The sequence below is a fragment of the Gossypium raimondii genome, chromosome 9 (assembly GCF_025698545.1).
Source record: "Gossypium raimondii isolate GPD5lz chromosome 9, ASM2569854v1, whole genome shotgun sequence".
NCBI lineage: Eukaryota > Viridiplantae > Streptophyta > Magnoliopsida > Malvales > Malvaceae > Gossypium > Gossypium raimondii.
Genome location: NC_068573.1, coordinates 38996534 through 39068622, shown reverse-complemented (window position 1 = coordinate 39068622; position 72089 = coordinate 38996534). Strand labels below are relative to the sequence as shown.

The window sequence follows — 72089 nt, the reverse complement described above, 5'->3', positions numbered from 1 at the left end:
TAATAATTGATAACGTCCTAATACCACGTTGCCTTGTCTTTTACATCTGTGTATTTGCTACCACTTTGTTCATTTTTATACACTAGTTGGTGCTTGTATCATTATTAAACTAGTTGAAATAAAAATAAAAATATTATTTTTGAAAAATAAATTTTGATAATCTATATATATAAATGTTATGCCAACGTGATTCTTTTTAGGTAAGAGATTGAAAAGGGCAAGTTTTTCTTTATTTATTAAATGAATAGAAATTTCATAGTTAGGAAAATGAATGAGTACTCAAATCTAACATTGACATTCTAACTCTGATTAGAAGTCAATGTAAAGAAAAAGATTAAAGAAGCAAGGATTAAGAAAGCGATTTAAAATCTGCCTATTAAATTAATATTTGAAGGTTTCTTATATAAAACTAATTTAATTAAAATATGCTAAGAAAACAAATATTGTTTGGTAACCTCAAAATCAAAACCTATATTATTTAATTTTACTAATTTAATTTCTATTAATTTCGAAAGTGAGCCACTAAAGACAATTATACATGATTATAAATTTAGCCATTAGAGTTTACATATTCTGTCAATTTATCCTAATTTAACAATATTTGTGTAAGCGTTGAGGCTGAATTTATCGAATTAATGTCAAAATGACAAAATATGTAAACATCGAAGACTAAACATGTTATCATACCGATCAAACTTATGTATAATTGATAGAAGATATTAACGTCACACTTAATAGTCCTTAGTTACTCACTTTTTAAAATTGATAAATATTAAATCACTCCAGTTTTAAAGAATGAAAGATTTTATTACTAATATAGTAATCTTACATTAAACCAATAATTTATTAGAACATTAATTAACGTAGCTTCTCAGTCTAAGGTAGTAAACTGGTGACATAATATAAATATGCAATATGTACCTTTTTTTTAATTGATTGAATGTAAGATTATATAAAAATAAAAATATTTTGGGTAATTGAGAGTTAGAATGATGGTTGTCATGTGAGTGTGCATGTTTTGCATATTTAGGTTGTTTGATTAAGATGGATGTTAGGTGTTTGACAAGATAGAATTAATTTTTATATAAATTTAAAATATTTTTCTGATTAATATTTAATGTGTACCATTAATTAATAACGGGGTGAAGTTAAAAAAATGGATTGTGAGTCAACTTTTAAAAATTAAAATGTTTATAAAAGTTATATAAATTAATGCATTAATTTTTGGTTCTTTTTCTATTTTATTAGTAGATTTTTGAAAATATTTTTTATTTTTGTTAAATATTTAGAACAAATAAATCTAAACCTTAGACACATAAATGTATTCTTGAAGCCAGATATAACTAGTAATTTTGGGTGGTAAAATAAAAATCACACTTAAGTGCTTTTTGGTGTCATGAAATTTCAATATATCAAATTTTTAAATACAAGATTCACAATAATCACACTAGCAACAACAAATTCTAATTAAAATGCTAAATTTATTATTAATATTTAATAAATCTAATATTATAAATACAATCAATCCTAATTTTTTAAGAATTTGTATTAATCAACCTCTAAAAATTATACTCAATTACAATGTTTTGAATCTCATACAAATCAATATCCCAAAATCATTTGATAAATAAAAAAACTAAATCTGTAACAGCCCATTTTCAGTTAAATCGGAACAGTGGTTTTGGGACCACAAATCCGAGTTAGAAAGAAAATTATTTTAATAGTATTGCATGGTCTGCATTATGATAGGAATGACGTATAAAAATTTCGTTAGGAAAAAAATTACTTATTACATGTTTAATTGATAAAAGGACCAAATTGCATAAAATGCAAAAGTTGAGTTCTAGTAGTTATAGGTAGCAAATAACTATGGAATTCAAAACTTGAGGTCCTTATATGGTAATTAGACCAATAAATGGAGTTAGTAGATAATTATAGTGACTCATCCATGGAAATTCAAGAAAAGAAAAAGATGAAATTGGAAATTGAAATAATTAAAGATGATAATAATCTAATATCATCTTATTTCATCATCTTCCCCAAATTTTCTATGAAAACCCTAGCTAAGAGAAAGAAATTCAAGCAAGCTTAATTGGGTAAGTAATCTTGTCCCGTTTTTAGTAATTTTTATATTCCGAGATCGTAATAACCTAATCTAGTTAATTTGGGGATTAATTTGCAAAGTTATCAAATTTTTTGCCATGGATGAGTATGCTAAAATTTTGAAATTCATGGTAGAAAATGAAAGGTTGTTGATAGATAAACAACCTTTGTAAAGGAAATTTTCATGAAATTGTGATTTAGGGACTAAATTGAAAAGATGTAAAATTCATGGAAAATTTTTGAATTTTGTGAAATACATGGGCTGTAAATGTTATATGAAAATTTTGGTTAGGCTTGGAATAAGGGTTAAATTGCATGAATTTCATTTTCCAAGCCTAGGGACGAAATTGGAATTTATCAAAAGTATGGGGGCAAAATGGTACTTTTGCCTAAGATGTAAATTGGATTGAATTGAATATGAAATGTATTAAATTTATGTTAAATTCATTTATATAGATTTGGAAAGATCAAATAAGGAGTTAGATCGAGGAAAAGAAAAAATGTCGGGTTAGTAGATTTTCGTATACGAGCAAGTGTCGAGGTAAGTTCGTGTAACTAAATTGTGTGTATATTTATATGATTGAATTTAATGTTGTACATATGAATTGTGTAATTGCTATATGTATGAAATTGACTACATATTCAACAAAGCTTGATAAATGTTAAATCCCGTTTGAATAATGAAATTCGATGGATACAGGATTTCCCGTATTGGTTGTGGCCCTGCATATGTTGTGGAAACACCATAGCTCGAAGGAGTATCCTGTTATAAGCCCTCTCGAGCTTCCTGTTATATGGTTCCTACGAGCATCCCAATCTGTATTGATCCTGCACGTGTTGCGGATATACCGTAGCTCTTTGTGAGCATTCTGTTATATGACCGGTATTGATCCTGCATGTATTGCGGACATACCACATCTCTTTATGAGCGTCCCGATATATGGCTCTTCATGAGCTACCCGTTATGGCTCGCTTGAACTTCTTGATATATGACTATTTGAAGCTTCCTGATAATAGCTCTTCGAAGTTACCCGTTAAGCTCACATGAGCTTTCTATTTCAAACTCTTATGAGTTTCCCGTTATATCCCGGATAAGCTTCCTGTTACATGGCTCACATGAGTTTCCTACTATATGGATCGAGAAGTGCATCTTGATTATGTGCTCTGATGAGTACCCCTGAATATGAATTGACATATTACAGTTTTGTACACTTTAAGTGTACTACATGTGTGTCCATCAATATTTCAAATAAATTCAACGGGAAAAGTTCTTACATGGGCTAAACTGAACTTGAGATGATTTGTTATGAAAATGTACATGATATATGGAAATATGATAGAAAAGTATATGTATATGAAAGTTATTACATGATAAGCTCATTCATGTTTCTTGACAATTATGTGAATTACAATGACTAATATGTTTGATGAAGTTGGGTGTTAGGCTATTAGCCAAATTTCTTGGATGCATTTTGTATGTTTACTTTAATGGAAATGAATGGTAAGTTAAATTTCCAGTTATGCGAACTTACTAAGCGTCAAATGCTTACTTTGTTTTATTTTCTCTGTTTTATAGTACTCGGAAGCTCAAAAAGGTTGGAAGTGGGTCGGAGCAAGATCACACTATCCTTCAGCTCATTTTGGTATAATTAATGAAATTACTTTTGGTATAGCATGTATAAGCTAAGTTAGGTCAAATGATAAAATGTTTTGGTTGTAATTAGCCATTGGAATGGTTAATGATGGCATAATTTGAGGTATATAAGTATGAGACTATGTACTGTTGGTATATATGTATGCTTGGATTTATTGGATTGATGCACTAGATATAAATATGCTTGAGTGAGTATTTGATCAATTTGGTAAGTTGGATGTTTAAATAAATGTCATGATATATCATGTATAAGACTTAGATTTTGGCTTGGTTTGAGTGCTATGAATTGACTTGTGAATATGTTAAAATGTTGATGTAGATGGAAGATAAGTTTGAGTGAAAAATAAGGCTTGGAAATGGTCTTATTTTGTCCACACGGGTAGAGACACGGACGTGTGTCTCAACCGTGTGTGACACACGACTTAGCACATGGGCGTGTGTTTCGGCCATGTGTCCCGTGCACCTTAAAAATTGAGAAACAAAATGCTTCGAATTGCTCACACGACAGAGACACGTGCGTGTGTCTCATCCGTATGTGTCACACGACCTGACACATGGGCGTGTGACTTGGCCGTGTGAACCCTGTATCTTAATTATACAAGTCAGTATGCTCACATGGCCTAGCACACGGGCGTGTGGCTCGGCTGTGTGACCAAGTCAGTATACCCCCTAAATTGGACATGGGCTAGGACACAGCCGTGTGCCTCACATCGAATGCCTATACGGCTTGGGACACAGGCGTGTCATTTGGCTGTGTGAGCCACACGGCCTAGCCATACGGGCGTGTGTGCCCTGCACCTAAGGAAAAATTTTGAAATTTAGCAAAATATTCTCTGAGTTCCCGATTCAGTCCCGACTTGTTTCTAAAGCATACATTGAGCCTCGAGGGTCCATTTAAGGGACAATATGATTGAATATGCTTGATTTCAGACATGAATAGTAAATGGTATAAATTAACTGTATATGTTCTGTATATTTTTAGTAATACTCTGTAACCTTGTTCCGGCGATGAATACGGGTTAGGGGTGTTGCAAAATCTTTCATAATAATCCTAATCATCACAAGAAAAGCTAAAATCCTAATTTTCTAGAGATTAATCAATAAAGCTTGAAAAGAAAAAAAAATTGTTACCAAATTAGAGACTCATTTGAAAGCATCGAAAGATTGAATACCTATCTTGTAAAAAGTTTAGAGACTGTGAGAAAATTAGCGCAATTTGAAAGAAAAGTAATGAATGTTTGAAGAAAAAAAAACAAATATGGATTTTGGGGTTTTAGTGGGTGGAGAGATATCCATTTACTTTCATATAAAATAATTTTTTTTATAAAATAATTTTTTTTACAAAATTTTGTTAGACCATTTTCAAATATTTTTTGGGTCAATACACCAATTTTATAATCTTTTAAAGAATTATATGTAATTGACCCCATTAATAGTTGATGTGGCTCGCCAATTGGTTAATAATAAAATAATACATCATTAGCGATAGTTAGTGTAAAAAAATTAAAGGTCTAGAAAATAAATACTATTAACTTTATTTAAACATAATTAAATCTTAATTATAATTATTTTGCCTCTTTTTAAGTTTTGAGTTTTAAGTTTTGAGTTTGATTTTAGGTTTAAGGTTTTAGTTTTTGATGTTGGGTTTAGGGCTTCAAATTTTGGATTTGATGTTTTTTAATTTTTATGTTTAATAAGTATGATTAATATTTAATTTTAAATTAAATTTATTTTAAAGCCCTTCAATTTTTATTTTATTTTACACCAATGACGATGTGACATCTTATTATTAACTGATGGTGCATGAGATTTTATGCCCCGACAATGTATCAAATATTCATCTTTTTATTTATTATGATAACAATTAAGTTACACAAGATGTCGAATAATACAATGGGAGTAGTTCACATCATATGAGGTGTGGAGAGCTGCTAAAATGGGAGCGGTTCACACTATAGATGGTGTGGAGAGTCGCTAGATTTGGTGGTTTTAGAAGGACGAGGTTATACTTGAGCTACGTTTTTGTACTTTCTTATTGCTTAGCCCATTTTTTTTGGAGGATGAGGTATTTATAGGTGGAGAAGTGATCGCGAGCAAAGTGTATATAAATAAATATCAATAAAATAAATATTTTTATTATAACGATAAATAACAATAAAATAAATATTCATCTTATTTTTAATATAACAATTAAGTAACACAATATGCCGAATAATACAATGAGGGTAGTTCACATCGTATGAGGTATGGATAGCCACTAAAATGAGAACAGTTCACACTATAGATGGTTTGGAGAGTTACTAGACTCGATGGTTTTAGAAGGTCAAGGTTACACTCGAGCTAAGTTTTCGTCATTTGTTCTTGCTTATCCTATTTTTCTTGGAGGATAAGGTATTTATAAATGGAGAAGTGATCATTAGCAATGTGTATATAAATAAACAACAATAAAATAAATATTTTTAGCTCAAAAGATTCTTTTGCCACTTCCTTTATGACTCGCTAGTATACGAGATCATTGTCAAGTAATAAATTACAATTTAATATTTTTGTTGAAAAAATATTCCAAGACTTAAGCCTAAGAGAGATTAGTAACCAACAAATATAAAACTCTAATTAATTAGTTAATAACTAAATAAAAATTAAAATATTAACAAGATTAGCTAAATAGATAAAAGAACAATAATATTAAAACAAATCTAACTAATGATAACAATAAAACGCAAGTAATTGCTATGAACAATTGCAAAAAGTAATATTAAGAAATCTTGATTATTAGGATTTAATAATCTATTTTAGTTATTAAAGAGACTTAGGGTTTATAACTAAGATGATCTTAAAATGCAGGCATCTGTGTTGGTGTATAACTTACGCGGGTTAAAAGAACCCTACATTGGTGTATGTCTTATAAGAATTAACTAAATCTTAAAGCATCATTCTCATCAACCCTCATTGTCTAAGTTAGTGTATATATTATAGGCACTCCAAATAGTTGATGCATATATTAGCGGATTTAGATAATTATTTAATTAGATCGCTAAGGTTAAGCAAGCACTCTCGTTGTTTAACTCTCCCCCATATTATTATTCAGCCTAACTGTCGCTTAGGTTAATTATGAAGAACAAATAGAACAATTAATCTGGTTATAATCTAAACCTATCTTCAATCTATTCTAATTACTAACCCATTAACATACAATTTCTCAAACATTTAAAAAGAATTAGCACATCATGAAGTTCAAATCAAGGCAAAAGATAAACAATAACATAATAAGCACAAATGAATACATTAAAAAAAAAGGAAAAAAGAAATATTGTTCAATTGAAGTGCAAGGATCTTCAATAATCAAATCCATGATTTGGTTGAATCTCCACAAACAATTCTCTAAGCAATCACTCTTGGAAAGAAACAAAAAACTAAATAGAAAACAAAAGAGTTTTGACGACTCAAAAACTAAAAAGCCTAAAAAGAAAGTAATGCAATTAATCAATCCTCCACAAACTAACCTAAACTATCCTATTTATAAGTGTTTAGCAGGCTCCCTTAGGCTTACAACTTATACTTGGGTGTGAAGTATCATAAATATCCAAAAACTCCCTTAATTAATGAGATTTTTTTTTTTTGCTTTTGCCCATCAGACTTTGAGGCCGTTTTTGGACCCCTTAGAGTGCTATTTGGGATGAATTCTAGCACAAACATGTAGAGCACAGAATTACCTATTTTCCAGTATATTATGGTCCCAAAATGGACATCTATAGCTCAAGTTATCGCTAAAATACAAAAGTAGGAAGGGCTTGGTGTCGTGGCATACACAATTTGAGCTCCAGCACACCGTGGCATGTAAAATAGCATGCTGCAGTACACATTTCCTTCATTATGATAATTTTTCACTTGTTTTACCTTCGTTTGGGCTCGAGCCTACATCTTAAGCTTAGTTTAAGCTACTAAAGAGCCATATAACTCTTATAAAATTTTAATTAAATAAAAAATATAAAATAAACCTAAAAACTACTAAAAATTTATAAAATATAAATATGATGCAAAAAAATGAAAACTACACTAAACAACTCTAACTACATAACTTTTTATTTAAGAAAGTAACAACTCAAAATTCAGTGGTGTCGAAAATTGTATTTTCAAAACTTCGTTTCTATATACTGAGTCTGTAAATATTAAATAGAGATATTTATAGAGTTAGCGTATAGATGAATTGAAATTCAGTTAAATAATTTAGCCAAAAATGTGATTAACTAAGACCCAGAGACTAAATTATAAAAATCCAATCACTATAGAGTTTTAATTAGGAACAAACTTGAGGATTTAGATAACAATTATCCAAAGAACTTAAATAGTTACTAATGTCATGGGGCTAGATCTTTCGTCTCGCGATCCGTGTGACCTTAGATGATCCATTCGTTCTAAACTCGTCTAAGTCAGCCTAAACACCACAAGTGAGGATTCCTTTAGAATTCCTCCAAGACACCAATTTGTATAGCGGAAGCAATTGTGCCAAAAGAAGTTATAAAAGAACAACAGAAAATCACAGAAAGAATACATGAGAGGTGTTTGAGTAAATGCTCTCCAAGAATTCTATTACTCTTAAGAATTCAAGTTATAATGGATGATTTACAAGTAAGGGGGAGGCTCTCTATTTATAGTTGAGCTCCCCTAAAACTTACAGTCTACATTAAGTTACATCGAGGACGAGATTAGTCTATCCTTTGATTTTAGGGATTTACAAGATTACATTATATCAAATCAAATCTAATATTTACAAGATATGATTCCCATCAATCTTCTAAGATTAGTTCCCATATTTACCAAGATAGCTTATGTTGCCATATCTTTATCATTGGGCCACCCAGGCTTCTTTAACAATTCTTTGAATCGGGCCAGTTCTCGTGGGCTAAATGATCCTCATCTAATCGATAGACCTCCATGGGGTGCATCTTGTGCCATGGTCACAGGCTTTGCACTTTGGCCTGTGACACTAAACCATTGTTCTTTATGTTAATAGTGGGTAATGATGATGATGACTATTAAATAGTTAAAATTTAGATTAATAAATAAATATAAATTTAGTTGATAATCATAATTAATTAACTTAAGTAAATGTTAATTTAATATATATAGTTAATAAGTGGGAAGAAAGATGAAAACATCCATCTTCTTCCACCGTACACCAAATAGAAAAGAAAGAAAGAAAGAAACTCCATTTTTGTTCTAGCTATCATTCGGTCATCTAAAATCTACTAAGGTAACAAAGCTTTTTTCATGTAATTTTTATAGATTTTTTTTATCATGGGAGCTTAGTTTAGTTAGCCCAAGTATCAATTTGTTCAAATGTTAAAGTTTTAAAAAGTTTCTATTGTTGATTTCTTCAAGAATTAGGTGTGAAATTGATAGATTTTAAGCTTAGTTCGAGAAAATGACTAAATTGTAAAGCTTAATTGTTAATTTCGTACATTAGGGACTAAATTGAATAAAAATATAAAATTGTCATGAAATTTCAATTGGAATAAAATGTAAAGCTTAATTGTTCATTTTGCACATTAGAGACTAAAAACTTTGGCAACGAATGTGACATATTGTAGTTTAGACCCAATGATTGAGTCGAGTATAAGGTGTTACAAAGAATCAACCAAAAACTAAGTAAAAAGGGCCTAAAAATATAGATATGATGAACACTCATCAATGAGGGCCTGAAGTATGCCCCTTTGTCTCATGATTACCTTTCTGTAGAGTTTAATCTTTGGCCGAGATTAGGGCATGGGTCGAATGTGACCACTTTAAAGATTGGTGTGTCTGGGAAGTTAGAATCATTAAATGAGATTAGATTTAATGTGATGTTTGTCCTTGATGGCATCATGACGATGCCCCTTCCACATTTATATTATTTATGGCGTAGGGTGATTAGGTCATAGGAGGTGTCCAGACGTAGAGGTATAGTACTTGCTCCTAAGTTGACGAGGAGAAGTTTATAAAGTGAGCTTCTCTGAGACTATGATTTTATAGTGAAGGGGTACTATTTCTTTTGAGAAGGTAGAACTTGTTATCGTTTGGGATACCTTTTTTGAGGTTTAATGATTAATTGTGTAGTATTTTCAAATTTTCAAAATGGCGCCTTTAATGGAAATGATTGTCTACTTTTGATATAGCACTATTTGATTAGCCAACCATAACATTGTTCATAAGGCCATTTTCCCTTTTGTCGTTTTGCTATCTTATTGCTTCCTCATCTATAAATAAGAGACTTAGGGTTCCTTATAAGAAACTTTGCTTTTGTCTTTCTTGAGTATTTTTTGTTCTTTAAGTGCTATTTTTCTCAAGTTTGTTCTCTTTGCTTTAGAAACTTGTAAAAAAGAAATCATTTGGTAAGCTTTTGCTTCATTTTTTTATTATCCTTTTAATCTCTTTTGTTTGCCTTTTTTTGTGCTTTCATTATATTCATGATAGGCCTGTCCGCAATATCTAGTAAGGGAAAAAGGAAGAGACAAGGGGATGATATTCCTATTATAAGTAATTGGATCCCCTATATTGCCACAATGGAAGATATGCAACATGTTCTTTGTTTGAAGGAGAGTGATTTAGTTGATGTATTAGAGTGAAGTTACAACTTTGTGAAGGAGTTGAACTTATCACATATTGTATTGTATATTAATAGTGATTTACTCTGAGGAAAAAGCACTACAAACATAGAAAAGCTTTTCAAACTGCATAACTAACTTCTGTATCTGTCTTTTTTTATTTTACTTTTCTATGTGTTACTTTAGTTGCAAATGAACATGCAACTGTTAGACAAATTCAAGGAACTTTCAGTTACAAATATTTACTTTACTTGATTGATAAGATTTATGTGAGAAATTGAATATTGATAATGGTAATATATCGTAAAAAAAAGAAAGAAAAATAGAACACACAAAACTTACGTGGAAACCTTTTCGGGAAAAAACCACGGGCAGAGGAGAAGAAAATTTACTATGTCGAATTCGAATGATACAAGAGAAGAGACGATTACGTCTATTTATAGATTTAAAACATTATTCTAATCAAAGTCAAATAAAAGTAATGCAGTAGGGTTAAAACACTTTATGACATCAAAGAACAGGATTTTGGGTCACACAACTCTAACAATTAATTAATTATTACTTATGGCATCAAAGAAGAGCTTTATAAGAAAGAAACAAAAGAGGGCTGAGTGTGATACTTAATTACCATTTGATCAAAATTACCTTTGTTGGTGCAAGAAGATTATGATTATTTGTTTCCATTGGTAAGATTCTTCATTTTTTTTAAAGAAATGAATATTGTTGTGTACTTGTAATTGTTGATTTTGGGAAATATTTACTTGATTGATGAGATTTATTAATGCTAAGGCATCAAAGAAAGGCATTATAAAAAAGAAACAAATGACAATTGAGTGCAATACTTGATTATCATTTGATCAGAATTACCCTTGTTGGTGAAAGAATATTATGGCTATTTGCTCCATTGGTAATATTCTTGCATTTCTTTTTCTTGAGAAACGAGTATTGTTGTGTACTTGGTAATTGTTGATTTTGAGAAATATTTGCTTGGTTGATAATATTTTTTAAAGATCACTTATGGCATCAAAAAGAGTATTATAAGAAAGAAACAAAAGATATTTAAGTGTGATGGTCAATTATCATTTGATCAAAATAAGTTTGTTTCTCGTAACGCTAAAATCAAAATAAGATCATAGAAATGTTGTAATATAATCAAAATAAGTTTGATAAATGGTTTTCTTTGAACACCTAACTTGGTAAATGATAGACTATAGTTAAATAGACGAGAAACTATTGATTATGAAGCAATAATTGACCATTTTATAGAAGGTAGAGAGAGAAGGACTACCTTGACTACCTTGGATTAAGGTAAACCACTATCTTTTAAACAATCGAGCATGATTGCATTGGCTAAGATGTGAATGTATTTTCTCTTTGTTAGATTAAAACCTTCTATGCATCGATAAAAGCTACTTGAGCTAGGGTTGTTCTTTTGTATTATATTTTGCTCGACAAAAGGATCAATGTAAGGAATTGATTCTTAATCAAATGGATGTTTGCAAAGGAAAAGAAAGATGAAGAATATTTACAAGCGAAGGGCATTATCAACTACCATATTTACTTTTAGTTTGTAGGTATTCATGAATAAATGATTCAAAAAGAAGCTGAAGAGGCTATGTATACTAAAGCAATGAGTGATGGATGATTTAGGCCCATTGGTTTAGTCTTGGGATAACCAACATTTTAGCCAATACCTAAACCACGAGCATTTTAAAGAAGATCGATAATTTTTTGACCATTATGATCAATGCATGACTATACACCACAAAGCATATTAAAGTGTAATGTACCACCTACACAACCTCCATTTACATGTGAGGTATTGTCATCATCGATGTAAGAAGGGTAAAAGTATCATAAAAGCCTTTATACTAAGAGTCAAATTTCATTTTGCCTTCTTTACTAAAAAATGGGTAAATTAGTCCATATACATTAGATCTGTGCATTAGATTAAAGAGCAAATCAATCATTTTTATTAAAATTTTCATCTATTTATACTATTAAAAAGTGCCTCTTGAAACAATAACCAAACAGTAACATGTGGTGTGCCACATGTACGTCATGTTATTGTACAAGGACAAGTTTTTAATACTAATAATGGAAAATTTTAATAATAAAAATAGATTAAATTTTTAACAAATATCAATTTATTCTCTGATCTAATATATAGAAACTAATTTAATTTTTTTTGAGTAAAAAAGAAAGATATATTCTAACTCATAGTATTAGGGATAACATTCGATTGAGTTGAGTCGAATCAAGTAAAAATTGTTTGAGTTAATTGAGTTGACGAATCCTATTTTAGTAATCGAACTCCATTTGAAATTTTCTCGATCGAGTCAAAAATTTCGAGTCAAGTCAAGTCAACTAATTCTATTATTTATACTCAATGTTGCATTTATATGCATCGATGATTTAGTTAGTAGATGAAATACAATATTATTTAACTAGATAAATAATATAATAGTTTTACCTAAGAGACGATTACGTCTATTTATAGATTTAAAACATTATTCTAATCAAAGTCAAATAAAAGTAATGCAGTAGGGTTAAAACACTTTATGACATCAAAGAACAGGATTTTGGGTCACACAACTCTAACAATTAATTAATTATTACTTATGGCATCAAAGAAGAGCTTTATAAGAAAGAAACAAAAGAGGGCTGAGTGTGATACTTAATTACCATTTGATCAAAATTACCTTTGTTGGTGCAAGAAGATTATGATTATTTGTTTCCATTGGTAAGATTCTTCATTTTTTTTAAAGAAATGAATATTGTTGTGTACTTGTAATTGTTGATTTTGGGAAATATTTACTTGATTGATGAGATTTATTAATGCTAAGGCATCAAAGAAAGGCATTATAAAAAAGAAACAAATGACAATTGAGTGCAATACTTGATTATCATTTGATCAGAATTACCCTTGTTGGTGAAAGAATATTATGGCTATTTGCTCCATTGGTAATATTCTTGCATTTCTTTTTCTTGAGAAACGAGTATTGTTGTGTACTTGGTAATTGTTGATTTTGAGAAATATTTGCTTGGTTGATAATATTTTTTAAAGATCACTTATGGCATCAAAAAAGAGTATTATAAGAAAGAAACAAAAGATATTTAAGTGTGATGGTCAATTATCATTTGATCAAAATAAGTTTGTTTCTCGTAACGCTAAAATCAAAATAAGATCATAGAAATGTTGTAATATAATCAAAATAAGTTTGATAAATGGTTTTCTTTGAACACCTAACTTGGTAAATGATAGACTATAGTTAAATAGACGAGGAAACTATTGATTATGAAGCAATAATTGACCATTTTATAGAAGGTAGAGAGAGAAGGACTACCTTGACTACCTTGGATTAAGGTAAACCACTATCTTTTAAACAATCGAGCATGATTGCATTGGCTAAGATGTGAATGTATTTTCTCTTTGTTAGATTAAAACCTTCTATGCATCTGATAAAAGCTACTTGAGCTAGGGTTGTTCTTTTGTATTATATTTTGCTCGACAAAAGGATCAATGTAAGGGAATTGATTCTTAATCAAATGGATGTTTGCAAAGGAAAAGAAAGATGAAGAATATTTACAAGCGAAGGGCATTATCAACTACCATATTTACTTTTAGTTTGTAGGTATTCATGAATAAATGATTCAAAAAGAAGCTGAAGAGGCTATGTATACTAAAGCAATGAGTGATGGGATGATTTAGGCCCATTGGTTTAGTCTTGGGATAACCAACATTTTAGCCAATACCTAAACCACGAGCATTTTAAAGAAGATCGATAATTTTTTTGACCATTATGATCAATGCATGACTATACACCACAAAGCATATTAAAGTGTAATGTACCACCTACACAACCTCCATTTACATGTGAGGTATTGTCATCATCGATGTAAGAAGGGTAAAAGTATCATAAAAGCCTTTATACTAAGAGTCAAATTTCATTTTGCCTTCTTTACTAAAAAATGGGTAAATTAGTCCATATACATTAGATCTGTGCATTAGATTAAAGAGCAAATCAATCATTTTTATTAAAATTTTCATCTATTTATACTATTAAAAAGTGCCCTGCTTGAAACAATAACCAAACAGTAACATGTGGTGTGCCACATGTACGTCATGTTATTGTACAAGGACAAGTTTTAATACTAATAATGGAAAATTTTAATAATAAAATAGATTAAATTTTAACAAATATCAATTTATTCTCCGATCTAATATATAGAAACTAATTTAATTTTTTGAGTAAAAAGAAAGATATATTCTAACTCATAGTATTAGGGATAACATTCGATTGAGTTGAGTCGAATCAAGTAAAAATTGTTTGAGTTAATTGAGTTGACGAATCCTATTTTAGTAACTGAACTCCATTTGAAATTTTCTCGAATCGAGTCAAAAAATTTCGAGTCAAGTCAAGTCAACGAATTCTATTATTTATACTCAATGTTGCATTTATATGCATCGATGATTTAGTTAGTAGATGAAATACAATATTATTTAACTAGATAAATAATATAATAGTTTTACCTTTTAATTTAATGGTAAATATTTATCAAAACGATATAATTTTATTTTATTTATTTAAATTTTTGGATAACTTGAATTATGTAACTCATATTCGAGTTAAACAAAAAATTTAATTTTTTATTTGAGTTAATCTAAATAACTCAAAATATTTAATTTAAAATTTAAAATTTTTATCAAAATTTTCCAATGGAATCAAATTTTAGTGGAAAAAAGTTATTCCTGAAGATGAACCTACTCATTTACCGAAAGTAGAGTGAGATGGATTACTTTGGTATCGCGCCTATTTCCATCTCTAGACGTGTAAATGTAACAAATGGATCAACTTTTAATTCAACGTGTCGAATGGGATCCAAAACACTGCGGAATGGTTTGGTTGGAAGACTGAAAATTTTGTTAAAAGAGAAAAAGACTGAAAAATGCTCTTGGACTTCAACCTTGATGCCTTTGAAAGGCATCGCTTCCAAGGCAAGCAAAAAAGTTCTTTTTTTTTTCAACTTTTTGATCTATAAAAACTCTCTTCTTTTATTATCCACAATGTTTCTCTGATACTGCCAAGGTGAGCTTTCTTTTAGTCATTTTGTTTGGATTAAAGAGGTGATGTTTTGAGGGAAAAACAAAAATGGGTTTTATTTGCTTTACTTTCTTTCATTTTCCCCCTTTCAGTCCTCATGTTTTTGTGATTGATTGGTGAGAAAAGTGAAGATATAAAAGTAAAAGAAGTTGAATTTTTTTTTTCGCACTATAAAAAGTAAGTTATCTATAAAATTGACTACAATGTTTGAAACTTAAGAACTTTGAAGCAATTCAAAGTTCTATTTCTGGAAATCAATTTTGTCACAATTTAGCTATTTCGGCAACTACTTTCTACTTAAAAAAAAACCATGAATTTTATGTTTTCCACTTTCGAGTTACTTTCCTCATTGATTTTTTTTCCTTGGGTGTAGAAGAGAGTGATTTTTTTTTGGTGAGGTGAAAATGTCCTCGAGAAGAGAGTCGAAACTGAAGAAATCAGGTTTAAGCAACTCAAAAGCTGTAAATTCGCCTTCGTCTTCCACAACTTCGTCATCCAAACAATTCCCAGAATTATATATCGATGGGCAGAGCTCACCGGCATCTTCATCGGCTCGAAGCAAGCCACAATATATTTACTCTGACAATTTGCACGCGGATGCCGACCGATCCAAAGAAAATGTCACTGTCACCGTTCGGTTCCGTCCTCTCAGGCATTTACCTTTGCTTTCCTCACCTCTGTTTCAGTATTCTGTTCCATGTATCTGTTTGATGACGGCTTTGATTGGCGTTTTTGGATTAGTCCTAGAGAACTTCGTCAAGGGGAGGAGATTGCGTGGTATGCAGATGGAGAAACTATTGTGAGAAATGAACATAATCAGACTACAGCATATGCATATGGTTAGTTCTGTAGATTCTTTAACCGAATATTTTTTCTTCTGTAAAGAAATTGAATGATCCTGATGCACTTGATTGAAGAAACCTTTAGGTTTTACTCAGTTACATCCACTAAACACCGACTAATGAAAACTAATAAAATTATGTTGAGGAATTTCCAGTGCCAAAGAGCTGGAGAAATTTAAACCATATGTATATTTATAACATTGGTATAGGTTTTTAGGTTGCTTGTAACCCCTAAAACCGTTTTATTCTTTAACCCTTATTTCCTTAATGTCAATTCCCTCGATGATTTACATGTGAACTTGATATTCTTTACTTGGACACGTTTTTGTTTCATTTTTTATATTACGTATTGAAACATGTTTCAGCTAAGGTTTATGCGTATGTGTGAAATAGCGCTGTGTTGCTGTATGAAGTTTGTGAAGTATGTGCTGTTTGAGTTGTATATAAATTTAAGAAAAAACTACTTTTTCTGTCATTTTTATCTTAGGCATCTGACTTATTGACATAAAGTATACATAATATCTAGTGACCTTTTTCTTCTTTTGGTCAATTTTTTTCTTTTAAATCATTCTACATCTCACTTAATTTATGTGTTCCTAGATCGAGTGTTTGCCCCTACAACTACAACACGCCAGGTCTATGATGTTTCTGCTCAGCATGTTGTCAGTGGGGCCATGGAAGGCATCAACGGTATTTTGTAAAGATACCTCTTCTTAGCAAACATAGCCTCTTAATCATGCACCAATTGCTTGAATTTATATCTGATGGAGTACAGTGTCCTTATTTTCTTGATGATTCTTTGCTTTTCTAGATAGGAAAGGGAATTCATCATTTTTGAGTAATCAACGGGCCCCAAAAAAGTTAATCTAGTTGATAACCACATGTTAAGCTAATGTTAAGGCTTTGAAATTTACTAGTTTTGCTATTTTCATGCAACATTGGCTGATAGCATATGAATGTTACAAATTGCTTGCATGTACTTATCCATGAGAAATTAGACTAGGCAAGGCTGTTGCTGGCTTTGGACCTGCCTTTTTGGTGACTCTTTCAGATTCAGAAACTTAACAAGATGTGAGGTATTTGCAAGGCTTCCTCCCAAGCAAGAATGATTCTGGCGACTTAGGCATATAAGTTGATTTGTTTAGGCTTTTAGAGTGTAAGGTTTTCAGAGTGCTGGTGCATGTCATTTGCTGGTGACTACTGTTTTATCATGTTCAGAGCACTGGATTGAGGCCTAGTTGTTATTTCGCCCTATTTCAGCACTGCACCCTGTAATCACTCTGTAGTTTAACTTTGGAAATCTCAGTTTGATATTTCTGGTACCAATAGATTTTTTGCCAAGGTATCTGGTATTGTGAGCTTCCTTGGCAACTACTATTTCAAGTTAGAAGCCACCTTGCCTTCTCCAAATGGAGGTACCCACAGGGTTGTGTTAGAAGCTGATGGATTGAAACCAAAGTTATGGCCTTTAATTTGTATTTTTTTTGAAGCATTTCTGTTTGTATAGCTTACTGCTATGGTGTTAAATTCTGTGCGCAGGCACCATTTTTGCTTATGGCATGACAAGCAGTGGGAAGACTCACACGATGCATGTAAGACTAAATAATTTTCTACATCATTTCCTTATCTTGTCTGGTTATTGTGGATTCCTGGATGGTCTATCCTATTTTAATTTCATAATTATAATTTGATTTTATGTTGGTTTTTCATTTGCATTCTTCTGACCAAATCTTCGGCTGTTTTTGTTATCACATGTCAATGAAGAATTGATTTATTAATTACTCTAACCTTGTAGTAGAGAATTGGGTAATAATTAGTTGCTTTTGGATATAGGAGCAAGAAGGGGTCATTGCAGCAATTTTTTGAATTAAATCAACAATATCTTGCTCTTCTACTAGTGTCATTGCTTCCACACTAGAGCCTAGCTACCTTTTGTTTCTATTTTTGCAAATTCTGTTTTCTGAGAAGTCTATTACATGGTTCATTCTGAAGGGTTGTGGACTCTTTTATATAACCTTATAAGTTAGTGATCAAGTGTTGAAACTGCTCTCCCTTAAGTAAAATCTATTTTATTTATCTTCCTCTGTGACATGCTTACAACTATCTGTAACTAAAGCAGCAATTCCTGTTCTTTGTCCGTTAGTATCTCATAAATTTGATTTGTTTCAACAGTTGAGCTTAGCTACTTATTTCTACCTTTGCAAATTATATTTTCAGAGAAGTGGTAACCATGATTAATTGAGAACTATCAATTGGAAACATTTTATATTAACCTTGATGCATTCAAGGATAATGATTATGTCATATTAAGGGTATGATTTACTATCCTGCATCATCATATCTATCAAATATTTCTGCAGCTATGGAATTTCTTTGACAAATCCTCATGTTTCCTTATGAAGTATTCACTGTAAGGAAAGGGCAAACCATGCATTTCTAATTTAGAATACAAGTAACATGCTTAATTTCATCTGATTGCTGAAATGGCAGGGTGATCAGAGGTCACCTGGAATTATACCATTAGCAGTGAAGGATGCTTTTAGTATTATTCAGGAGGTACCGTATGAGATGTTGACTTATTTAACTTCTATTTCTTGTTCCTTTTTATGGATGCTAATGGGCCACTTATGCTGTAGACACCAAACCGGGAGTTTCTTCTTCGTGTTTCATACCTGGAGATCTATAATGAGGTGAATTTCTTCCACTTTTTTCCTTAGCTATTAGCCTGATATTCTTTCCTCTGTCTTGACAGACTTCCTTTTCCCTTGACAACTTAGGTAAACTATCTTCAAATCTGCATTGGCTTTTATGCAACATCACTATTCTCAAGGTTTTTATCTTTTCAGGTTGTTAATGACTTATTAAATCCAGCAGGACAAAATTTGAGAATTAGAGAAGATGCTCAGGTACCTTTTATTGGTTATGATATCCTTGTTCAGTTGTTGATATGGTTTCTATGTCATTCTTTACCTTATAACGCTTCAATATCTACTTAGATTGACTTCAGTGAATGTGGAAATTATGTTAATTGGAGATTCATGCTGAGCTTTTGGCATGATAATGTTTCAACATCCAAATGAGGCCAACTATAGTTTATGACCGTATAATTTCAGCTTAGTATCATAATGTTTCAGAATGATAATGTAGCAAGTACACATCTATAAAGTTGCCTAGTGGCTTCTTGCCATTTGTGCATTAAGGAGTTTGCTGTTTTTGCGTTGTCTTAAATTCTGCATGAGTTTCCACTTCTTTTATCTTGGATATTTTTGGTATTTTCTCATAATATAATATATTCCTCTTATGAATAGATTGTTATTGGTGTATGCAATTTTGCTGTTAATATGGGCATGCCTAGTGTTTTTTTGCATGTTTGAAAGTGTATTATTTATCTATTGCTTGGTTTATGGCTTTAGGGAACCTTTGTTGAAGGAATAAAGGAAGAAGTTGTACTATCCCCTGCTCACGCCCTCTCACTTATAGCAGCTGGAGAAGGTAAAGCATGCTGGCATGTTTTGCTATATCCAGATCAAATAGAACTGAAGATTGTTTAGAGCCTTTTGAACCCTAGCTTCAGATGATATGCCTTATCAAAACTAATCTTATCTATGAATTTTTGAGCTGGATAAATGACTAAATAGTTTCCTGGCACAGAAAATAGGGGGCTCATGCACATCATTTGTTGATGTAGATATGTATATGTCTGTGGCTGTCCTCTTCATTGCACCTCTTGTTAATGTTTGTTATTTGGGCCATTGCCTTTCCTTCTGCAAGCTGTAATGGAACTTTTTTCAAGCAATGTGATTAGATTTCGTTCTTTTTAAACAGAGCACAGACATGTTGGATCAACAAATTTCAATCTACTCAGCAGCAGGAGCCATACAATTTTTACGTTGGTATTTCACTATTACTCTGCGTCCTTTAGAAGTTCCTTGTTCCCCGTTTTCTAGTTTTAACACTTTTAAGTGAAAAAAGGTTTTCAGATACTGTTTTAAGTGGTATTAATTGCAATCTTTTCATCTAAGAATTTGTGAGAAATAATGTTAACACCTATTTTGAAGTGTGGATATGTGTTATATGATGTTAATCATTTTTGCTATTGTTCTGATTTTGGATGGTGTATGTGAGTACTTGATGATCATTGACATGTTCACAAATTCACCGCCACAACTGATTATATTTCCTATGACTACCTTGTCTACAGACAATAGAGAGCAGCCCGTATGGTGAAAATAGTGAAGGTGAAGCAGTAAATCTATCACAGCTGGTAATTTCTACAGCCTTAGTTCTGGGACCAATTTCAGTTATTTCTTGTTACTTCTTTCTATTTCCGGTTTTGTCTTGTTTTTTATTTTATTTAGATATGTTTATCCTATTTTCTATTTTGGAAGGAGCTAAAGATTTTAGTGTTGACTTATCACACTGTTGATCAAAACATTTTACTTTTTCCTTCTTTTATGCATACATGCAGAATCTCATCGATCTGGCAGGTTCTGAGAGCTCGAAGGTTGAAACAACAGGCATTAGGCGAAAAGAAGGGTCTTATATCAACAAAAGCTTGCTAACTCTAGGAACTGTGAGCCCTAATTTATTGTTCTTTTCTGGTCATAGTGGAAATTGAATTGTTTATTCATTCAGTTTTCTCTTTAATCTCTAACTCAATAGTTGGATCATATGTAGTTCATCATTTTTGGCGTGTGCGAGATCACTGTCTGCAGGGGCTAATCCATAAATTTTTTTTTGGGGGGGGGGGGGGCACGGAATTGAATTATAAATTTTTAAGGGATCAAAATTTAATTTTATCATTATTGAAGGGACTAAACAGAATTTTTTTCAGGGGGGGCAAAGTGCAATTTAACCATATATTAACTTATAATTTAATCATTTATGAGAGGGGCTGAATTACGATTTTTCCATTTGAGGGGGGAAGGGCCACAAGGCCCCTGCCTGCCCCCTAGATTCGCCTCTGACTGTCTGTGAATACAGTTAGGTTATTTAACTATATGGTAACTTTAACAAAGCATTTGGAGAGAATATATGCAATTACAAAGCAGGATAACATCAAACAAACTTCCTATTTAATATTTTCTGTCATGCGTGTTATCTTTTTCCTGCTCAAAATATTGTTAAATTTTAAAGGGATACACCAAAAGTGTTTTTCTTATGTTACTAGTGTAGCTGTTGACTGAAACTAGTATAATGTATGGTATGATTTTAAATTTCTTTTTCCAAAATATGCTTGCTGAGATGTTGGTTTCTTAAATTGTTAAAACAAGTTTGTAAGAAGCACAATTTTCAAACTCATCATCGATAAACTCACTAGATTCGCCTCTGACTGTCTGTGTATACAGTTAGGTTATTTAACTATATGGTAACTTTAACAAAGCATTTGGAGAGAATATATGCAATTACAGAGCTGAGTAACATCAAACAAACTTCCTATTTAATATTTTTTGTCATGCCTGTTATCTTTTTCTTGCTCAAAATATTGTTAAATTTTAAAGGGATACACCAAAAGTGTTTTTCTTATGTTACTAGTGTAGCTGTTGACTAAAACTAGTATAATATATGGTATGATTTTAAATTTCTTCTTCCAAAATATGCTTGCTGAGATGTTGGTTTCTTAAATTGTTAAGACAAGTTTGTAAGAAGCACAATTTTCAAACTCATCATGGAAACTCATGCTTCTGTGTCAAGTACCTTTCCTGTGTTCTGTGTTTTTTTATGGTACTTAAGACCAGTAGACATACGAATATAAGACGCTACATGACTGAGCTAAAATTTTTTATTGTCATACATTTTTGAGTTTTTAATTGGACATGGGTGGTTCTGAGATGTATTCTTTAACATTTTGTGTTATGTTAATCGCTCATGATATTTTAGAGCACATGCTTTGTTCTTATAACAGCTGAAATTTACTGTGTGCTAGAAGTGAGGACATAGACATGTCATTTACTGGATCTTTGTCGAGCAATAGTACTTTCTCTTTGTTCCTATATATATTTGTCAACACTATCGTAAATGTCTCTCTTATGGGATAAACATTGCTTAAAATATGACCTTTTTTTTCTTTTCTTTTTGTAGGTTATTTCTAAATTAACTGATGGGAGAGCCACTCATATACCATATAGGGATTCTAAGCTTACCAGGCTGCTTCAGTCTTCATTAAGTGGTCATGGGCGTGTATCTGTAAGCATACTTGGATGCCTCTGTTGAAAAACATATCTACGTTAACAAAAGATATTAGAAATGTCATGCATTTGTTTCCATGAATTTGTCATACTTGCTTATTGGTGTTCTTTTTTGTTTCTTTTCTGTCCAAAATTTCAGCTCATTTGCACTGTAACTCCTTCATCAAGTAATAGCGAAGAGACACACAATACATTGAAATTTGCCCACCGTGCTAAACACATTGAAATCCAAGCAGAACAGAACAAGGTATGCATGTGTTTCTATTGTATGTATATATTTTTTAATAATTGAAGGGGGTTATGCTAGGGATTGAACCTTTGTGCCACTAGGCTTAAGGGTTGTTGGCATATTGTATGTGCTTAATATGTACATATATGTGTGCATGAATTGTTTTGCGTGCCTGTGTGTACACTATGGGTGTTTATACATGATGCACACACCACACACCACACACCACACACACACACTTACAAATATACTTATTCAGGATTTTCTTTTTGTAATTTACTTTGTCAAAAATGCAGATTATTGATGAGAAATCACTGATCAAAAAGTACCAAAATGAGATACGTGCTTTGAAGGAAGAGCTAGAACAATTGAAGCGGGGTATTCTAACCATTCCTCAACTACATGATATTGGAGAAGATGATATTATACTCCTAAAGCAGAAGGTATTTGTTCTATTTTGACTACAATAACTGAAATTTTAATGTATTGTATTTTGGTCTAACCATAAATCTACTCCAGGGGTAAATTTTGTCTTTTTATGTAACTATGTGATTTGAGATAGTAGAGAGATGGGCAGTAGTACAAAACGCTGACTCCTTGTAGTAGTTGTGGTTAAAGTTTTGACATATCTTAGCAGTGTGTCTTCTTTCTTAACCAGTAGTGAATATTTATTTGTGGGGCATGTTGATTGTGAAGTTATGTTTTGTCTAATATTGGTTGTCCTCCTCACCTACTCATTGCTGTATTATGGATTATTCTGTCTGATCAAATATCATCCAAGACTTGTCAGCCATTGATCATTATTGTTCCTAGCACCTAATCACCCATTTGGTTAGTATAGCTTTATGTGTTTTGAGTAATCTTTTGCATAATAATCAGTCATTTTGTGTGTTTTGAGTAATCTTTTGCATAATAATCAGTCATTTTGATTTTGCTATGTTATTTGATCCTTTTAAGCAGTTCCAATGATGCAAAAAGTAATATGTTTGACCCATTAGCTGGAACCCCACTTTTTGGCTTTGCTTGTATGAAGGACTGAAAGGAGTGAGGATGGAAAATTTGTTAAGATCCATACCACTTTCCTACTTTATAGCTTAACCATTAGATTAACAAATTTTCTGTCCTCGCTCCTTTCTGTCCATCATACCATGCAGAGCCTTCAAGTATTTTCTAGAGAGGCTTGTAAGCTTATTATAGATCTGGTTACCATATACTAAGTACTGACCCTGCTTACCTGATTTTCTTTGCAAACTAATAGCAGGTGTCGGCAAAGTAAATTAAAGAAGGTTTTTCTTCTACAACATGGTTTTTGTTCAGCAGGCTTTTCCATGATTTCAATAAAATGACTTTTTTGTTGTTGCTAAACATTTTGAACTTCTTTGTAGGTTGCCAATCTGTGGATTTCTACTAATGCAATCTTCCTAGTCTTTGAATCTTTTGATGACCATAGAATACACGCTTGGGGAGAATAAAGTACCAATTATGGGTGCTTTTGGTAGAATGAGAAAATAATGACTTCCTTAATATGGGGAAAAACCATTTTCTTTTTAATTGCCGACCTTCCTATCCTGCCAGTCTTTTGGCACTGCACACAAGATGCTTAGTTGAGATTGAATACTGATGTGAAATCATAGGGGAAAGACAACTTCAAGATATTTATTTCTTAAAAAATCCAGATTGATGTTATCTCATGGGCTCCTGTCACGTTAAATTGGATTCATTTACATTAGATTTCTACTCAAAAACATATGATAATAGTGTGCTTGGCATATTGCTGGCGTAAGGTGTGAACCTAAAGAACAAGAACCTTGAATTTGTGTCCTATTAAAATGTTTCTTTTACTTCTCCTTTCCATTTCCCTTTTAAATAAAGTAACATACGTTTTTGATGTATCATTTTTATGTCTCATTTTAATCACATGGTGTCAGGTTAATTTATTTGATGTAAAATAGTTCTTGAATCATAGCTGCTAATTTTATCCCAAAGGGGAAAAGAAAGATGAATCACATCTTGACTTTGACAATTCATTTGTTATGATCTGTAAAGCTAGAAGATGGTCAAGTCAAGCTGCAATCAAGGTTGGAGCAGGAAGAAGAAGCGAAAGCAGCTTTATTGAGCAGAATACAGCGATTGACAAAATTGATTCTTGTCTCTACAAATGCTTCACAATCATCAAGGTTACCGCAACGCCCTGGGCCAAGGAGGAGACATTCATTTGGAGAAGAAGAGGTATGATTGTTGATCTTATTTACTTTCAATGTTCATTCTTCATGTTTTTCTTGATGGATGGGAGTTATTTTACACACTAAGTCTTCCACTTTGACTTAATCTGATTGTATCTAATTATACTTACGTATATCTAATGCACAGCTTGCATACCTACCACATAGAAGGCGGGACATGACTCTGGATGGTGAGAATGTTGAATTGTATGTTTCCCTCGAAGGGAATGCTGAAACTGGATGTGATACATTGAAAGAGGAGAAAAAGGCCCGAAAGAATGGCTTGCTAAACTGGCTTAAGCACCGAGTATGTTTGTTTTAGTACTCTGTTCTCCTAATGTTTATGTTTATTGTTTTATATTCAAAATATGAGCTTTGGGGTTCTTGATAAAGTTGCTAGGATAGATTAGTGATGAAAAATTTCTCACCATCTGATCTTACATTCATTTCAGCAACTCAGCACACACCAAAACAAAATTATTTGGTGTCTTACTTCTCTAATGATAAAAGTTGCCATTTGTTTCATTAATTTCAAGCGTTGGCAGTGGTTTCCCATCTATTATCATGGGAGATCTGCATTAAACTGCAATAGTCAACATTTTAAACAAGAGTTCATGATTTCTATTGATATGCTTATTAAGAAATTATAAAGAAGCCTTAGCTGCATTTTTTTGGCTTTAATATTCTTTTTCCTCATTTAGGTTTATTTGTTTAATAATTTATTTTTGCCTTATAAGGTCAGTGGCTTTGCACTTCTCTATTGCTGAACTTTGCTACACCAATATATCCTTTAATTGTGGTAAAAATGTAAAAATTGGTAAAAACCTTAACTAGAAAATGGATAGAATAAAACTTAGTCTAGATGCTTGAAGCAAATGCTCTTTTCTTATTATTATTTTTAAAATTTCACAAGTGATGCTCGGTATAAAGGGCTAAAGATAAATAGTTCATGCAAACTAAATAACATCATGCAAGCATTAACACCTACTAGTTGGTTTCAGTTACATGAATAGTTTCTTATGAAGCATGTATAGATGTAGATCTCTTTCCTCAATAGCTTATATTAATTTATGTTTCCTCTGCAGAAACGTGATAGTGGTATGGAGTCAATGATGAGTGCCAGTGATAAGTCAAGTGGAAATAAATCTAATAGTACCCCTTCAACCCCTAAATCAGGAAGTAAAAAATTCAATTTGGAATCTAGGCTTTCCCAATCCTTGTTTACAGAAAGTTCTCCATGCATGGATCTTCTCTCAGATGCTAGACGGCATAGAGAAGTTCCAGAGAACGATTACCTTGGACAAGAGACACCTTTGGTATGCAAATATATTTTGTTTCCACAACCGTTTTTATTTCTTTTTCTATTGCACATGTTAGTCTTGGATTAATCTCTTTCCTGCTCTGACTTAATTAAACGTTTCAAATTTACAGCATACCCTTACTGTTGCAGAATGTTTTTTAACCACTGTTGTATTTAGAATTTGCTCTGACCTCAGTTATCTCCCCTTTTTTTGGTATCATGCATGGTTCAGCAAGTATATTTGATGCCTTGTTTATTTCAGACAAGCCTAAAAGCAATCGATCAGATAGATCTACTAAGGGAACAGCAAAAGATTTTGTCTGGAGAGGTAGCACTTCATTCAAGCACTTTAAAACGATTGTCTGAGGAGGCTGCAAGAAACCCCCTGAATGAACAGATTCATGTAAATACTGGCATCATGCTTTCTGTGTTATTTGCTTTATAGTCTCCCTGGATATTGGTTCTTTCTTTCTTCTTCCTTATTATTTTTATTATTTTAATTTTTTCTAGGACAAGATGAAAAGGATAAGTGATGAAATCAGGGGAAAGAATGAACGAATTGCTTTGCTAGAAAAGCAAATTGCTGATTCCATCATGGTTTCAAGCAATATGGAGAAATCAGAAATATCACAAGTAAGTTTAGCTTTTGTTGTTGGTTCCATAGGCCATTTGCCGCATCCTGCAACTCCATCTTTACTCTGTTTTATAAATGCTACAGTTTAATGTTGCTGAATTGGTGGCGCAATTAAATGAGAAATCCTTTGAACTTGAGGTAATGTATGCTTCCATATATGTTTCAAATGCTTTGCATGAGTCTCTGCATTGTATAGTAAGGGCAGTTGAGTTAATCACGTTAAATTTGGTTATACAATGTTCTAGTAACCTAACTGTGGACTCAGCTCACAAGTTCCTGCATTTTATAGTATAGGAATCTATAGAACCTGCTTCAGTGACCAAGTTTAACTACAGGAGTTGGAGGCAGCAAAGAATTCTTTATAACATTCCTCAACCTTTTTCCCTTTGTCCCTTTGCTTTGTCTGGATTTCTCTTATGAGTCTATTATTAATTCTGTTTCCAGGTTAAAGCTGCGGACAATCGGATAATTCAAGAACAGCTTAACCGGAAGGTAGATATACCTACTCAACCTATGGTTTTAAGTAATAATTGTCCCACACTCATGCCTTGCAAGTAACATCCCACACTCATGCCTTGCAAGTAACATCTCTTTCTGGGGTTCCATTCTAACTTCACATTTTTACCAGATTTGTGAATGTGAAGGATTGCAAGAAACAGTTGCATCCTTAAAGCAGCAGCTATCTGATGCACTAGAATCACCAAATGTCCGTTCTAAAGCCTCCTATTCCCAACAATTCGCTAAAATGAATGGCCTGCAGATGGACAAAGAAGTTGCGGCACCAAAAGAGATTAGTAGAGATTTGCTTATAAAAACACAGGTGCTTTTAAATGCTCAGATGTGGTGCTGATATGGTACCTTACTCGAGTGTTGCTATCTTATTAAGGCCAAGTCATGCAAACGCACACAATTCAGTCATTTGCACTTGTCCCCATGCTCTGCTCTTTTTGATGATTGAATATGTCTACATCTTGTTTCTCTGTGTCTCGGCAAACATACAAGGATGCTATATGCAGTCTTTATGTTTCTATTCCCAGATTATACATCACAGCGACATTAGCATTTATGATTAGCGTAGCATCAGTTTTATTCTGGGTTCACTTTTTACTGATTTCACTTTCATTGCAGTAAATGGTGTAAGCTAATTTCCTTGTTTTGCTCAATCAGGTGACCGAGATTGAGGAACTGAAGCACAAAGTTGTGGGACTAACTGAGTCAAAAGACCAGCTAGAGTTGCAGAACCATAAACTGGCAGAGGAGAGTTCATATGCCAAGGGGCTAGCCTCAGCCGCTGCTGTGGAGCTTAAGGAATTATCAGAAGAAGTTGCTAAACTAATGAATCATAACGAGAGACTAATGGCAGAACTTGCTGCAGCAAAGAATCCTCCCACACAACGTCGAACAAGTACACTACGGAATGGTCGAAGAGAGAGTCTGACCAAACAACATGACCAAGTTGGATCATCCTCTTATTTAAAGAGACAACTGGCGATGAGCAAAGAGAGAGAGCTTTCGTATGAAGCTGCTCTTCTAGAGAAGGATCAACGTGAAGCTGAGCTACAAAGAAAGGTTGAAGAATCTAAGCAAAGAGAAGCTTATCTAGAAAATGAACTTGCAAATATGTGGGTTCTCGTTGCCAAATTAAAAAAATCCAATGGAGCTGATACTTAAACTGTAGTTTCCGAATCAACTAAAGGGAACGACTGGTTCAGTTCAGGGCACAGTTTATTCACAAACAATAATTCGGCTTCGGCTTTGATTTAGTATTTGGTTTCAGAGAGTAGTGTCCTGAGAATGTTGTGCATTGCATGTAGAGGGGCCATTGTACATTCCATAGGAGTTTTTTCTTATTCATCAAATTTGTTGCATCTTTTGGGTTCTCTTATCCATTGGGGCATTGTATATGAAAAGCTTCAGTTTTTGTACATGAGTTTTGAAGCAGTGCAGCTCTCAAATGTGTAGTTTTGCTTTTCATCAGTTAATTTTCATATCTGTTTCGCTGTAAATGTCTTATGCTTTAGATTGATATGGTTGCAGTGAACCATATATGCATGTGTGTGTATATATATATATTCATGTTTCTGATTTAACACCATAATTAGGCTTTGAATGGATTACAAGTAAGTGCTTCCTCATTTGATTCCTTTAATAACTCTTTGTATGTGGAAACCATCTAACTGTTAAAGAAAAAAAGAAAAAGAAAACGAAATGAAAAACATTCCCAAAATGAACAAATGAAAAACACCCAAGACCTTCGATTAAAATTATCTTATAATTAACCCTTATTTTTTAAATTAAGCTTCATTGCAACTTTTGCGGAATTACATCCGTTTTTAGAACATTTGGTTGGTGTATATTAAAGTTTGCAAATTTTAAGATTGAATTAACAGTAAGCATATTGTGTCAGACAATAGTATAGTTATTTTTATAATGAAAATCAAAGCAATTAAATTTTTCGATAAATTCAATATTTATAGTTTAATTAAGACTGCCATGTTATGTTTAATTCATTAGACATAGTTTATATATATATATTTTTTTGTGTTACCATTAGATCCATTCCTAATAATTTAGTTCATTATTTTATGTTACTTCGGGTTCATAGGTGGTTCTTATTGTGCGGGGGCAGCGGGATGAGGAGCGATAGGGATGGAGGAGTAGTAAGGGATGGGCGGTGATGAGGATTGGTGATACTTAAGGTGGGTGTTGGGCAATGATGATAAATGGTGATTCTAATTATTGGTATTTTATCAGAAAAGGAAACTAAAATGATGAAGAAAACTGAACTGAGAAGTCAAGTAATTGAAATGGAAAAGGTACATTTTATTGAACTGAAACTAGTGTTTATAAAGTAAACAAATTAACAGCTACTAACTAAAAGTTGGCTACAACATAATCATAATCTCAACAAAAAAAAAAAAACTCCAAAAAAAATCTGAAACAAATCAAAGAGTTATGATTATATCTAAAATTAGCTAGATTATAATAATTGTAGCAAATCTTCAACACTCATTGCTTCAATTGCTGCAAACACCAAGTGTTGTTCTCAAAACTTCAAATTTGCTTACTGGGAGCGGCTTGGTGAAGATATCTGCAACTTGCTCCTCTGTTTTGAAATAAACCAGTATAACGTTACATTCTTTTTGCACTTCCCTAAAAAATAAAAGCTTAATGTTGAAATGCTTAGTCTTTCCATGAAATACTAGATTATGAGAAATTGCAATGACAGCTTGATTATCAACGAAAATCTTTGTGCTTTCATTTTGTTCAAGGTTAAGATCACTTAATAATTTTCTCAACCACAAAGCTTGATTAACATCGGCAGCTGCAGCAACAAGTTCTGCTTCAGCAGTGGGTTGAGCCACAGTTTCTTGCTTTTTCGAGCTCCATGAGAAGACACCAGATCCAAAGTTAAAACAATAGTCTGATGTACTCCTCATGTCATCAATAGAACCTCCCCAATCACTATCAGAGAAGGCAACAAGCTTGAACCCCTTGCTTCTTGTGAATTTAACACCAAAATTATTCGTGCCTTTGATATAACGAACTACTCTCTTGATAGCCCTGAGATGCAATTCATTGGCACAATGCATAAACCGTCACAAAATACTTACAACATTTAAAATATCAGGATGTGTTGCTGTAAGATACATTAAACAACTAATTAAACTTCTAAAATATCTCTCATCAACTTTATCAGCTCCATCTTCTTTAACAGCTTCTCCTTTTGATTCATAGGAGTGCTTACTTTCTTGCATTCTTCAAGTTTGAATTTCTTCAAGATTTCCTTGGCATACTTTTTCTGGCAGATGAATACTTCATACTCAGCCTGTTTAATTTCCATTCTAAGAAAAAAAGACATCAATCCAAGATCTGTCATCTCAAAAACCTTCATCATCTCCCGCTTGAATTCCTCAAGCAACCGTGCATCATTTCCCATTAGCAAGAGATCACCAAGATAAAGAGAGGCTATCAAAATATCATTATTCCCACGTTTGACATGAAGTGTGGTCTTGGACAAATTTTTTTCAAAACCCAAGCTCAGCAAATGATCACCTATCTTACTGTACCAAGCTCTTGGAGCTTGTTTCAGCCCATAAAGAGTCTTCTTGAAAAGAAACACCTTGTCTTCCTCTTCTTTCTTCACAAAACTTTCAGGCTACTCAACGTAAATTTCTCTTATGTCACAAAACCTTGACAAGAAAGTAAAAAATATGCTATGTCAGCAATAGGCTTGTCCATTAGCCGAGCCACCATTGTCTAAACTCTATGTCCAAATTGTCGCAATCACTTGAATTGGAAGCTTGAGTGGGAGCAACACTAGGTTCTTCAGCCCAAGAAAACCACTTTTGGTCTTCTATTCACCAAGAAAATCCACGACCAGAGCCTGAAAGATACTTCTAATCTTTGTAATTATAATGATGATGATTTTGAGACTCCCTTTCTCCAATTCGCCTTGGTCTTGGACCCTTATCACGTCTGATATCGTACTTGTTCACTTCTTCTTCTTCTTCTTCTCTGGGACTTAGTTGGGCATATACCTTCCCTTTTCCTTTGAAATGATGAAAACGAGGATTGACACTGTTAGCATAAGGGTTCTTGCCAACTTTTACCTTCAGCTTTTGAGTAGATGACGGATGCATGAGAAAAAGCTTGTCGTCACGGGTAAGAGGTTGATTGAGAGCAGGTGCAAAAGTCGACGCTATTTTCATTGCACAATGGCTTTCCTTTTTCCCTTCTGGTCTACTTCTCCTTGTACCATTGTTGCAGTTGGGTTTTTTTTAATAAAAAAGTAAAGGCAAAGTGTTAATATATATGGAGAGAGGGAGAGAGAGACGGGGAGAGAGAGAGAGAGAGAGAGGGAGACAGAGAGGAGGAAGGGGAGGGGGGAGAGGGGGGAGGGGAGGGGGGAGAGGGGGAGGGAGTCACAATGGCTTTCCCTTTGCCCTTGTTGTCTACTTCTCCTTGCACTATTATCGTAGCTGAGTTTTTTCTGATAAAAAAGCAACGGAAAAGTGTTAATATATATGGAGGCCAAGAGAGAGAGAGATTAGATGAAGACAAGAAAAACAATATATAATAGAGACATTGAGCTAGGACATGTAAGACATTATTAAAAAATACAACCACAAATTTTAAATATAAATAGTAAAACAAATAGAATATATATATAAATATAATTTCAGTACTTCTAAAAGAAATTTGGCTTATGTCTAGACTTAAATGGAGCGGTGGTTAAACCTTTTGTCAAACACTTGTTTGACAAATTTGATTTTTTTAACTCCATATATCTTTCGAGTATCTCATTTATTACCTTCATCAGTCAAAAAACGACAATCCGAGTAAAACCAATATTTAGGTAATTATAACTATTCAATCTTTTAAATGACTAATGTTAATGTGACTTGTTTTTTTTTTCTCAATCATGTGTTGTTTGTGAGGAATTTTAAGTTGAAATTAAAATTTATTTAGGCATTTCTATGCTCAAGTTTGTCACTATTAGTAATTTCATTAATGAAGTTTTTTTTGAATTTTCCAAATTCATAATAATTTGAATTATTCATAATAATTCTTAAATTTGGAGTTGAAGCAGAATTAGGTGGGTTTCTCCGAGGGGATGTTCCAAGTCTAATAAAACTAATTTTGTTCTTGTGTCCACCAAAAAGATCCTAGACCAGAGCTTGAAGGAAAGACTTTTGATCTTTGTAATTATAAGGATGATGATTTTGAGGCTCCCTTGCTCCAATCTGCCTCGGTCGTGGACCCTTATCACGTATGATATCGTAACTCTTCACTTCTTCTTCTTCTTCTTCTTCTTCTTCTTCTTCTCTGGGACTGAGCTAGACAGACGCCTTCCCTTTTCCCCTGAAAGGATGAAAACAAGGCTTGGCACTGTCAGCTTAAGGGTTCTTGCCACTTTTACCTTCAGCTTTTGAGGATTTGACGACGGAGGCATGATGAAAAGCCTGTTGTCACGGGTGCAAAAGTCAATGCTATTTTCATGGCACAATGGCTTTCCCTTTAACCTTCTAGTCTATTTCTCCTTGCACCATTGTTGCAGTTGGGTTTTTTCTGATAAAAAAACAAAGACAAAGTGTTAAAATATACGAAGAGAGAGACAGAGTGAGAAAGTCACAGTGTATTTCCCTTTTCCCTTTTTGTCTACTTCTCCTTGCATCATTGTTGTAGCTGGGCTTTTTATCAGAGAGAGATAGAGAGAGAGAGAACGACTTTCTATTCCATATACCCTTTTGTTCTACTTCTCCTTGCACCATTGTTGTAGTTGGGTTTTTTCTTATAAAGAGAGAGAGAGAGAGAGTAGCTGAAGGCTATGATGACTAATATATATGGAGACGAAGAGAGTGAGAGATTAGATGAATGCTAGAAAAACAATACATAATGGAGACTTTTGCACCTGACTAACAAATGAATTGTGGTATTACGTATTAGGGGTTAACAAAAATCGAAAAAGATGGTTGGTAATATATGCTACACTTTAAGTTGAGAATGTAAGATATTATTAAAAAAATACAATCACAAATTGTAAATATAAAAAGTAAAACAAATAGAAAATATATATAAATATAATTTTAGCACTTATGTATAAATATAATTTTAGCAGGTGTAAAAGAAATTTGGCTTATGTCTTGACTTAAAGGGAACACTAGTTAAACCTCTTGTCAAATACTCGTTTGACAAAATTGGTTTTTTTTTTTAACTCCATATGTCTTTCGAGTATGCCATTAATTACCTTCATCAGTCAATAGAGCGACAATTCAATAAAACTAAAATTTAGGTAAGTACCTTCATTAGTCAATAGAACGACGATGATGATTGGTGATATTTATGGTTGGTGTTAGGCAATGATGATGAATAGTGGTTCTTTATGTTTCAAATAAATCCAAAAAGGTGTTTTGGACTAATTATAGAGAGATCATTAACTTTAAATAAAAGTAAAAAAAATATGCCACATCAGCAATAGATCTGTGCATGGGCCGGGCCACCCTAATCTAATCTTCCCTAGCCTTAGTCTCAACTCTATGTCCAAATTGTCGCAACTGCTTGAATTGGAAGTAGATGATTCCTTAAATTAGGATTAAGAGCAGAATTAGGTGGGGTTCTCCCATAAGATGTTTCCAGCCCAAGAAAACCATTTATGGTCTTCTGTTCACCAAGAAGATCCGTGGCCGGAGCCTGAATGAGAGACTACTGATCTTTGTAATTATAAGGATGGTGATTTTGTGGCTCCCTTACTCCAATTTTCCTTGGTCCTGGACTCTTATCACGTCTGATATTGTAGTTGTTCACTTTAGCTTCTTCTTCTCTAGGATTGAGCTAGAAAGACACCTTCCCTTTTCTCTCGAAAGGATGATAATGAGGAAAAGCACTTTTAAAAGAAATTGTGGCTTATGTCTTAACTTGAATGGACCAATGGTTAAACCTAATTGTCAAACACTCATTTGGCACAGGTTCAAATTGTGTTACCCCTTTCCCCTAACTCTAATATTTTATGGAAAAAAAAAAAGAAATTGTGGCTTATATATCTAAAGGCATAATGGATTTTTTGACCCTCCAACTTAAAAAAAAAGTCATTAAATTTTTTTGCTGCTTTTAACACTTAAACTTACATTTTTTTTGTCAAATCACTCAAAAATAGATGAAAAAGTTATCATTTGTTAACTTTGCTGGCATGTGGATTGCCACGTGGATGACACACGTCAACATTTAATTATTTTTTAAAAATATATTAAAAATATTTTTGAATTTTAAAATTTTAAAAATTAACTAAATATTGATATGTCATCCACGTGACAATTCAAATATATGCCACATCAGCAAAGTTAAAATCATTAATTTTTCCATTCATTTTGAAATGATTTGACAAAAGATACAAATTTAATTAGAACTAAAAAGGTGAAAAATAAAATAAAGAGTTAAAAAATTTTAATTAAGTTGGAGGAGAAATATGTATAATGTGATATGTAAAAACACAACGGAAATGGAATGCCTTACGACAATTTAGCTTCATTAATAAACATTATAAAACATCTCTTTATTTTATCTGTAGTTTTGTCATTCTCTGATGGTTACTTGGTTTTGGTTAATACCCTTCTTAAACTTTATTTGATATTATTCTTTACCTAACTACTTCTTCTTCTTCTTGTTTTTTATTGTCTTTCGAAGATGGAAAATAAAAGGTAAAAATATGAGATTTAAAATAAAACTTTTCCATAAAAATTCTTTAATCTTAAATTCTTTAAAAAGAGATAATAATTAAAAAAAATTATTTTACACACTCAAAAAAAAAAAGTTTACAATTTAAGCACCCCGTTAGATAGTTCGGTCATTTTGACCACTCGCTTTAAAATAAAAAACGGCAAGTTGACATGGTAGTTAAAAAAATCTGTAATATAACAAATTTAGCCCTTAAATTTTACACATCATATCGATTTAGTCATAAGTTTAGAAAAATTAACCATCAAAATTTATAAATTTCTTAATTTGATCCTAATTCTAAAAAAACAAAAAATAGATAAATATCTTCAAAAATATAATAAAAATTTTAAATTTTGTATTAATATTAAATAAATATAAATATATTAATATTGAATACAATAAAATCCTAAGCAAGACAATGAGCTGTATATCAATAAATTGTTTTAAAATTCCATTAAAAAGAACACCCTCATTTTTGATAAAGAGAACTCATATAATCTGATTTTAAAGAAAGAGGAAATAGATCATCAAGAATATATTGAACATGGACAACAATTCTTTTACTCATTTCGTTTGATAATGATAGACTAGACAACAGAAAACAATAACACACAACAAGACTTAAAATCGTGGACTTTTATAAATTTTTATAAAAAACGGTAATTACTAGTACTTTTAGTTCTCGTGGATACGATATTCCCTACTCACCATAACTATACTATTGTTCGATAGATGCGATTGCATTAGTCATATTTATAGTTAGTTTAGTGACCATCAAGTTGTTGGCGCTGTTACCGGAGACTAAAATATTAGCAACACTAGTTTTTTTTATTAATTTAGCCATTTTTATTTCTATTATAATTTTTATTTTATTTTTAGTTTAACTTTTATTTTCTAATTTTTCTTTTATTTACTTCTGGCAAGTTCCTTTAGTTTATAACTAGAAAAAACCCGTCTAGACCATTATTATTTGACATTGAAATTGAGAGTACAGCTCGCAGAAATTGTAGAGAAGCAAGGCAAAGTCGACACAATATAGTTGACGAAGAGGACGTTATTATTATTACTGAGAAGATAGATGATAATCAGAATAATCAGCTACCTCCCGCAATTGCTGCAAATCCAAATCTTGTTCCTCGTACTATGTACCATTATGCCAAGCCCACTCTAACTAAGGCTAAATCGAGTATTGTGAGACCCATCATTGCTGCGAATAATTTCAAACTGAAGCCGAACACTTTTGAGGGTGATTTCTTGATTAACCAAAGTTCATCATTAGATTAGGCTAATCTAATGATGATGGAACTAGGATGCAATTTATGCAATTTTTAACAAATTGTTTAAGATGATACATTTCTAGTTTGTTTATAAATTCTTCCAATATTGTGATTATTGCCAGTTCGTTTGTCTCCTCTTTTGAAATTATTCTACAAACATGACATTTATGCATCATTTTGTAATATCTTGTTTATCATTCCTACTATATATCATGTCTTAGTACATGATATATATATATATTTTTTAAAAAGAGAGTTATCAGACCCGTAGCCTTCTCTCTTCCACAATCCTTTTGTCTTAAAGCTCAATGCAATTGTTTATAAAAAAGAAAAAAAAATTGGATTGCAATTGACAAGTCAAACATCTAAAAACACAAGCACCCATGATAGGTTTTTACTAAACATGTGATTTCACTCTTTCTCAACTTAAACGATCCAAATAGGCTAAAGTGGTAGAATCCAGGATAAACATGAGGGACAATGAAAGGCTGAAGAATTCATAACTAGGAAAATTTGGATTAGCCTACAGCTTTCAAATTTCTCATACACCAAACTGAAGTTTGTAAAAGTACTAAACCTTAAAAGGTTACCCACCCGTACACACAAATATAATTCCAAGGCACTCTTAAGTGGCTACAAGAGTGAATTGCAATACACTGTTAAAAATCCCGGAGTACTAAGAAAGACTAAGACAGAAGCCACTCGTTCATCGACTTGATTGGTTTCATGAATGACTCCCGGTTTAAATACATTCACACACAATTCCAGCATCGAACCGAACTTAGAGCAGAAGAAACTGGCCACGATATGTACATTATGCAACACAAGACTGTAGACTCAACCAACCACTTTATAAAACTGAACACCTTATTTCAAAGATCAAGCAAACTCTAAACCTTATTTTTCAAAGTTCAGTAAGCATATCATGTCTTGTTTGGTAGTAACATGTAACAGTGAGTTTATCTGTTTCCAGAAAATAGTCAAGATTATGAAATAATTGAGTTAAGAGGTCAGATTACCATTTCATAGATTGTATGAATTGTATGATGCGTGCCAGACATTCAATTCATGGGAGTTCCAATAAGGAATTGGATGAACATCCACAGCAAACTTTTCACTAGAACATAATTACTCAATAGATTAGAGAAAGATGACAATCAAGCAATGATTATTCCAATCTAGAATTCAAACATCGGAACTTATAAAAGTTAACAATAATCAAAATTAGAAAACAATGATTTAAAATATAAAACCAGTTGTCGTCACCAATTATCACATAAAAGCCCAAAACTCCAAATATCCATTACCTAAATTCTTGATTCTCAAACAGTAGCTAAATTATAAAAAAGGAACCTGAAAAAAAGACTCAATTAGTCTTGGGATCAGGCATTGGGAACAACCCAGCGCCAGCAGCACCTCGCGGCGGCGAAAACCCCAAAAACTTCTGCAAATTAGTCCTTATACTGATGGAACACAAGAAGTAGAGAAAGACCATGGAGCAATCGGTGGAATCGTCCCCTTTTAATCCTCTATGACTCATCTTCATCACGATCCCGATGGGCTTAAAGGGCAATTTGGCGACAACTTTGCCTTCGAAAAGAGAATTCAAGAAGCCAAAAACGACGATCAAAACGAGGGCGACGACAGCCCCAGATTTGAACTTGAATAAGGAAAGGTCACGGCTGGATTCTTTGAGGCTGGTTTCGACACGGTCGATCTTCTTGGTTTTGGATTTTTTGGTGGACAACTTGCTAGGGTTTTGGTCGGTTTTCATGGTTTCGAGTTTCTTGGCGGCTTTGTCGATAGAGGATTTGAGGGATTTGTAAGAGTTGGTGCGGTAGATTAAGAGCCATGAGATGGCTTCGCAGACAATGGCAGTGCAAAAGGAGATAGCTACGACTGTTAGACTGTCGGAGTACTGGAAGGATGATAGGAATTGGGGTGTCGCCATTTTCACAAGGTTGATTGGGTGGGTGTCTTCACTCTCAGTCTCTGTGATCCGTTCCTAGTCAAATTGATTCGAATCCCAAGTAGACGACAACCCAAGGAGTGGGCTTTGCCTTTTATTTCTCACCACTATGGGCTTACTCATTTCAACCCATCTCTTATCTCTATTATTAAACGATACAACCTACAAATGAAAAGGATGAACTCAAGAAACCTCTTTCTTTCACAATTTGCGGAGTTCAACTTAAAGCATTCACTTAAATAGACTAACTTCAATCTCTTCTTGTTAGCATTCAACTCCAAAGATATGTTCCCAGAAAAACACACCTCCTATAATCCCAATAAATCAGCTTTGATGAAACTCTTAGCTGTCTATTACAAATAAATTTCAAGAAACAAGCTAAAGGTGTGGTTAGATGAAAGAAAATAGGTTACATTATAACACAAAAAACAATCGTTTTAAATTAGAATGGTAAGAAGAGGGAAAATGAAAAGAATGCGTATTAGTTCAAAATTATGTATTTATATGAGATAAAATAATAAGAAAATGGGTATCCTAGTAAGAGCTAAAACTGGATTTTCTTATACAGTAAGATTATTGTATACCAAATTACAAAATATCTCAAACTTGGTATATTTTGGGCAAGAAGATGGGGACGAATTCCAAAACCTTCACCTATACCTAACTATTTATGTTTAGAATAACGAAAATCTTAAGCCATTGCTCGCTGCAAACAATTTGTATTCTTTAATTGTAGACTCTTTTTTTATTGCAAGCACGATTGTTTTCAACATGACCCGCAGACATTGAGATGAATGTTCTCCCACAACAATCTCATCCTTTAAAGGAACAGGATTAGATTTGCATCCTGTTGAAAGAGCCACAGGCCCACCAAACTGGAACAAGGAAAAGCTAGTGTCATCCGTGTGCAATTTGGCATAGACAACATTTTGCCTACCTTCTCCCTTTCTCGCTTGTTCTGTTACTTGCAGCCTGCCAGGAACCCCCTTTGAATTAACTTCAGGCAAAGCTTCTTTTTCTGTACCAGGCTCGGGAAACTGAATTTGCTCTGCGTACAAGCCATTGACATTTGAGATTGGATGATAAATGGGAACAGGACCAAGATTAAACAGGGGTGTCGGTAAATGCAGTAGCGTGCCATACGGCATGCATAAAGGTGAGTTGCCGTTTGAACCACAGCCAAGAGGGGCAGTATATAGATAAGGGTTTGGAGGGAAAGGCATTAATCCATTAGCGGGAGTTGCTGGCCAAGAAACAGGATTCTGATGGTAGTAACCCATGGCCGAAGGAGCTTGAAACGGAAATTGTAAATGTTGGTTTTGCATTGATGTAGACATGCTTTGATGTTGAGAACTCGTAAGAGCAGTTGCTTTTCCATCTTCAAAATTTTCTGCAGCTTTTGTCAGCAGATTTCCTGATACCTTGTTCCCTCGACCATCAGGTGAATGTCCAAACAATGCCTGGCTTTCTGGAGCAACCCCTCCACTAACATCCTGCTTTTTATCCTTTCCTTTCACCTGACACTCACTGAAGCCATTTTGTGTGTAAAGTGAAGTATCTCTCCCTGCTGACTGTTGACTGGCATCTTCAGAATCTGATGTCGATGAGGATCCCAAATTTCCATGATTTGAAGAGGAGGTATTGCTGAGATCATAGCAAGAGAAATTATCAGAACTAGACTTCCAACTAATCATAGAAAGAGAACTTCCATTCAAGGTAGGATTTCTATTAGGATAAATTCCAATTTCCTCATATGCAGAGCATTCAGTGACAAGCATTCATCCTGTTTTTCCACATGAAAGTCCTCATTTGTTGCGAGGCTGGAGTTTCTTGATTTGACAACCTTGTTGTGCTCATGATCAATTTCACCCAAATTTACACTACTTTCACTTGACCATGTCTCACCAGATGACTTAATAAAATTATCATCAGGTCCAGCTCCTACGGCCCCCCAAACTTTCTTGCAGTGAAGTGAATCTCGAGCAGAATGATGTGTTCCAACCATAATTTTATTTTTTAGCTTTCCACAATCTTCACGTATATAATCTTGCATATTATACTTGTTACCTTGGGGGACTTGCTTAGACATATCCAGTGCAGATTCTGATTTGCTCACAGATTTGGGTTCTCTACCTACTCTAGTTGCAGAAACATGCGGCACCATCTTGGCTCTATACTCATTGTGTTGAGAGCAACTGCCTGACTGTTGGAACACTGAAACTTCTCAGTACACTTAACACCACAAAGCTGACCACTGGATCTTTCACTGCTTATCTTTAATTGCCTATTTAATCCATTGATGCTCCTGGAAGGGGCTTCAAAGTTTTCCCCTTGATATCTTGGCTGAGATCTATGAACAGAAGCACTTTCTGAAACAACAGCAACCTGACGCCGAGGACACCGTTTCAGGGATGAATCAAATTGACCATCCTTACGAAACTTCAATCTCTCCCAAGAAAATTTTGATCGCTCTGTAAAAGGGCCATTCCCATCTTTCACTTCCATAACATCTCCATCAGGACTATCAAAGATTTGATTTTGCAAACTCAAAGGGGAATGCCCATTTTCAAACTGTTCTTCAACATTTGTAGAATCAGGTCTAGACACAATAATATCACCTGTGTCACCAACAGAATCTTTGCAATTAATAGCAACATTTTCTTCAACCTCTATACTACGTGAATATTCTTCATTTGAGACATCAAGAGCAACAGAAGTAATACTTGACACGGAACAATATTTTTCTTTCTCTCTTTCTTTTCCTTTTAGTCTCTCCTTTCTCCTGTGCTTTTTTTTTCATTCTTTGTTCTTTTCCTCTCCTTGCGTTCTTCTTCTTCACGCTTTTCCTTCTCTTCTTCTTCAAGAAGCTTCATCTGTAGATATCACATGGTATCAGTACTATTTTATCAGAAAATAGAGAATAGACTTACATTTCCTGATAAGCACGAAGGAAAACCTATCCTGAAGTACCAAAAATTATTCAGACCTGCTTTTCTAAGGTAATAATTTTCTTGCATGCAACATGAACACGTCCTTCCAGCAGCTTCAGTGCAAGACAAACAAAGATACTGTGTGCATTCTGGCGTGCTGTGCCTTCCCTAAAAGCCTTTTCAACCTAAATATCAAAATGGATAAATTGAAATGAAGTTTGTAAGAAGAATTATAGCAATAATAAAAACACAAACAACTGAACTAGTAATTTTGCTGTGCCACAACTCTATTCACACTATCCATAAGAACGACATAACCAAAGTCCCAAGTTAATTCTTATCAGTCTTTAAATGTGTTCAAAACAAGGTTGAGCCTTAGGTTGGTTGGCACCGTTGCTATTGCAACAACTTGGAGGACATTGGTTCAAACGTGCTTAAACGTGTAATATCCTCCACTTTAGGGATTGGGGAGAGATTTGGATAGTTTAAACATTGTATAAAAACAGTATTCAAATCAAACTCATCATAGCTCTCGTGATTCAGTTACTTCAAATCTTATAAGATCTTTTTAAACATAGCCTTAATTTGAACTCATTGAACTTGTGCAGATGATATCACTTAAATTTACAGGTTCTATATCCTTTCTCGCAGCATCTAACTCTGAAACTTGGATCAACTCACTCTTCCCCACCAAGAACCTCTGGTGTTCTTCCCTATCATTAAAACTCAAGTATGCTTTCACTCCTTTAGATTGAGTAATAGCCTATTATTTCTTAGAAAAAAGAATCTTTATAGACTACTCCCAAAACATCTTCATTTTAGCCAGTACAAAATGTGCCACTCTATGAACACGAATTTGAGCAAAAGGAGAATGAGGTTTAGTACCTGCATGGGATTTGTTCATAATTTAAAAACAACCAACTAGATGGCAGATTAGCATTTCTCTCCAAACAAACTTATAAGAACAGAACAGGTTAGCAAGATTGGCTTCATGCTTGTCTCAACCCTCAAGATATCATTGCTTACACAACAAATTAATTGCATTTCCTCCTGCCAGCTAAGTAGCTATAGTATTATGAACATCCTATAGTAATTTTCTTGAAGTAACTACAGTATCCCAACTTTATGTAACACGCAAATAAGTGCTTCCAGGTCATTGAGTTAAAAACATAATACTCTATCCTCGAAGTTTAGCCAAAGAAAAATATTCATTTATCATTAGTGCCGCTTTCCTAAAGCAAAAATTCAACCAAAAAGGCAAACTTAAATAGAGATTCTGTCAAAACCAATGGACTGAGTTCTAGTGAATAACTTGCCTGCTGCTAATTAATACATGAAGTCAATATATACACTGTAATTTTGTTAACTTCTTACTAATCACATTCTTCTACACACATAAAGATTTTAATTTATTCCTTTTTTATGTAAACAATTGAAAAGAATGCAGCCATATTGCAAGACTTTGACGCACAAAAAATTAGAAACAATTCAAACGTGCCTGTTCTTTAAATATAACAGTCGCTGCATCAAGGAGAAACTGTCGAGCAAGTTCAGGACTCTTTGCATGCTTTTGGGGACGGGAACACTCTCCATCGAGTTCATTTCCATCCTTGTGAATGGAACCATCATCCTGAAAGATGAGTTAAAAGTTCAACACCACTACTATCCGAACACTCAACCTTTTCTATAAGCCTCACAAAGTTTCAACTGCCTCTTCTTCCTCAGCCTCTTCCGCATGCTCAAAAAACCTTCTAATACTTCCACCTGTTGTGATTCTAACATAACCATTTCCAACTACAAGCCTGCAATGAACACATTGTTGGCCCTTTAAAGCATGGGCTTTTACAGAAAGCTCAGAGCAGCGGCCATCCAATTTCCAGGCCCTCAGGGTGATATAACAGGAATTCAAGCAATCAAGATCCAAGCCATTGACTTGAACACTTCCTTTCATGCCAACATTTTCAAATTCCATAATATCTGACTTTCCCACCCCAGTTCCAACTGCCCATTCAAAATGGTGGTAGGTTCCATAAGTGTCAGCAAAAGTTTGGTGCCAATCAGCCTGGACTCTGTCATCAGATACCTGGGTAGGAGTAAGGAAAAATGTTGTGCAAGTCACATATACTTTGAAAATTCTGACAGTAACCTCAATAGATTATTATAAAATTAGTCAAATTTGTAATTTTAGACAATTGTTATTTATAAGTAGATGGAAAGAAGACAAAAGCTATTATTGTAACAATAGTTAGTGCACTAAAAGATTTAAGATATGGATGAAGCACCTCATATAGAAAAGCTGTATCTGCAGCACAAAACCAACTAGTACATTGAGGTTCTCTTCGCATGCGTTTTAGTTCCTTCAGTTCCTTGAACTCACGGATAACATTTCTTCTGCAATCTCTGCAAAATCTCTTGCCGTCAAACCTGCAATAAAGATGGAAATGTGAGGCACAAGATCTATACAGGCAAAATTTAAAAACAGCTAATCATAATTAGCTTGTAAATGAGTATAGTTCACTCCATGCCTAATAATTCTATAGGAAACTTTCGTAAGAGTAAAAACAGAGACTTCTGGCCATTAATGGTTTCATATAATGCTTGAGAACCAGGGAAAAAGGAAAAGCATAAACCCCAACTGCTACAGGTCAATACATGCTTCGAGGAGATTGCAGGAGGATAAGGCCTTAGAATTACACTATCATATGAAAGAACAAATCCATTCGAAGAAGAATCATAGACTTCTGTGATAAAACTTATGTTATGGCTAAGTCAACCGACCAAAAAAAATAAAATCCTTCGGTACCTAGTGTTTTAACATTTTTGAAGTAGATTAAGTAATGTCAAACAACCCTAATCTCAGGAAAAATATTTTTAAATTTGCTGGAGTTCCATTTCCTCACTTTATGGCCCATCACAAGTTTAATTTCGACAGTTTACCATTTAAAAGGCATGCACGCTCATAGCTAGGAAATCAGATGCTAAATAACTAAATTTACTACACAGCGTGTCCTAATCAACTAGGAGGACAGATAATATAAAGCACTCTCGAAGGACGATAAATGAAACTAGCCTTATATTTCTGGCTCCAGTACAAACTGCTTGATCAATGACATAAGACTTCACACCATTCTCTGGCTGAACAACACAGCTAATGGTAACACATTCAACCATAAAGGAGCTATAAACACACCTGTAGGTGAGCCTCTCAATAAAATCCTCTTCCTTCATTCTTAAGAGAGATTGCTGAGTTTCCTCTCCTAGAGCTGACCAAAAATCCATAAAGGTGTCACAAGAAAGCCTGGAAGTGTGCAGTGCACATGCTTCTCTTGCTCCATGTCCTCTTCCATAACTAGCAATTCCTTGGCTTATCCAACCTCGACCTCCCCCACCACAAGCATCAGGATAGAGCAACTCACGCTCCCGCTCCCTTGCACGTGCACTGTCAAATACCTGATTCAATGTAAACATCAACAACTAGACGGGAAGCAAAAACATAATCAGAGAATAAAATTTGACCGGCACAAACATTTTGGAGCCCATCAAGCGATTCTGAGCACAAATAGGAGTCAAGAAGTGTCAATCACCCATCACGAGTTGTGGTCAACCCCCCCCCCCCCAAAAAAGGATGGACAGATGGATCTTGAATTTCTTCTTTTGACCCATCTGTCATACTCAATCCGCCATCAATTTGGTTTTTTGAGACTCCTGACCTGTTGGAATGAAGATTACCAGCTACTTTCTCCTGCTGCAATGATTTTCCATACATGACAATCTACAAAAAACCTTCAAGCAGTAGCCCATTACATCTGGATCAGTACATGTTCTTACGAGCTTGCTCAAAGAGGGTTTGTTTATCAATTCTAAGAGCTCCTGCCGAGCTTGCAATGACAGCTCACTCCAGAACTATAATAAAAAGCATTGCCAGCTCACTCCAGAACTATAATAAAAAGCATTGCTCTTTCTTAGTAACTAATAAAAAAAAAATTAAACAAGTTTGTTATAAAACATATCCATTATTAAATTCATTATCAACGCCATCCATATTTGTTAGTACACATGAAAGTGGAGAGCATAGCCATAGTGTGCAGACCTACTAGAAGTCTTGTGCCAACAGGACACTCTCACCTATCCCATAGACCCTGCCTCCCCCCGCAATGGATTCAAATACGAAATCTCAAACTTGGAATTTTCACATTCTAACCATTTGGATGCCCCCTTGGGCACAGCACTATCCCTACTTCCTAATGACAAACAAGCACCACTCTTTGAATTGCCAATTCCTCAATCTCTTACTTTGGATAGCCAAAATATATAAAAGATGATAAACAACAATGAAAAGCCACATTGAGCTCCACAAAGAGTAACAAAATTCTTTAAGAACCAACAGTGATAAAGTTAACATCAAACTTATAATTTCTATCACTTACACTACTCAGTTCGAAACCAGGAATAGCACTAATACTTCAGTGCCTTGGCACTAAAAAGACTAGGCAACTAAATGTATAACGTCTTAAGCGAAAAACAAATGTTATTAAGCAACCAATCAACTACTATAATCAAAATTAAAAACACTGACCCAGTCCTGTGACATATATATCACCAAAAAGTTCGATAACAGTAACCCAGAGAGAATTCAAAAATCGAAGAAAATGAAAATATAGTACCTTCTGGGGTTGAATATAGCTAACATCATCGCTATGTTTAGACCAAAAAGCAAACGAGGCATTACTATACCGCTCATTTCTTCGCGCTAATCCTGGCATCCTTTGATTTCTCAAACTCTCTTTGATTTACAATAGTTCACCAATCTTTTCCATTCCCGCCCTTCAATTCCGTTTTGTTTTTATAGACCCAAAAAAGCAGCTAATTCAGTTACTGAATCGGATTTTAAAATATATATATAATTCAAAGATACTGAAAATAGGATTGACTGGGTTGTTCTTTATTCTTCCTGGGATCCTAATCGTATTGAATTTTGAAAAAAGAAAAGAAAAGAAAAGAAAAGAAAGGGTGGGTTTTGAGGTTGACGACGATGATCAGATTAGATGCTACCTGTTTTTGTTTTTTATGTATAATCTCTAGAAGAAGGATTTTGAGGTTCCGTGGGAAAGGGGATGATTGCAATTCAGTTGATTAATTAACTATTTTAAATAGAATTATTATTATAAAATGCAACAATTTTAAATACATTGTGGTTGTGGCTCTAATTTCCGTTTAAATTTGATCAATTTTTTTTCTTTTTAATAATATCATTGTATAGGTTCTTTTCGAGAGAATGCCTCATGAATAGGAGGGTAATGCGCTTGATGCAACTCATGTTAATTGAGCCATAAATAAGAGAATAATATACTTCAGCACACTCGAACTCATGTCCTCTTGTTGCCAATACCCATGTCAATCGAGTTGAGATTCAATCCTTTTAAAAATAAAATTAACTCAATTTTTCAGATTTTTTTTAAATTCAAGTTTTGTTGAAGATAAAACATTAAAAAATTAGTTAATTAATATAATTAACTTAAATATTAATTAAATAATTATTAAGATTCTTATAATTCTAATTAACTAATAACTCTATTTTATATCAATAAAATTAGCACAATCTTTTAAAAATAAAAAAATTTAATTTCTTTTTTAAAATTAAAATTTTAAATTAATTATACTTAAAATTTTATTCAAGTAATAATTTTATTTTAAAATTAGTACAATTTTTATTAAATTATAATTATTTTAAATAAAGATATTGTGAATAGGTTAAAAATTTCTCCAAACTTATATACATGTTATAGATTATTGTTTTTACTTGTGCGATTTATGAGTTTATTGTTGTTACACCCTTATGCCATGGTAATTCTAAGACGCCATGTCGACTTAGGTGGTTTGATAGGCAACACTGAAATGTCACTAAAAGAATTGCCACATTAGGTCACAACTCTCCAAAATTATAAATTTTAAGATAGTTCCATTCTACTCACACCCTACTATTTTTATGATAATAAAATATAATTTTACTATTTTAATAGACTATATCTTAATAATTTTTATGATAATAAATATATAATTTTACTATTTTAATAGACTATATCTTAATAACTTTTAAATGATTAAATTAATTTTTTATCATTTTTAAAAGGGTCTGTATAATTTTACCTTTATTAATTTAAAACTTTATAAATTTTAAAAAATTTTCCGACCAATAACTATCCTAACCCCCCTAACTACCCCGCTACCCACATCCTAAATTAAACGTATGATTGAACTCAACACAAAGACTATCATAACTCAGACCCACACTATGTTAATAACAATTAACTCAATGTTAGTGAGATCATTATATAATTACTTTGATAACAATGAGATGATGAAAACTTTGTAGCACTATTAATCGAAAAATTCAATATCAATATGCGTTGAGATGGTAAAAAATATTAGAAGAAACTTAAAATTTTTAAAAATATAATAAAATTAATGAGTAAAAAGAAAAATCATTGTTTTTAGGTGTTAATGGAATTTTTATTAAGTTTTAAAGAAATAAGTGGACAAGGAAAGCATTAGAGGACATTAAGCCCTGTTCAAACAAAACAGGCAACTTTCTAACAAAATTTCTGCCACATCTTCTCCCCCAATTCAAAACAAAATCTATCAAAAACACAAAATCTCGTTTTTCCCCCCACCACCCATCATATGAAAACTGCTACAGACAAATTAAAAGAAAAAAAAAACCCTCCAAGCCAAAAATATTTAACAAAAAAAAAGAGGGTGGTCACATCTTTGGACTGGTCGGTCAAATCCAATGGTTTCACGAGTAGGCTTCGGGGCTGGGGCACGTGGTTTGAGGGAACAAAAAAGGGGTTATCCACTAGTCTTAGTCAGTGGTAGGAGTCCATTTTTGCCATCGGCGGTGGTGGAAGTAGTGGCGACACGCTCACACGAAGGACACATAGTTAAGGTGGTGGCAGGCAACTGCATGTAAAATGGTTGAGAAGCTTTCAAAGCTCTTAATTCTTGCAGTTCCTTTTGTAACCTCCTGTTTTCCTCTGTCAGTGTCTCGCAACATCGCTTTAAATACTCGCAATCCACTTCCGTTTGCTTCAACTTTGTCCTGTTTTCTCCCATTTTATTACAGCAAAATTATTTAAAAAGAACCCAAAAAAGTTTTCATAATATTAGAAAAAAAAAACCATTCTTATACCTTGCTCTCCTGTTCTGAAACCAAACTTCTACTTGGCGAGGTCGAAGGTTCAATTGCTTGGCCAAGGCAAGTTTTTGCTTCTGAGCCAACATTTTTAAACAAGCAAATCAATCAAAAAGCTTAACCCTAAATGAAAGAGAAATATTTGGGGTTTTTTAGCTTACGGGATTGAGAGTGTTGTGTTCTTTGAAACTTTCTTCGAGAAAAGCAGATTGTTCTTTAGACAGCCTGAGTTTCTTCCGAGTGGAACCATTGTCGTCGTCGTCGCTGGCTCTTGAGCTACCCCTTTCAGTTTCCATTTCCACCTCTCTCTTCCCTCTGCTGCTCCCATTTCTAAACCCGAAATCTACCTGGAATGAAGACACTGCACTATTCGGAGATGACAGCGCCGCCCCTTCCTCTGCTTCCTCCCCCAACGCCACAACCGCCAACCGGTTCACGTCTAAACCTCTTCCCCGTCCATCCGATGAACCCGTTTCCATCACTAATGTCACAATTAATGCAAAACTACTTATATATTTTCCCCAAAGTCCAACACAACCCAGATTTAAATAATTTATTTTGGCCGCAAAGAAGCTTTGATACGTTTTCTTCCTTTTATTATCAGAACCCAGAAAATAAACAATAACGTGACGTAAAGAGAGGATATTAAGTTAAAAAGACTGACCGTTATCAGTGAGCCAAGGAAAACGAAGCTGAGAAGAAGGCTGGACGCGAGGAACTGGAGAGAAGGGAAGAAGATCTAGCTGATGAGGTGGATCTGAAGAAACCCTTTTGTAATCTCCATCTCCGGTAGCAGCTTCACCTTCAAAAGCGTCCACCTTCTCTTGTAACCTGAGCCCCATACAAAACCCTAAATCCTTGCTTGATAACTTTGGGGTTTTATCAAGAAATGAAAACGACTTTGAAGGATCGCCCAAGCTCAAAGCCAATTCCATTAAAACCTTTTTTTCTTCTTCTTTCTTGCAAAGACAACCCTAAAAAACAACAGCAAAGACGGCTTTGAATATCTCTTTTTTCGTAGTGTTCTTTTGGTTTTGAAAAGAAACCCTACCCGATCTTCTTTAATGTAAAGTTATAGACACACACCACCTCCTTCCTTGCTATATGGTTCTCCTTTCTTACTCTTTGCTTTGGCTTGTGCCAGTTACGATTGAGCGACAAATCCAAGATGACAAACACACGTGAATGTATATAAATATAAACTGGTTCATACACGAGACAGAGAGAGAGAGAGACAAATGAGAATGAGAAATAGATATTTTCCAAGCAAGCAATAAAGGCAAAAGGGGTTAGATTGATTACAGTATATTAACAAATGGAATTTGAATAAATTTGACTTTTTAAAGAAATGAAAAAGGGAGAAGATGACTGATGACTGACAGAGAAAACATGAGGGCTTTAAACTGCTCTTTTCTTTTATCGGCAGCCACAAGCTTCCTTTTTTTTTCCCCTTGTTTTTCAACGACACGACGCAATCCATTTATTATTTTTTTAGTTTTTATAAACAAAATTAAAAGATAACACGTACCCGTAAATATATTATTCATACTTATCAAATTAATAAAAAATTATAATATAGCTAAAAAAATAGAGAATGTTAGTGAATGATTGTGTTGTCACCAAACAAGGGCCAGAAAATCATCATCAACCCAACATGAGAAAATGATTTTTCATCCCAATGGCAGAGATCATCAAAATCTTTTCTTTTAGACCCCCCCCCCAAACCCAAACTTGTTTTTACTAACCCCTTTGCCTAACTTCATTTATTTTCAACAATTTATAAATATAGTTGAGTCATGATGGTGGTGATGATGATGGTGATGATGATAAGAGGAAATAATGATTAAAAAATGTATGGTTTAACAAACACAATTATTTAGCCTTGTCACTGTTTGCTGGTTTTGTAGTTTTCACAATGATGACCAATTTAATTTAATCACAAGTTTGCAGGTTTCCAAGTAGTCAAAAGAACAATTCTTCCAATGACGTAACTATAATGAAGTGTGAGCCCTCCTCCATGGCCCTGGGAATGGGGCTGGCTGACTAGTTGTGGGGATGAGCCTGCGAACGCTGACTCTCCAACTACAACAGTGCAACTTTACCAGTTTCTCAATTGGCTCCCCAATGCCCTTTCTTTTGAACACAGACGAAATCAAAATGAGTAGTTTCATTTCATAGTCAGATTAGATTGGCATGAGACCATAAAAACTGCTTTTATTGATTATATATCTTCAATCCCAGCAGACAATGAGACCCTCCCTCCTTTTGCTATAGAATTGGTCCTATAGTTTATAACCTTTTTCCATTTAGCTTGGTATCTTGGATTAATGGCTTTAAGTAGACTATGAGGTGATAAAATAGTGTAAATAAACATTTATATTATTTTTAAATTTTATGATAATTTTATAATTTAAGGTTATTTTTTTAAAATATAAAAATTGTTTGAAATTTAGAAAAAAATATGAAATCTTTTTATAATCTTTTACAATTATTTAAAATTTTAAAAATAATGGGGATATAAAGTTACTAATTTTTAATTTTCTCAAAACTTTGATTTTATATTATTTAGTAATATAAATTAATATAAATTAAAAATGGTAAAACTATTTGAATTTTTTACTTTTACAAAAATTTTATAATGTTTGATATTATTTTTAAAAAATTTAAAATTCTTTTATAGTAAATAACAATTATCAAAGGTGAATATGATGGGACACACAAACGATTTGTCCCGAAAATGAAAATTTTAAATTTAATCCTCTTATAAATAAAGAAATTATAAATTAATATATAGTAAATTTGTATTTTGTCCTCACAATAATAATTTCAATTTAATCCTCTTATAAATGGATAAATTACAAATTAATATTATAATAAAATTGCACTTTGACCTCTTAAAATAAAAATTTTCAATTCAGTCCTCTTATAAATAAAGAAATCATAATTTAATATATAGTAAAATTACACTTTAGTCCCTTTAAAATGAATTTATTTGTTTAATCCCTTCAAAAAATAACAAAATTATAAATTAATACATAATAAAATTATATTTTAGTCTATGAAAAAATTATAATTAAGTTTTGGCCCCTGCTAAAAAACTTATGGATTTGCCCCTGACAATTATGTGCTAATTGAGTTTTAACTCAGCTGTACCATTACTACTACAATAACCAAAAGGAGATGAGTGCAAACACACTTATACGTTCTAATTTCTAGTTTAAGAGTTAAGAAAAGATAAACATTAGATAAAGAACAATTATGTAAATTCAAAAAATATATATGGTTCTCAAGAAGAAACAAAATATCACTTTTAATCTTCTAAAAGTTTTTGTTATTTTTCTTATATTTTCTTAATTTATTTAAACTATTAGAAACTTTATATCTTTAAAAATTCTTAATTTAATTTAATTTGTTTTGAAATTTTCAATATTCCAATGTCAGTTAGCTCTATTGATTAAGTTGCTGTATATAAAACAAAGTATTATAAGCAATATAAAAATAAATTAATAAAATAATATATTAAATATAAAATATTAGTTAAACAAATTACTTGGATAGCTAAAATAAAATTAATAATAAAATAAAGTTTTAACTAATTTCTAAAAGTAATAAATACTAATTAAATAAATCTAACATCATAATAGTAAAACAAAGGGCAATGTTCTTTTGTATCTTTTAAGGAGTTGGACTTTCCTAAAAAGACCCACAATTGGGTATCCAATGAATATAAGACATGATTGATTTTTTTTTAAGTAAATCCAACAATTTTAGAAATCCTATCATATGTATATACGGATAAAATTACATATTTAAAATAAAGGTGTGTGTTTAAAAATAATATATAACAAACAATGAAATGTTTGGTTGAGTGATAAATTTAAGGTTTTATTACTCTAATTGGCGCAGGTTTAAATTCATCGTATTAATATTTTTCTTCGTTTTTGTTAAAATAAAATGGTACTTGTTTTAATTACGGAAGAAAATTTCTATAATTTCCTGACCGAGTTGGTAGCTGGTTAACCCGTAATACCAACTCAACCAATGATTTTATTAATAGTATTGATACAATTGATGGAGATAATAAATTGTGCATATTAAAAACATTAAAATAAATCTTTGTTTGAGTGATATATTTAAGGTTTTTCTAATATAATTAGTGTATGTTCGAATCCCATCGAAGTTTTTTTATTTTTACTAAAATAAAATATTAAAACACCTTCAAATACTATGATTTATTTTAATTATGAAATAGCATTTTTATATAATTTTTTAATTAAATTAATATCCAATTAACTTATGGCACTACTCACTTAAAATTTATTAATAATATACATAATATATGTGTAACACTTTAATGAACCAAAACGAATGTGTAATACATTAACATTTATACAATTAAACAAAATTATATATATATATATATATATATATATATATATATAATGGTAGGACAATTTAGCGGTAGAATGGAGGAGGGGAAGTATGATACATAAGAGGGAGGTGGTGGCCCCACGCGCATGGGGTGGGGACGGAAGAAGACACAGATATAGAGAGTGATGTGCGTGAGCAGGTGAAGGTCAGATATGTCATGCTTTAGGGATCATTGCAATAATTGAAATCATGCAGGCTTTAATGATAAGTTTGAATTTATTTATCGTTAAAATACGCCTTTAATTACTTATATTCTATAAATCTTTTAGAATTTAATCAATATACTTTTTATTTTTAAAATTTCAAAAGTTATTTACTTCAATAAAATTATATTGTTAAATTCACTGATATGGTATTTTGTAATAAAAAGAATGTTTATTTAGTAGTCATATAACTAAAAGAAAAACAATATTTGATAAGCTTGAATATAACAAAAAAATTAACGATATTAACGATTGAACTTGTATTTTAAATCCTAAAAGTAGACGATTGAATTCCTTGAAATAAAACTATAATGATTAAATTCCAAATGTAAAAGAGTACAAAGACTTGGATTATATATTTTAACGTTTATTTATCTATACCCGTGTATAAAAGTTAATTTGATATTAATTTAGATAGAAAATAATTAAAAATTACTCTTTTTTATAAAGTAATCAATATTATTTTAAATGTATTTTAATTTTTATATTTTATATAAAATCTATAAATATAATTATATTATGCGATTTGGACACATATCATCGTATTTTTTAAAAAAGTTTAATTTTATTAAATCAACTCAACTTATATTTTTATTACTATAATTTTTTTTTATAAATATATATGTTATATAATTTTTTTTCACCCTATTATAAGTCTTATTTTGTTCGAAAAAATAACAAGTGTCCTTAGACGAAAATACTACACTCAAGCCCTAGATCCAACAATCTCCCACTTGCCTTAATGAAGTAGATGAATTATGTTTCGTATTCCTATGTCCCTCCACATGTTTCCCATAGAACTCTCAAGCTAGTAGAGTTCTGGTAAAACAAATCCCTAGGGTTTGTCCTCATATGCGATCTTTGACTATGTCTACCATTCCATCAAACACTATTGTCTCCCTTATGTGTTTTGCCATTATGTGGTTTCTTTTAGGTTTAGCTATATCCGCACTGTTATAGTGTCATAGCTTTTTCGTACCTCATAGTCGGCCCTCCATAGTGAAGTTAGCAATGTAACCCTTCTTGACACTTATTCACACTATGGACCAGTCGTTTAGGATAACAGCATAGTCTAATGTTGATTTTCTCTAATCCCAACACATTTGGAAGTCGAAATCAGTATATCTGATAGGAGTAAGATCTCTTCCGGAATACACAAGCATATAATCCCTCGTTCTCCGTAAATACTTGAGTATATGCTTACCTGCTTCCCAGTGCCTTGGTCATGAATTCGTCTGATATCGACTTACCAACCCTACTGCAAAACATATATCTAGGCATGTGCACGGCATAAAATACATGAGACTTCCTATTGCCCAAGCGTAAGGAACCTTTCTTATGTTTTCTCTTTCTTCCGCTATCTTAAGATAATCCTCTAAAGAGATATGAAATCCTGACATAGAATGTTGGTTTCCCTTCTTCGAATTGGTCATTGCATAATGCTCCAATATCTTATCTATGTATGAAGATTAAGATTGTGCTATCACTTTGTTCTCTCGATCCCTTATGATTCAAATACCTAGAACAAAATTAGTTTTTCCCTAGTCCTTCACACTAAATTGTGGTCCCACTAAACTGTTGAGTTAGCCATAGTTTAACCGATGACAGTGTTCCTATATAATTTCCAATGAGTAGAATGTTATAGACATATAGAACGAGAAAAACCACATTTCTATCCCCTAAACGTTTGTAAACACAAGGTTCATCTACGTTTTGCTCAAATTCAAAATTCCTGATCACTTGATCAAATCTTTGATTCCATATATTCGATGCAAACTTTATGCTCATTTCTTTTAGCCATATATTCGATGGGTTGCATCATGTAAATGCTATCTTCAATATAACTATTCAAAAACACTGTCTTGACATCCATTTGTCAGATCTCGTAATCGAGAGCTGCTGTAATGAATAGTAATATGCGGATTGACTTGAGCATGGCAACTGGAGAGAAGATTTTTTCATAATCAATATATTTTTTCTTAGTATAACCTTTTGCTACAAATCTGGCCTTATAAGTTTCCACTTTTCCATCTGTATTTCTTTTCCTCTTGTAGATTACACCCTTTGGGTTTTATCCCTTTCGGTAAGTCTACAACTTTCCACACTAAGTTGAAATACATAAAGTCCATCTCAACTTTCGCAGTAATTTCCTAGAGTTTGGAATTAGCACTCTACATCGCTTCGTCATATGTGAGTGAGTCATCATCTTCCTGTTCGACAGACTCAGTGTTAAAAACAATTCCTCCAAATTGGAAGAACTCAAGCCTATGAGACACTCTTCCATTGTCACAAAGCTCCCTATGTTGTTGATCGTTTGCAAGTCTACTATTAGGAGTTGGTTCTGGAACCTGTTTTCGTAGGGTTTTGTATATTTTCCGAAAGCTCCTCAAGTACCTCATTACTCCGAGGTTTGAAGTCATTTATGTAATTTTTTTCATGAAAAGTAGCATGAGTTGATACTACAATAGTTTGCTCTTTTAGGTTATAAAACAAACCATTCTTTATTCCCTTTGAATATCCTACAAACATGCTTAATTCCATCTGTGAGTCCAACTTCCTCGCATCTTTATCCAATATGTGGGCCGAGCATCCCCAAATCCTAAAATGATTAAGATCCGGCTTCCTGTCATGCCAGAATTTGTATAGGGTTTTCAATACTGCCTTAGTTGGCACATTATTTAGAATATAGCAAGTTGTTATATAGTGTATCCTCAAAAAGAGATTGGTAACATCGAACATACCATATCTAACAACATTCGATTCTTCTCTCTTCCACGCCATTCTGTTGTGGAGTGCCTGATGATTAACTGGGATAGAATCTCATTATCTATGAGATACCCTAAGTACTCATCAAATAAATACTCACCACCTCAATCAAACTAAAGTGCTTTTATGGATGAACCTAGTTGTTTCTCCACTTTCGCACGAAACTCTTTGAATTTATCAAAGGTTCCGCTTTTGTGATGTATCAGGTATACATACCCTTATCTAGAATATTCATCAATATTAATGTGAATAATGAAATTTTATTAAACCAAATTGTTCCAAAAATTACAAGTGCAAATGACGAATAAACTACACTTAAGGTACTAGACCTTAACAGCTTTTTCATCCATGGGCTTTATAGAAGCCCTAATCTAGGCTTTCAAGTGAGCATAATTGAAGTCGTTGAACATAAAGGGTTAATGAAACTGAAACACCTTTCATCTCAAAAGAAAATCAATGACATGATCTCCACTTAATGTGTCAAGTGAATAGCTTTGGTACAAAAATGTAAGTTGTTGGACTTTTGCTTGTTAATTATGTATTCAATTATAATTGGATGAAGTAACTACTTATAAAAAAAAATAGAAACGAACACCAGGAAATTGTTCACAAGTTTAAAAACACCCTATGTATGTAGGGTCTTCCTTAGAGAGTAATTAACTATTTATAACGAGTAAAAGTAGTGATTTAGTTCACCTCACATACTTAAGTTGCAACCTCACTTTCATAATTTGATTTAAATTAGTCTCTCTCTAATTCTTTCCCCCTGAAAGTTTAGATGTAAACTGGTTGACTCAATCAAGTTTACTTACAAAATTTGCACCTAAAATAGTTCCTAAATGAACAAGTATTGTGCTCTCTAATTCCACTCATTAGCCTAAACAAGCTCTGCAATATATAAAATTTAAAAGGCTTACTGAATTACAACAAATTATAATAACTTATTCCACTAAAATTGTAACATCCCACACCTGACTCGGTTGTTGGATCTAGATGCGTGATGTCTCATTATGTTGTCGAAGTAACTTAGGCTAACTTATTTCTATTATCATATCATTTAAAGCATAAATATCATTCATATCAAAACAATCATCCATTTCAAACACAATCTTACTTTCATAGAATATAATAATTTGATTTATCAAGTTATGGCCTGATACTAAGTCAATTTAGGAGTTGGGACTTGAATCCAAACTCAATTATCAAGTTTCAATCATGTGTCTCAAGACAGGAGACTTCTTGTCTTGTCTCGAAACAAGCTTCCATTTATTTTAGGTATTTTTACTTCGAAATTAAACTATCTCAAAACATTAAAAATTGTGTCTAAAAATAATTTAAATATTGACATAAATTTTTTTGAATAATCTGATAACATTTTTCATGATAGGAAAGTTGCATTATTTTTATTACATGTTTTGTTTTTATGTTTATTTTATTTGGACAATAATGATGCTAAAATCTCCACAAGTTCATTCGACATTGCATTGCAAAGAATAGGCACATTGACATGTGTATATATGATTAAGTTGATTGATGAAAAGTTTAATATTTCTATTTAAATAATTGAGAGTTTATTTCAGTTTTACTCAATTCAATTTCTATCAAATTAAGGGTAAATATCATGAGTATTAGAGAGGTATGTATACATGTGAAATGGGTTTAATTTTGGAAAATATAAGAATAAATCATTTCACACAAAAAGATGGTGCACCAAGTCAATTGGCAACCCACACTCTCTCTTTTCTACTTAATTTTCCGAACTTCTTTCGAAAGGGACCCCTTTGCCCTAGAAGAACGCATCAACCTAATTCAAGGAGGCTGCTTTGTTTTTCTAACAACTTTCTCCTAATTTATTTAATCACCACTAATGTATAGATTATAATAACAATTTTTCAAAAGAAAATTAGAGTAAACCATTAAATAGTTATTTTCGTTTGTCTCTGGTTATATTTTAGTTATTTATATTTGAAACATTATGTTTTAATTATTTACGTTGTCGTTTTGTTGCAAAATGATCACTCTATTGTTAATATTTGTTACCTCCCGAACGACAGTTTCACATGGAAGTTAAAATGACTTTTAAATGTCAACGTGGATATCCTGCCAAGTAAATTAGTTAATTTTTAATTAAAAAATTTAATTAATATTGATTTTTTTTTAAATTAATTAAAGTAAAATGTTAATTTGGTTTCCCAAAATAATCAAAATCAATGCATCGAATTAATCTTTGAACTAGAAAAAAACCGTTGATCCCCTTTTTCTTTTAGTTCTCGTTTCCATTTTGACTGAAAAAATCATCAATTTTTATAGTAATCTTTTTTAAAACGAAACAGTAGAAATCAAATTGAGTGCTCCATCAATAGATTAGATATTTTATTCAAACTGAAAGAACAACGAATTGGTTCAATGGAGAGTCCAAAAATGGATTACAATAAGTAGTGAGTTTTTTTTTTTTGTTCTTTACCTAGGTTTTGAGTTTAGATATTGTGATTTTTTTTTGCAAAAAGGTGACCCATCTTTTCATGTTTTTCTGTATATCTGACAAACAAAAAGAAAATGTTTATGTTTGTTTATTTGTGTATTGTGGGCAACCACAATAGCAAGCAGGTATAGAGGTTTGTGTGTCCATTTCTTATTCTTTTTCTTCTCTGTCATTCTGCTCTTCTCTTCTCTGATGATAACAAAAAAAAACCCCATATGCTACTTCTTTTTAAACAGGAGAAAATTGGGTTTTAAGGAACAATTTTGTATTATATTTTCATAATAAAAATTTTAATTGTTCTCATCCTAGTTGGAAATCTACGTTGGCATTTAAAACCCATTTTAACTGTCATGTCGAACTGTCATTTGGGAGTTAACAGACCTTAACGACAAAGTGACCATTTTGTAAGAAAACAACAACGTAAGTGACTAAAATGTAACTCGAGACAAACAAAAGTGACTATTTTAGTAATTTACCCAAAATTTATGACTTAATTTAAACTGGTGTATTCTAATTATATCTTTAAATTATTGATGCTATATTAATAAGGTCCTTTCGTTATTAAAATTAGTACTCGAACTTATTCACTTCTCCCAAATTAGCACTTTGAGTTTTTTTTGTCCCAAATTGGTACCTAAACTTTTTCTCAGTCAACTAGTTTAGTACTTTTTTTTAACGTTGTTAAATCTGAAACAAGTGACAGAATAGGATTATGATAAATGGCATGATGACGTCTTGATAATGTCATAATCTATTTTTCTATTTCACTATTTTTTTTCCCTTTTCCCTTTTTCTTTTATTCCTTCCCATTTCCATTTCCATTTTATTTTTTCTTTTCTTCTTTGCCTTCTCTAGATCGCCTCCAGCATACACCACAACTGCACTTGGGTGTTGTCATAGCCGCTAGCATGAATTAAATATTTTGATGTTAATTGTTCAAAATTTATTGGAAAAAAAATTGTTGAAATTTTATTTTTTATTTTTGCAGAAAAGAAGGAGTTGCATATTTGAAAATAGAATATAACATGTTAAATTAGTTAATATGAATTAAATGAGTTAAACTTCCCTTAATTGCCAATGGTTAAGCGTTTGAGTTAGTACAAAATATTCAATTTGAATAGAAATAATGTCCTAAAATATAAATAATAAGAAATTCATATACTTAACTAGTGCAAAATAAATTACTTTAACCATGTATAATTGTAACTATCACACACACATATATATAAAATGAGAAGAAAACATTATTTTTAGAATTTATACTCTTTTTTTAAATTTTTTAAGGTTTGATTGTTAATACTCAGTGACTATTTCTCTTAACATATTTTCTATATAACATATATTACTATTGTACCAAATATTTATTAAAGGAAAAAGGATGAATAATCGTATTGGCATGGCCGTAGAAAAGAAAGAGTGTTTTATGGGATAAAAATAAGGTAAATAAAAAGAAGAAGAATTTTGGTTGCGTTGCGTGATGCGTCCTCCTTGACTGACACTAGGCCAATCAGCAATGGCATGCGGCCTCGATCTTTTCTTTTACCATTTACCACTCATAATTTAAATTACTACGTACAGCTGTAACAGGCAGGACCATTCATTAATAAATTTATCACAACAATATTTTAATTAATTTCCATAAATAAATTTATCATTTATAACATAATAAACATATTTAAATTAAGAACAAACATAATTATTAATTTAGTAATTTACTTCTAAACACAATCAGTTCGTGTTTAGTATAAATAGAAAAAGTCACGTGAGATAAACGTGAGGGAGAAAATGATGATGGACTGGACTGGCCATAGAGTTGCTCAGAGTTACTTATAAATGACTTGAGCAAAAGGGAACAAAAACTCGAAATATATATATTTTTTAATATTTTAATATATCCAGAGGTTCATGAATTTGCATTACTTCATTTTTATTTTTGTTGCTTATATAATTATGTTGTTAAAATGAAATTTGCAGATATTAGAAAAATCGTCAAATAATATTATACCAGAATTGTGATACTTTTTAAAGTAGTGAATATAGTGATTAATTTATCGTGTTCAGTAAATTGATTAAAGGAAAGATACTGACCACTAATTTTAAATTTACTTTATATTTAACACGAGAATAAAAATGCCTTTATTATAAAATTGTCATACTTCTACCAATAATAGTAATAACGTTAATGGAAGTTAGGGGACCTATATAAGGGCTTGGGGCTTTAGCCCCAACATTTTGATTTTAAAAAAATTTAATTAATCTTTGAAAATTTACATTTACTTCATAAAATTTTAATTAAACTTTGAAAAAATATTTCATCAAACTCTTAAATTTATTTAAAAAATTACTAGTGTCGATGAGAGAGATTTTTCAAAAAAAAGAAAAATTGAAATGTGTAACTTTATGTCACTTCACAAAAAATCTGAAATTCATTTCAATCATTCATAAAATAATAGAAAGGGCGAATGGGGAGTGGGGACAGAGTGCAGTCTCCTAAGCAGACAACGCAATCATTTGTACTTGAAATTCTAATAGCATGTTAGGCCTTGCTTACTTCAACTTTTTTCTTTTTGGGTAAATTAATTGTATGTTGGAAATTGGAGGAAATTACAAAAGCAATATTTCGTAAAACACCCACATCTATTATTATTTAGCTTTGCTTCACCCAACAATTAATGATTAATTATGTGTTTGGAAATAATTTATTAATAGATTTAAATTAAAAATTATATTATATTCATAAAAAATTTTAAAATATTAAAAGTTATTATATTCATAAACAAATTTTAGGATAAATTCAGCTGAAAATTTGTTTTGTAAATGGATTAATATCAATTTTATATTTTAATAAAATCATAAATTATTAAAATTTGTCTAGAAAACAAAATTATAATTTTAAATAAGTAATTAAAATTTGGAAAAAATATATTAAAATATAAAAATTCATAAAGCAATTAAAATGTCTTAATATTCTAAAGTACTAAAATATTAAAGTTAATAAATTAAATGAATATTTTAAATTATTATAAATTATTTACTTTAAGACTTTTTAATAATTTAAAATATTATGAATTTCAATTATTTTTATTTTAATACTTTTAATATATTGTATCAAAAAATAAAACCTTTAATAAAATTTAAAAGGAATATTATACCATTTACAAAAAAAGGTAAAAATATTTATTTAATGAATATTTTTAAAAATTTTAGGATATTTTTAATAATGTTTTGTAATTTTCCAAAATTTGGGATTTTTTTTTAAAATTTGAATTTTCTTTATTTTTTATTTTTATATTTTGAATTATATGTATTTTTAGATTATTTGCAAAAAAAGCAAGGGAATAGGATTTGAGACGTCATATACGAAGGAAAATAGTTAAAATATTGGTTGATTTTCCTTATATTTAAAATTAGAGGAGTATTGACGGTTCCAAAGATGATTGGAGGCGTGCAGTTTAACTTGAACCTCACGTTCACTTACTAGTTTCCTTTCAATTATTTTGCTGGGTGATTGGATTTGGAAATCATACATTTGTTGGTTTGACTTGGTAAAAGATTCTGGGAAGGGCAGTGCAGCCCTAAAAAGAGTGGCCTACACACCACACATTTGCTTCACCTCTTCCATGGTCTAAACTTTGAAATCACCATCTATTTTTCTATTTTCTGTCACCAAACCAATGATACAAGGAGAATGTGAGTTTGAATTTCGAATCCCAGTTTGAGGTTCATCAAAATATTATATTATAATAGATTAAGTGTTCATTTTTCTCAACTAATGAATCAAAATAATTAAAAAGTAAGATAATTTTCTAAAAGAGATGATATTGAGATTATTCTTATATTTCAAAGATAAAATTACCCGCTCAAGGTAATATTTGATATCCAAACATTAGAGTCTTATGTTGAAATCTCAAAATATTATATACTTTTAAGCATTTTTATGCCCAGAGTAAGCGATGGAGATTTTCCAAAAATAAAAATAAAAGAAACTCTTTTAATCTATAAATTAATAAATAATAAAATTATGTTTTGATCTTAAAAAAGTTTATAATTAATTTTTGGTTTCTCTTAAAAAAAGTTTAGATTTACCCCTGAATAAGAGGGTTTGAACCTGTATCAATCGTGTTCAACCAAAATTTTAACCGCCTCTCTATACTAGCATAACAAATAATGATTATGGTGTAAGTGCAAGTAGTGCAGAAACAATTGTTTTAAAGGTTGATAGCTCATCAATTATAACAAAGTGGTGAGTTAATTAAGTTGATCACAAAATCATATGGGATTAATTAGCTGATTAGTAATGTGATATTACAATCCTACATTATTTAGATTTTGAAACATTAATATGGTCAACCTTACTATGTAATTATTATAATCATAACAACTCTACATTTTTATACACTATTTACTCCAATAATGTAAAACATTACAATCTAAAATTATTACAAATATCATATCGTAAAAAAAAACCAATATTTTTATTTTATAATTAAATAAGTATTTAACTTTAATTTGCACTAAATACATCATTAATCTTTATAACAGGAGAATGAAAGTGGTTGGATGGAGTGGCGGTTCACTTATTATTAGAATTGATAATAGATCGGATTGAGTTGGGTTGAGCTTGTTCAAGTAAAAATTTAGGTTTGTTTTTTAAGATCGGTTCAGCCTGATCTAGATAAAAATGTTAAAACTCGAGCTTGATTCGACTTGGCTAATATTAAAATTTTTGTATTATTTTCATATAAAAATAAATTTAAAAGTATAATGCACTAAAAATAATAAAAAAATGTTTCCCAACAAATGAAAAAAAAAATTATACTTAAATAACACTAAGTTAGGTGCAACTTAGCAAGCAAATATCTCTAAAATAGTAGCAAAACTAATAATAAAACAAAATAGTAACAATATAATAGCAAAACAATGAAAAAAAAGTAAAAATTAGCACCAATTTTTTTTTTTTTGCAAATTCAAGTCGAGCCTGGGCCAAAAAAGCTTACCTAAAGCCCGACCCATTTTCTAATTTTTTGTTCAAATTTATTCTTCAGGTCTATATTTTTGCTCAAACCCTCCCAATTTTTGAGCTAGTTTTTGGGTCGGGCCAATCCCGACCCATGATCAAGTCTACCTATGATTAGGTGGAGAGCAATTGAGAATGGATAATTTTTTGAGAAGAGAGTTGAAAAGAAGAATACGTAGTGTGTAGTGTGTATTGTGTTCGTGAATTGTTGCATGGATGGAGACAAAATTTAATACATGTATAAGTGCTACCTCACAATGGGATCTGATCTTACTTACATTGATAACATGAGGTTGACATCTAACAAAATTGTGGTAGAAAAACAAAGTCCAAATAATAATGTAAATAAATTGAAACCTAAAATGCCAACAGATGTGTAATCCTTTGTGGTATTCAAAACTATAATGGGGTTAATAAATGGGTTAGACAACATGATTAAGCATTTAGCCATGCTTTCCTTTCATTATCATAATCATCATTTCTCATGTTCCATTTGTCTTCCCGGGATGCTGAAAAAGCATGGGACAAAACACCCTTAATTTACTGTTTTATTGGCTAATTATTCTTTCCACTTTCCCCCAAACTTTGAAATTTAATCTCCCTAATACTTACGTTTCTTTCACATTGCGTGTGCTTAATTCAAGCTTCAATATTGTCTTCCTATTGTTATCCTCCTAATAACAAGAAAGGTTTGAAAAGAATATAGATTGTATTTCGGAAGTCTTTAATTTATTATTAAATAAATTAATTTAGTCTTTATGCTATTAATAAAATAAAATAAGTTCAAATTATAATAGAATTAATACTTACTGTTCAGTTTAATTCTAAATAAAAGATTTCATTTATAAAACATAAAAAAAAATCAAAAGATTAATTTTGTTAAGTAGTAAATGATGTTTTTAATGCTTAAGGGTCAAAAATGTCCTCAATAAAAAAATAATATAAAAAAATTAAATAGGCCCTCATGAAACATGAAAAAAGTGTAATCAATTGAACTCTCAATGATCCAAAATAAATCAATTGGCCTCAGGTTAACCTATGGCTAATGAAAGTCACCAGAAATTACCACGTGGCAGTATGCTGGGTGGGCATGCCACTTTTGCAAAATTATTTTAGATAAGTGCAAAATTAAAAAAAATAAAAGTTATAAAAGAATTATTAAAAAAATTCTAGGGTGTATATGAAAATTTTAAATGTGCAAAAACTCAAAAAAAAATATTGTTTATTAAAAACATGATATCAATATTGTTGAAGCATTCATCCATTCCCCGCAGTCTGGAGCCGATTCAATATCATTGTGGCATTGGCTGTTGAGATCAAATAATCCCAAGAATCCGGAATTTCCTTGCTAAATTCATCTTTAAAAAGTTCTAAAATGTATATATAAAATATATATTTTTACAATTTTTAATAACTAATAAATTTTTTTGAGTTTTTTCACATTTGAATTTTTTATTTACATTTTAGAGTTTTTTTAAATCATTTTTTTATAATTTTTGAAGTTTCTTTTAGTTTTGTACTTATCCAAAATAAATATGGACAATCATTTGTCTAAATTCATTTTATATGCATATTTTACTTACTTTTTTAAAAAGCTTTTATTAAATTTTTTTTTTGTTGACATGGCATGTCCATGCCTACAGACGCCACGTGGCATTTTTTTGAGGTTTTCTTCAGTCATGTTAACGAGATTAACAGTCAATTTGGTCAATTGACGATTTTCGGAAGGGGTCAATTGACTTTTTTTGAATTACTGAGGGTTCAATTGGGCGCCTTTTTTTCATAAAGGCTCAATTGATTTTTTGATTTTTAAGGGTTTTTTGAACCCTTAAGCCTATTTTTAAACAATAAATTTTAACTATATTACAATTTGCCCCTATTTAATTCTTTTTAATAGTAGAGGGACTACTTTGATCAAGTCCTTATAATGAAAAAAGTTCTAAGATACCTTCACAAATTATGTGTAGAAGTAAAGGGGCTTTTTGTGAACTTAATTATTAGGTTTACTCGATTTCGTAATAGAGCCAAAAGTTGGTATGTTGAGTATATGAATTCCGCATTACAAAACTTCATTTACAATAGCGAATTCATAAATAAAGATAAATGATATCATTTCATTGACATTACATGATAGATGAAAAAGTAACATGACCTAAGACAAATAATTTAATTACTATTTGTTAGTAATTAACTTTTAATAAAGGAATATGTAAATAATTACCATGAGATAAAATAATATCATATTAGGAGAACTGATTTTATCCTAAAGAAATTCCAGTGAGTTCATCATCATTTGAATATTTTTTAGAACAACAATAATCCTCTCAATCACATTTTGAAGTTTTAAATGTATTAAATTAAAGCATTTACAAGTCAATTTTCTTTTTTATGATTAAGGGTTTAGAACACTAATTAAAATTTCATTATTTTGTAATTAAAATAAGAAAAATGAATAAACTATAAATAAGAGTGGAGTGCCAACATCCGGCTTCCAAATGATAATTGTGCGAAGCTTTGAAAATAAAATAGAAACTTTGGAGTTGAATAATAATTGATTTGGAAAATTAGCATAAAGGAAATTTTAAGAGAAAATGAGTGGTAATAAACTTTGGTCGATCAAAGTCCACATTAGTGGAGAGACCTTAAAACAATACAGTTGTAGGACACAAACACATCATCCATGAGTGAAATACAGATAAGAAAGTTGGGGATGAAAATTAACAACTTTCCCAGGCCTTCTTTGCAAAACAATTATTAAAAACAAGATTATCACATACATTGTTTATGTACATGGAGAGTAAAAAACTAAAGATGGGTCCTCCTTTCTAGCTCCCAACAAATTTGTTTCTCCAAGGAAATGATGGTAACATTTTGATTCACATCCAAACTATAGCTGAATTCTTTGTGAACTAAACATGGTCCTAGTTCAGTCGTCTCCTTCTATGTGCTCGAGAGTCACCGCTGTCAACATCTGAAACTCTGAAACTATCATTTCTCCTTCTGGAAGATGAAGCCGAAAGTGATACTTCGGAGTCTATTTCCACAGCAGTGTCCATTTGACTCTCTGAGTTTATTACAGCAGCAATGCTTGAGAACGAATCTCTATCATCCACCTGGGGTGGCTGCTCCTGGTTTCTTCCCACCGCGTTGCTTCGGAGATATGCTTCAACTATCCTTTCTGTTGAATTCAATCCAGATGACAGAGAAGTAAATCTTGCAACTCTTCGTAATTGTGATTGTCTTTGACGGAACAAAGAATGAACTCGGGAGGACATAACATCAGTACCATTTGTGCTGCTAGGCCTCAAGTCAACATCATCAAGGGACACAACTGTAGTTTGCTCTCCACGCAATCCCCGAGATGTCAATATCCTGTTAAGGACAGAATCAGTTATTTCTGTCGTTTCGGCCTCCCTTGGTGGAGTCAGATCACGGGTCAAATCAAATCTGCTTCCAAGTCGGCGAATCATCTCCTCCACTGGGAGATTTAAAGCAGTCCTTTGAATAGTTTGCCTCCAGCTCTCCACCCGCCGTGCATTGGGCCGAGGAGGGATCTTAAGACCGGAGTCCTCTTCTGGCTCAAGGTTGACTTTCCCCCTGCCATAAATCGGGGTCAGAGTTTTAATTGTCACCTCTTCTTTACAAACAGGACATTCTTTTGCATCAGAATGCTTATGTAATGATCGGTAGAGGCAAGACCAGCAAAACAAGTGACCGCAACAAGTTACGACAGGTTCCCGGGCCAAATCCAGGCATATGTTACAATCAAAGAAACCCACATCATTGCTAACTCCCTTCTCAACATCATCCTTGTTTTCTGAAACTTCATCTTCCAATAATCCATTGGTATTCTCACATGATTTGGGCACATCACTCGTTCTTTCCTCTGGAATGATGCTGCCCTCACCTGCCTGTAACGTACTTGCATTGTCCAAATTCACCATGAACTGATCCAATTCCACAGATAGGTTCTGAGTTGCAGCAGGAAATTGAACCTGCTGCCATCTCCACCGTCGACGCCGAACAGCTTCTCTAATCCTATTGAACCGATTATTAACCGAAGCATCCCAGCCCAAACCTTCATTAGACACTGAACCTGACCCTGTCTCAGGAGTAGGACCCAGATTCAAATCCAGGTTCATTGTATCATGCGTTTCCTCACCCATTCCAAAAATGCTCCAAACAACCTTTATTTTCGATCCCGGATAATGCGTCCTTATAATTTCCACAAGTTTTAAGGTACCCAGATAAAAAGGAAAAAAAAACCTTTTAATTTAACTTACGATTAAAGAAAATCATCCCACATAACCACAAAACTAAACCCAAATCATCAGAAACCCTAGATTTTGCCCTAAAAACTAATAAAACTCAAATTCAAAAACCTTTATCACACATATATATATCAGGATCCCGGATCAAAACCCAAATCATAACTTCCCAAATTGAAAGAAACCTAGGTTTAGGTAATCAAACTAGTGATTATAAATACAAATAGAAAAATAAATATGGAAAAATTATAGGAAAACTGAGACTTATAGAAGAAAAAAACGAGATGCCTGACTTTAACAGCTGCCAATCTTGACCATGGCTTTAAGTGCGCTGAGCCAGTTAGATGGATGGAGCTGTTTCTGTGTTAAGTTGGGTTTGAGTTGAGTCGCCATGGACTGTTATCTTCTTGGGTCAGCGATCTTTCGTCTGTTTTAGAGGAAGATGTGCAGTATATTGAAAAATAAATAATACGGAAATTAAAGGGAATTCATTGGATGCGACAAAGTAGAGTGATGATGGGCCGGGCCGGACCAGATAAAATTTTAGGCCCGTTTTCTAAGCCCAGGCTCAAGCCCATCTTGATATATGAGTCTAAAAATTTATCCGAGTCCAGCTCGAAAGAAAATTACTAAGCTTGAGCCCAGCCCATATTAAATATATATATTTAATATATATAAAATATATATATTTGATTAAAAATAAAAAATATATATTTGATTAAAAATAAAATATATATTTAATATATAATTTGGGCCGGGCCAGACCCGGGCCAAAAAATTTTACTCGAGGTTCGGCTCATTTTCTAAATGGGCTTCATTGTTTGCCCAAACCGATATTTCGGGCCTATATTTTTACCCAAACCCTCCCATATTTCGGACAGGCCGTCGGGCCGGGCTGAGTAGCCCAACCTATGATCAACTCTACAACAAAGTATCACATATCTTTATTTCTAGTTTTTTATCCCTCACCAAATTTGCTCCAAAGATGATTTATAAAATATAAGTTAAAAATTATTTAATTTATATTTAATTTTATTTTTAAAGTAAATATAAATATTTTATATTTAAAATAGTGAAATTAACTTAAAAATTGCATATAAAAATATTTTTTCTAAAAATATCATAGAATTATCAATTGTTTATTTATTTGAAAAATTGGTAGTTTTTAAATAAATATTTATGAAAAAGACTTTTTAACTTTATTAAATAATATTGAAAAGTTATAAAATGAAGCTCATTATGTTAAAATAAATCTAAAAATCTAAAACAAAATTAATATAAAAAATCGAGTATCAAATTGAAGCAAACCGAATTATGATGGATGGCTCAAAAAAAAAAAAAAACCCTACTGAAATTGTCCAATACATTTATGCACACTCATTGTTCGAACATCTCTTAGTGTAGCACTTGGGACAACATGTTTCATTCCTTATTCGAACAACATTTCCAGACAACATGTTGGGACAATTAAAGTGTAATACTTTTGTTGGCATTTTTTACTTGGTTCATCTTAGTTTTCGATTATCAAATGATTCTTGGATTGAAGCTGCAATTATTTCTCTTAGATGGTGAATTTAATTTCGAATGGGAGAAAAGAAAAGAAAAAGATTGATTGAATGAAACATTAAATCAATTTTTTTTTTGGAGATTAATACTAATCAAGTTTATTTTGAATTTTTAAAATTCAAAATATTTATAAAAATTAAAAAAAATTCTAAGGATATATAAAGAAACTTAAAATCTAAATTTTTCTAAAATAATAATTTTGGGACTTAAATAAATAAATTAATGGTTCAAGATTATTATATTAAAGTATTTCTTTTCTTATTTTACTTTGAATTTTTTTTTCAAATGTATATGTTCACTCGATTCAATTCGATTCGACTTGAATTTCATTTCACTCGACTCGATTTGAAAAAACTTCAAATCGAGTTAAGATGATAAAATAAGACTCATGATCAACTTGATTAACTCAAAATTTTTTCACTTGATTCGATCGAATGGTCACCTTTAAAGATGGTTTCTCAACTAGGGATATAATTTATCTTTATGCAAATGATTTGTATTTGCACGCTAATTTAATGTAAAATTATTTCAAAATAAACTTAATCTCATTTTCAATAGATAAATCACAAATAAATTTTTTAAATCAATGAATAAAAAAGGAATTTAAATAAATTTAACATAACATAAATGAGTAGTCATAAAACTGGCACATAATTGATTAAAGTAACTTCCACAGACTACAAACAAACATGACGGGTTCCCATTATTTTGTAAATATTACACTTACTTTGATTCTTTATAGACAAGTACTTTTTTTTTTTTTGGGGGGCGAGATAATATTCATAAGGAAACAAACATAACTTGATTAACTTCCATTAACTTTCTTACAATCTGATCTGATCTCTCCATTGCTTCCTGTTAAAGGGCTGATATTCCCCATATTTATCATTGACTGAGCAAAGCTTTGGAAGAAGGCAGTTTGGTTACTGCTGAAGGTGTTGACAATGGAGATGGTGGGAGCCCCACTTGTGGAAAACAACTCTTGGTCAGATTGAAGAAGGCCCTGATTGTTTTGAAGGTTTGTGAAATAATTATTATCGAAAGTATCGGGAGTGGTGGGATCAAGATTCGCCACATTGAATCCGCTCCCTGATTGAGGACATATCTGCTGGAGTGTTGTCAAGTAGGATGAATTGAGTGTGGGGTCAGGGTTGCCTGTTCCGCTGAAATTGTATAGCCTGCTGCTGAATAATCTGCACTGCGCTCGTCCGAATGTGTGCGCACCTACATGATTGCAGATGCCAAAATTTTAATGAAACAAGAGAATCTAATGTCTTGAGCTACTAACTAGAGAAGATTTGAAAAAGTTTATACCAGATAATGCCACAAGATCATTAGTGTTAAGCCCCACTGCAGTGAACTTGGCAGTGATGTTGGTTAAGCTTTCAAATGGTGTGGGGATGGAGGAGTTGGCTCCTGCTTGGTTTGCTGTCAAACTGTCCCTTCTCCCTAGTAGTACTGTCCATGAAGGACCCCCTTGCTTCAACCACAACCACACGGTATGATTGCAAATGACGGTTAAATAATCGAGGTTTTGTTGATATATGTAAAATGAGTTTATTTAGGGTTACCAGAGAGACGGAAGCTTCAGCAGCGAGGGCCAGAATGTCAGCACAAGAGACAATGCCAGGACAAGAATTCTCGAGAGCAGTTTTGATGTTATCAACAACGTTAAACCCTCGAGTTGAGTTGGTATTGGGTGCTGCATCTTTCTCGCTCTGTATGTTGGCGCTGTTGTCTAACAAGATGGAACCATCACATCCCTGTCGTAAGGCCATTTAGATTGATTACTAAAAACTCAAACCACTCCAACAAAATGATATTCATAAAGAAAAAAAGAAAAAAAGTGAGTGAGTGAGTGAGTGAGTGAGTGAGTTTTACATTGACAAAGCAATCATGGAAATGGAGACGAATGAGGCTGGCACCGATCCGAACATCAGATTGTAAAGCCTGCTGAATAACTCCCCGTACGATGCTGGAAGCATTGGGGCACGTGTTATCGTAAAATGTAGAATTCAATTGAGCTTTGGATCCAACAATTAATAATATTATAGAAATGATTAACAAGAAAAAGGAAGCATAATTTGCAATATTTGAAGGCAACATTGTGGTTGATGACTTCATCTTCCTCAAATAGGTTTATTAGTCCGTGAATGCATAAGATCTTCCTTTTAGCCTTTATATATACTGCTAAACTTTCGGGCGCCAATCTCTGTTTTTGTTTATATTATATATATTAACTTAGTATGTAAGGATTCATCACCAACTTGAGGGCATTCTTTTTTTTTTTTTTTTTTTCTTTTATGGGACCAATCTCTTTTCCTCTCACTTTCGCGTGTGTGTATGCATGCACACAATTAAAAGGTCTACAGTATCTACATACGTGTATTGTTTCACCGACAACTCCATTCATAAAGAAAGAAATAGTTTTACGATAAAGTTAAATGATGAAAGGGCCGGGGGCACATAGTCTTTGCAACCCTGTCAACAAGTTTGTTTATGACGAAAAGGAAACATATGGTTAAATCCAGAAAGGTTTCAATGTACATCACAAGCATTTAAACAAAAAGTTTATAAAAATGACTGAAAAATGTTAAACATAAGTTCTTAAAGTCAATAAAAGTTGGTAAATTTAAAGGCTGTCTTACAAATTATTGAATCTATGAATGTCGGGAACTAGATACATATATTGCCATTAAGTGCTCCATTTATCCCACTAATTACGCCATCGATTTGGCAAAATTTTAAAGCAATTTTAACATTTTTCTGTCACTTTTAATATGGCTAAGAAACCCAGAAAAAAGAAACTTGACTTCAACATGCAACAATAAATCAATAATGGTACAACGTAGACATATTACCTTTATTTTTTGCTTCTGCCTAACAGATAAAGTTTAGTGCTAATTTCCA

At 32.3% G+C, this 72089-nt stretch overlaps 5 protein-coding genes and 1 pseudogene across 9 annotated transcripts; 1 reads left to right on the top strand and 5 right to left on the bottom strand.

Moving 5' to 3' along the window:
- The first annotated feature begins 15191 nt into the window (after positions 1–15191).
- On the top strand, positions 15192–28867 carry LOC105799562 (kinesin-like protein KIN-7K, chloroplastic). 5 transcript variants are annotated; one of them, XM_012630195.2, is made up of 24 exons: positions 15192–15340; positions 15820–16098; positions 16188–16285; positions 16889–16978; positions 17828–17880; positions 18779–18844; positions 18925–18978; positions 19135–19194; positions 19702–19780; positions 20114–20181; positions 20490–20552; positions 20757–20861; positions 22370–22474; positions 22616–22723; positions 23002–23148; positions 24752–24934; positions 25076–25234; positions 26013–26243; positions 26490–26630; positions 26738–26860; positions 26946–26999; positions 27306–27353; positions 27490–27681; positions 28029–28867. In XM_012630195.2, exons 2-24 carry the CDS (start codon positions 15851–15853, stop codon positions 28530–28532), a joined length of 2979 nt encoding a protein of 992 aa, XP_012485649.1. In that variant the 5' UTR covers positions 15192–15340; positions 15820–15850; the 3' UTR covers positions 28533–28867. The 5 variants fall into 5 exon arrangements, with proteins under 5 accessions (XP_012485649.1, XP_052476355.1, XP_012485648.1 ...); XM_012630194.2 differs by having other exon boundaries at positions 15252–15431; XM_052620394.1 differs by lacking the exon at positions 15192–15340 and adding an exon at positions 15497–15623.
- Positions 28868–37495: 8628 nt separating this feature from the next.
- On the bottom strand, positions 37496–38407 carry LOC105799560 (uncharacterized). The gene has a single exon (XM_012630192.2). It carries the CDS (start codon positions 38304–38306, stop codon positions 37722–37724), a length of 585 nt encoding a protein of 194 aa, XP_012485646.1. The 5' UTR covers positions 38307–38407; the 3' UTR covers positions 37496–37721.
- Positions 38408–38842: 435 nt separating this feature from the next.
- On the bottom strand, positions 38843–46371 carry LOC105799561 (uncharacterized; annotated as a pseudogene).
- Positions 46372–47720: 1349 nt separating this feature from the next.
- On the bottom strand, positions 47721–49912 carry LOC105799559 (homeobox-leucine zipper protein HAT14). Its single transcript, XM_012630191.2, has 5 exons — positions 49498–49912; positions 49111–49420; positions 48608–48927; positions 48444–48523; positions 47721–48353 (listed from the first exon to the last, which is right to left on the bottom strand). Exons 2-5 carry the CDS (start codon positions 49379–49381, stop codon positions 48104–48106), a joined length of 921 nt encoding a protein of 306 aa, XP_012485645.1. The 5' UTR covers positions 49382–49420; positions 49498–49912; the 3' UTR covers positions 47721–48103.
- A 15973-nt stretch (positions 49913–65885) lies between these two features.
- On the bottom strand, positions 65886–68074 carry LOC105799558 (uncharacterized). The gene is made up of 2 exons (XM_052621126.1): positions 67907–68074; positions 65886–67560 (listed from the first exon to the last, which is right to left on the bottom strand). The coding sequence occupies exon 2, from the start codon at positions 67509–67511 to the stop codon at positions 66267–66269; it is 1245 nt and encodes a 414-aa protein (XP_052477086.1). The 5' UTR covers positions 67512–67560; positions 67907–68074; the 3' UTR covers positions 65886–66266.
- Positions 68075–69807: 1733 nt separating this feature from the next.
- LOC105799557 (peroxidase A2) lies at positions 69808–71376 on the bottom strand. Its single transcript, XM_012630189.2, has 4 exons — positions 71061–71376; positions 70751–70942; positions 70494–70659; positions 69808–70403 (listed from the first exon to the last, which is right to left on the bottom strand). Exons 1-4 carry the CDS (start codon positions 71301–71303, stop codon positions 69985–69987), a joined length of 1020 nt encoding a protein of 339 aa, XP_012485643.1. The 5' UTR covers positions 71304–71376; the 3' UTR covers positions 69808–69984.
- Between the last annotated feature and the right edge of the window lie 713 nt (positions 71377–72089).

Bases quoted from the DNA above. Each gene is read 5' to 3' on its own strand.
- LOC105799557 (XM_012630189.2), bottom strand. From the start codon at position 71,303: ATGAAGTCATCAACCACAATGTTGCCTTCAAATATTGCAAATTATGCT. The intron at 70,943-71,060 runs GTAAAACTCACT...GCCTTACGACAG, and splicing joins TCCATGATTGCTTTGTCAAT to GGATGTGATGGTTCCATCTT. The intron at 70,660-70,750 runs GTAACCCTAAAT...TTGTGGTTGAAG, and splicing joins CTGAAGCTTCCGTCTCTCTG to CAAGGGGGTCCTTCATGGAC.
- LOC105799560 (XM_012630192.2), bottom strand. From the start codon at position 38,306: ATGGCGACACCCCAATTCCTATCATCCTTCCAGTACTCCGACAGTCTA.
- LOC105799559 (XM_012630191.2), bottom strand. From the start codon at position 49,381: ATGGAATTGGCTTTGAGCTTGGGCGATCCTTCAAAGTCGTTTTCATTT. The intron at 48,928-49,110 runs GTCAGTCTTTTT...TTGTGACATTAG, and splicing joins TCCTTGGCTCACTGATAACG to TGATGGAAACGGGTTCATCG. The intron at 48,524-48,607 runs GTAAGCTAAAAA...ATGTTGGCTCAG, and splicing joins AACACAACACTCTCAATCCC to AAGCAAAAACTTGCCTTGGC.
- LOC105799562 (XM_012630195.2), top strand. From the start codon at position 15,851: ATGTCCTCGAGAAGAGAGTCGAAACTGAAGAAATCAGGTTTAAGCAAC. The intron at 20,182-20,489 runs GTATTTCACTAT...CCTTGTCTACAG, and splicing joins GCCATACAATTTTTACGTTG to ACAATAGAGAGCAGCCCGTA. The intron at 27,000-27,305 runs GTAATGTATGCT...TTCTGTTTCCAG, and splicing joins AGAAATCCTTTGAACTTGAG to GTTAAAGCTGCGGACAATCG.
- LOC105799558 (XM_052621126.1), bottom strand. From the start codon at position 67,511: ATGGGTGAGGAAACGCATGATACAATGAACCTGGATTTGAATCTGGGT.